Genomic DNA, 60948 nt, shown 5'->3' with positions numbered 1-60948 from the left:
AAATGTAAATGAAGGCAAGAAATTTTTGTGAATTGCACCGAAGCGGGAGTGATTTCAATGGTATGAGGAATTGTTAATGAACAACATTGAGTCGGTCAACTTCAAGCTCTTCCCTAGCCAGCTCTTCATCATCTTCAAAAATAGATGAAATCAAAAGAGATAAAAAAAGTCAAGATTACATTTGAAATTGAGGACGATGGTTTGGCGAAGGAGTTTCAGTTTCATTGTAAAATTAGATGAGTGCAATGTGATTTCCAGTGGTATTGTAGTGGAAGGAGTTTGAGTGCACTGTCATTTCCGGTGGTATTGTAGTAGTGGAAGATGTTTGAGTTTCAGTGTTAATTTAGTTTGAGTTGTTTGGTATTGTAGTAGTGGAATGAGTATGTATTAGTGCACTATTTATACTAGTGGAAGGAGTCTGTATTAGTTCGAGTTGTTTGTTAATTTAAATGAGTGCACTATCTGTAGTAGTGGAAGGAGTCTGTATTGGTGCTTGATCAGTTCTGACAACAAAGATTAGTTGTTTCTTTCTTATTGCTTGGTGCTTGTTTCTTAGTGCTTACAATGGCGAAAGAAAGTTAGAAAATACACGCGACCGAACAACACAACATACAAAAACCTAAATATAAAGCAACTGAAGCACTAAACAACACAAAATACACCGCATACAATAACCGAAAAGAAAGTTAGAAAATCAATGTTGTACATAACATGACACTAAACCACAAAAAAACCTAAATATAAGCACCAAGTGTTTACATAACAGCATACACCAAGTGTTTACATCAGTGTTTACACATCACAGCATACACCAAGTGTTTACATCAGTGTTTACACATCACATCATACACCAACAAAAGGAAAAGATACTACAAAAGGAAACAGACAAAACAAAGACTGACTACGCAAAAGCCCAACAGAAAGCCCAGAGCCTGTACTGCATCACCAAGTCTTCAAACTTTAGTTTTGGCTTTGGCAGCTGCAGATCTAGTGTTAGGTTTGGAATTTGCTCTTGTTCTCACAGTCAAAGCAACTGTTTTCTGCTTAGTCTTGGATGGTGAGTTTCTAGGCTTCTTTGCTTTCGATGCCTTTGCGCTTGATGGTGAGTTTCTTGATGTTGAGTTTCTAGGCATTTGTAGATCTAGTTTTAGGCTTCTTTGCTTGATGCTTTGATGCCACCTTTGCTTGATGGTGAGTTTCTTGATGTTGAGTTTCTAGGCATTTGTAGATCTAGTTTTAGGCTTTCTACTTGATGCCACCGCATCGGTTGTCGATGATTGTTTGGAAACGATTCGCGAAGCTTGTGCGTAAGCGGTTGTCGATGATTGTTTTGGAAGCGGTTGTTGAAACTTGTTTAGATGCACTTATTGAACCTTGACTACTACGTACGCACTTGAGCTTCACTTGAAACTTGATTTGATGTAAACCAATCATCGGAGCTTTACTAGATCGTCCCGGGAAGTGGAGGTCTACCTTTTCTTTTGTTGTTTGCTTCAGAAATCTTGGCTTCATTTATAAGAATAGGTGCTCCAGTAGCTGACATCTATCATAAGAAGGACAAAAGATTAGGTTATGTTTATGAAGTATGTAAAACAACTACCTCATTTCAAATGGAAATCTTTCAAATGCAAAGTAGTTTGTAAAATAACATTACCTTCAAGTAAGAGTTTCCATTGTCAGCTGTAAAAACTCCAACTCCCTTAGGTACATGATCCTTTCTTCCTTTTACTCCTGTGTTCCTCTTTGAAGCTCCAACTCCCTGAGGTACATCATCAGCTGCCCTTTTACCTCTCTTTGACACAGTTGGTGCCCTCACCTACATTAGATGAGGGAGCCTTATTCTCCCTCCTCACCTATATCAAAATTCAAACTTATTTCATAAACTTAAAAACTTTTATCTAAAACTTTAAAACTTAGAAAAAACTTATTGAACAAACTTGTTTCATAAACTTAAAACTTGTTTCATAAACTTACTGGTGGCGGTTTGCTACTTGGTTGGGTGACTTGATAGTCGATCGGTTGCCACTTTTACCTCTCTTTTACCTGCTTTGACTTGGTTCACCTACATTAGATGAGGGAGCCTTATTCTCCCTCCTCACCTATATCAAAATTCAAACTTATTTCATAAACTTAAAAACTTTTATCTAAAACTTATGATTTCAAAACTTATTGAACAAACTTGTTTCATAAACTTAAAACTTGTTTTAAACATACGATTGGTGGCAAATTTGCTACTTGGTTGCTTCCTGAGTCACCTACTTTTACCTCTCTTTGACATAGTTGGGAGCCTTATTAGATGAGGGAGCCTTATTCTATCCTCAAATCAAAATTCAAACTTATTTCATAAACTTAAAAACTTTTATCTAAAACTTATGATTTCAAAACTTATTGAACAAACTTGTTTCATAAACTTAAAACTTGTTTCATAAACTTACAGTGGTGGCAGCTGCTACTTGGTTAACTTCATTGCTGACTTCAGTAGTCCCACTCGTAGTCCCACTCTTAACTGTCTCTTTACCCTTCTTTGTTGTCCTACTCTTAGTCCCAGGTTTCTCAACATCTACCTCCTTACCTCTCTTCCACACCTATATCAAAATTATAAGAATTATAAAATGCTTAGTTTCAAAATGCTTAATAGTTTCAAATGATTTCTAAAACTAATTTCAAATGCTTAATATATATCTTAAAAGCTTTCTTGTTAATATATATTGATTGAAGGCTATCACTGAAGCTTAAAATTTAATTTCAAAATCTATCACTGAAGCTTAAAATCTAATTTCAAAATCTATCACTGAAGCTTAAAATCTATCACTGAAGGTTATAGGTCTTTAAGGCTTCAGCCATAACTGGTATAAAAAACAGGATCTAATTGGCCTATAAACCCTGAAATTCTAGTACCCTATAAGTATCAATTAACTTTCCAAATCAACTAAATGAAGCAGTACTTGAAGGAGTGTGGGTAAGTTCTCAAGCACATAGAAATGAAAAAACAAAACAAGAATAGTACTAAAAAGCAACCCAGATACACATCAATCCAAACTAAGAAGAAAAAAGAAACTCTCCAGAAACTTACAGTGGTGGATTGTGGTACTTCCTGGGCTACTTCCTGGGCTACTTCCTGAGCTACTTCCTCGGCTACATTGTTTGGTTTCACTGTTGACTTCTTTGCATGTTCTCTTATTATGACCATACTGAAGGCAGTTTGAACACCTCATTTGAACTCCTTTTTACTTAAGGTTCGAACTTCCTTGGCTCTTCATGCATTTCTTTCCTTCTAAGCTTGCTTGGCCTCCCGGGCATCCTTCTATAAGGTGGAGGCGGGAATACCTCTCCGGGAGCCTTTGGCCTGACTTTTCACCATTAAGTGACGCAAGTAATTATCATAAGTCTTTCTAAATGTTTCCACCTTGTACCAATGATCTACATAATCATCCGGATTGTGCTTACACATATAAATGGCGGACTCTTGCATGGGCACATGGGATACCGGAGAGCGCCACATTCTACATGTACAAGTCTTATCCTTGATATCAACTTTGAAACCTTCATCACCATATCGGCCTCAAACGCGTTGACCTCCACAAAAGAAAAACTCAAAACCTTGAGTCTAACTTGTTCTTCTCTAACTTGTCAACAATAGTTGGACACAAAGTGCCTTGCCACTTGGATGACTCACCAATAAATCTCTTCTCTTCGCAGATCCTTCTCATCATGGCAATCCTTATTTCCTCAAGCATTGCAATGATGTGCTTTCTCTTGCATCAAGAATTGTACCATTAAATGTTTCACATATATTGTTTTCTCTTTGCATCGAACTTGTGTAAAATTCGAAGAATGCTCACGGACGTACTTGGGATTTTGGATATGTAACATATAGTCACCGCTTTGATCACATACCTTTCTCACCTCATCAATAACACGATGGAATTCTTCGGTGTTCCACTTTTGCATCCTTTCGGAATAAACCCTTAAGTTGTGCATCCGTTCAAATAATATAGCTACATTACATATGAATATTATTAAATCACATTTAGAATACAAATAAAAAAATAGACAAATTAAGTTATATACCGAAAAAATTTCTTCACGAATTAGCATAGATGTGCCTTGCACAACATCTATGCTCTGCGCATTAGGTAATCTTTTTGAAATGACTTTGAGAAGACCCTTTTGTTGGATGCGTAATCACTGTCAAACCAAGCCCATCATCCACATTGAGATCATTAAGGAGCAAGTTCAAAACCACCTCCAACTTTTACGTGTTTTCACCTTCAACAAGCGCCCATGCAATAGGGTACATCTGGTTATTTCCATCCCTCCCAACTGCAGTTAACAATTCCCCTTTGCAAAAAGATTTAAGAAAACAACCATCAAGACCAATGACCCTTCTACACCCAAAAAACCAACCCTGCTTCAAGGCATCAAAACAAATGTACATTCTCTTAAAGTAACCTGGCTTATCTATCACTAGCCTTTTAACATCAATCTTACATGTGCTTCCAGGGTTTGACTTCAGTATCTCAGCTGCATAGTCTCCCACTTTGGCATACACATCCTTTAAAGAACTATGAACTAGACTCGAGGCTTTCTTCTTAGCTCAGAACGAAGTGGTGTCACCTCCAACTTTAAATTGTGCAGTATCTCTCTCTTGAAATCCCTTACCTTCCACTTAGGGTTGTCTATGATCTTGTCATTGTAATAATCAGCCAACCATTGGGAATTTGCTAATTTGATGCGAAAATGTCTCTTACACTTATGCTCAGCCTCTAAAGTCTTAATTTGCATACTGTTTTCACTTTGCATGTAACTTGCATACAGAAACCAGCTACACCCATCACCAACACACACAGCTTCAAATCTTCTAGCAGCATTTCTGTTAAAATGAATTGGATACCCATTATGGACTGCATATTTCTTTATACATTCTTTAAGTTGCTTTGCATTACCAAACCTCATGCCAAGCTCAATTTGGATATTGGAAATCTGAACATTGGGGTTGAAAATTGGGTACATCCTCTTTTTAACCTTCAAATTCCTCTTCCTCTCCTTAACAAAAGCAACATCCTCATCTTCTTCTTCACTAGATTCGGGACTTAAATAGTCATCAGATGCAGCATAGTCTGACTCATCATCTCCAAAACCACCAATATCCTCTCTAGCACCACCAGTATCTATCTCATTTGGTAGTTCATTTGCTACATCACTTGCTTGTTCAATGGCTGCTTCACTTGCTTCTTCATGTGGTCCATCTAGTACTTGATCAACTTAGCGAAGACTGATTTCTTCTTCTTATACTTGATTTCTATATTTTTTTCCTAACTTCAATCAATTGGTCATCATCTTCACTAATATGATCCATAGTTTTTCGCTTCATATGCAGCGGTCTCATACTCGGACTCAAACTCGGGCTCACTCTCATCAAACAATCACCCACATCAACCTCTTTTGTCATCTTCGGACTCTTCAACATCATCACCTTGCTCATGTTCAACATAAACAGCTACCCTCTCATTTTTTGACATTTTCATCATTTCTATAACATCTTTATCATCATTAACTATCCTAAGCCCAATCTCTAGAGGCTTATTAGGATCAGTATAGAACATCTTAACCATATCTTTCACATGACATTCTTGCTCAATCATACCCTTCAACTCAAAATATGACATTTTATCTGGATTGATGTTGTAAAAGTATTGAATTCTCCCACCCTTGTAATACAATATGTGCCGTAAACCACTTATACCCATCATCTGACTCGGTTGGGTCTCTCTGAAATTTCCCACCAAAGAAAAGTTCTATACAGTAATGATCCATGCTTAATTAGTTGCTTGATTTTGTGGATTGGGGATTGGGGATTGGGGTTTAATTAGGTTTTTTAATTCATTTAAGAATTTGGGAATTTGGGAATTAGGGTTTTCTTTTCTATCTGAATTTGGGAATTAGGGAATTAGGTCTGAATTTGGGATTTCTATCAACTAAGTGCGAGTTTGCCTCAAGGTTCGAAACACTTTGAAATTTCTGTGAAATTTCGGGTTGGAAACACTTTGAAATTTCGATGCCACGTCACCGGTGATTAGGTGTGCACTTCAACGGTGACACATGAGCATTTGGTCGGACACATATACATCCGGCAAGCCACATAAGCATGTGAAGTAACGGAATGGTAACGGTGTCCCAAACTGATACAAAAAAGAAAGGTCATGGCTCAATTTGCCCAAAAAAAAAAGTTCTTGGCCCAAATTGATAAAACCACCAAAGTTCATGGTACTAAACATTCATTTTTTGGGATTTAAACAAAGCAAAACTTAGCTAGCAAATCAATATGAAACTTACTCACTAGTTTCCTAAGAAGTATAATAAAGTTGTAAGTTGTCATAGACTTTAGGTTGGTTCGAATCCCTACTCGAGCTAAATGCACGAAGAACCGTGAGTAAGGACTTGAGTTTACACTGAATGGAGTAGATAAATCAAATCTTTATACCGCAAAGTGTAAAAATCACTTTGCGCTAAAGTACTTTTTATAAGTCTGCATTCGTGGCTGAAAAGCCCCACAACACCCTTACTGTGCTCTTGGTAAGAATTAAGTGGTTTCATACAAAAATAACATTTTGAATGTTTCCTACAATTAAAGGTGGACCAGTGAAACTCTGACATTCTACTACTGGGTCATCTTCAATACCTATGACAGAATGAAACTTCTAAAAAGGTAGGTACATTTCTAAATATTTCTAAGTAGGGGTTGAAAGCTACTTTTGTACATTCGCTTTTCTCTAAGACGAAAATAAAACAACAAAAGAGGTCGGGCGAAGAAGAAAGGAGAAAAGCTCAAGGAGGGTCACTTTACTTCTTCCCTTCCCTGTTACCCTGTCATGGCACTGTCAATGGTTTTAAAATGACAAGTCTAGCAAATAGCAGAGATTAGAAACTCAAAAGTTGGCATCCTTTGACAACCTAAACATCCTTATAAACCAAGTAATTGTGCTAAATATACAGGAGTCGAGGAGTCGACAGTATAGGAGGCGACTTGTGTTCCCAGCCACTTGATTAGATTCCATCAACCACTCCATGGCAAAATACTTAATATTATGTCGGTCTAAACATAGATTATATGTGAATTGCATTAGAGTAAAATGAGACGGTACTTCAATTATTACTACGAATGGTTAAAGACTAGATGTTACTACCTAAGGTTTCACGCAGTAGTGTCCTGAGAAGGAGAAGTGGTATAAAAGTTAGTAGTAAGATACTAAGATGAACTCTATCATTCTAATTCAAGAAGTGTACAAATACTGAAATTGGGATATTCTTCTGCAAAGCACATAACAAATAAAAACAAGAAACACCAAACCAAGGATCACACTTTATTCGAACCTAGAAGATCACAAGAGTTCAACCTTCTAAGTACGTTGCCCACTTGAGGAGTCAGAAATGATAACTAGATAATCACTTTGAATAACCACAAACTTCAATACATAATAAAACAGGCCACAAGAACAATTGGGATAAACACAAGAACAAAAAAAAAACAACAAAAACTATAGCAATGCAGGCTATGCAAAAAAAAAAATGAATTTTTTTTACTTGCCTGAAATAGTTTGAACTCTATTTAAGCAATGCAGAACATATCTCACGTAGGTCCAGGGAGAGAATTTCGTTTGAAAATTTGGGAAGAGAATTTGGTCTGAGAATTTAGTTTGAGAATTTAGTTTCGATTTGTAGAGAAATGAGAATTTGGTTTGATAAAATTTTGAGTGGGCGTAACTGGAGATTTGTTTTTGTTTTGTATAAATTTCGTTTTCGTTTTTGCTTGTGGAGGCGAGACAAAGGGTTTGAGGGTTTGAGTCGACGATGGGTTTGAGAGTTTTTGTTTTTGTTTTAATTTCGAGCTTAGATTTCGAGATGTAATTGAGTGGGTACGATTTGGAGTGGGCCATTTTTATAATATCTTTTATCAAAAAACACTTTATACAAAATTCGCTTTCCCTTCATCACAGGACTCCATCCAGGCCATTTATCTCTACCACTCTAAGAAGCAAGGTATGTCAAGGTTGCACCAAACGAAGAATTGGAAAATCGTGTGGAATATAATATGCACCTTCGAGGAAGAGCGTTGTTGGAGATCAATCCCAAAGCAGTGATGAGTTCATTTGTTATCTCTTATCCAACTTGACAACTTCTTCAGCATGAAGACACTCCCTTCCACTGATGCCAACAAGAGTCTAGATCTCGATTACTTGTGTCAAGATCGATGACCAAATAATATTGTTACCATTTTCTTATTGAGAATAGCTGGTGACCCAATTATTGTTTAACTTGTGACGACCTACCAAACACTACATATCTAGACTTTCTTCCTCAAGACGATTGTTTAAATTAATTTACAACAGATCACTATAATCTTTTTTGTGCTCATTCTATGAATGCAATATATGGTAGCTTGTATATCAGTAATTAATGGTTTTTCGTTTCCCACGAGAATGACTAAGCATGATAAAACCAGTAATTTGTTTGACCAGGCCATTAGGCCAACCATGCCAAAAATAAAATGTTTAGGGGTGATAATAACCTTTTTTAATCGAAAGTTTCCATATATGGTTGTTTTTGTTTTGTTCAAACAACAGCAGTTAAGCGGTATATATAGGATATTAGGATACCGATTACCGAAAGATCGGATTTTATTTGGAATGGTGCATAAGACATCTGCGTGACGTTTATTTACATGGTTTTTCAGCCCTCGGTGGCATAGCAGGCTTCTCATTCATCATATCCCCTATAGATTGGGTATCATTATGAGGTGTTCAGAAAGGAACTGTATGGCACTAAACCACTAAAACTCTATGCGCGCGACTTTGATTGCAAATTTGCATGGTGGTTTCATACTTTTACATACCTCAGGCCCTCAGGGTGTCCTCAGTCCTTACTTTTCATTCAAGTCTTCTCCTCGTGCTTCATTTTTATCTCGCTCCAAAATTAGTTTAGTTTTGGTTGGTGGGATTTCGAGATCCAATAGTGATGGTCATAAACTCATAATAGTCTTGCTTGTTTAATTTTTCCACATCCATAGCTTCTAGATACATGGTCCATAATTCCATATATATTGGTCTTGCAAGTCCATGCTGTTGACAAAAAGTTTCTTTATGGTGCTTTATTAGTCTTCACCAGTCACCACATGACTATCTTCCCACGAAGGCACCAATGCAAGTACTATTAGTGTTGTTCAATAGTATCACATTCACATATTTACACCTCTCATGGCTTTCTCTGTTTACCATTTTCTTCTCCTCGTTGTTGCAGTTACTTTTCTCACATCCAAGCCTATCACTTCCACTTCCTCTCACCACCACCATCATGGACTCAGATCCCTCCACTTCTCTCTCTATCAACATGAAACCATCAATAAAACTGGATATGTCATAGTAAATGGGGTAGCAGGAACTGGTATGAGCCAGACCACTTTACCTTTTGGCACCATTTATGTCTTCGAAGACCTTATGACTGCGACACAAAATCCATCTTCTAAGGTCATTGGAGTTGCTGAAGGATCTTCTGTAACATCCTCACTTGATGGGCTTAGAGCTATATCAGTTGCAAAGGTGACTTTAAATATGAAGAAGTACAAGGGATCTGTGTCTATTGTGGGAGGTACACAGAATACCAAACCTGCTGATCATCCAGTTGTTGGGGGAACAGGTGACTTCCTTTTTGTTCAAGGCTATGTGACTTCTTCACCGGTTGACCTCGTAGGTCTCACTGTTGTTTACAAGATTGAGTTTCATCTTTACTGGCCACCATATGCAACTAAAGCTTCCTCTTGAAATTGAGCTAAATTTCTCTACTGTTTTGGATTGTTCTTTGACTTATTTCTATACGGAGTGAATCGTTGCACCCACTTATCAGTGTCTACACGTGTTGTGCGGGTAATGTGTCTATGCTGTGATGAAATAAAGCATGTAGCATTTTATTAGAGTTGTTAAAGACTTGAATATCCATATCCCTTTCTTTCATGTCCTAGTTGACGAATTAGATAATACCCACACCAGAAAACAACTATTGTGAAGTAAAACATGGGAAGGGGAATTTCAATTACAACCGTTGTGATGAAGGACATGATAGTGTAGTTGTTTCCACCGTCAAAATCCGAGGAAACAAATATTCATATTCACTTCTTATAGTTCAAATTTTACCTGAAAATCTTGTACCAGGTTTAGAAGAACCGTGAACTTGAGGACCAAGACATTTTCTAGGAACCTTGTTATGACATGCATAAAAATCCTATGTTGCGTTTGGAAAGTTAAGTGAGTTGTGCAGTTGATACTCTTGATACCAAAACGAATAATAATTACGGGAAAAAGAGACACGAGCCAGTCAACTACGGTTCAGACGCACAGCCCAATTTATCCATTAACAATTAGGGAGAGGTTAAACAAACTCAAAATCGTTATGATATTTATAAATTTCGGATTAAGCTAATATTTTGTAGATATGGTCTCCTAAATATTTTAAACATTGTCACAAATAATAAAAAAAATTCTAAACTTGCCAAATGTAATATCAAAAATGGTAAAAATAAACGGTCTACAATTAACCAAATTTTGTAAATTGTTAACTACATTTGACAAGTTTAATTTTTTTTTTTTTTTTTTAATTATTTGTGACAATATTTAGAATAGTTAGGAGATCATATCTTCAAAATATTAACCTAATCCGAAACTTATAAATACTCTAACGATTTTGAGTTTGTTTACGTGTCAAAATAAAATGTCTCTAGAACCCCTCCCTAACAATTATTGCAAAAACGAATTGTGATTTGTTCCATCCCATGGGATGCTGACGAGATCTGAATCTACTAGTTTAGTGATCATCAAGCATTTGGATTACACTTGATAAGAAAAAACATTTAAATTAGATGAAAGAATATTCAGCTTTTCCTCTACATTGCACAAGGCATGAAGATCAGCTTAAAGAATAATATATAGATCACTTTATTTCAATACAGTGGGAATGGGATCCCCAAAAGAATTAGATCTTATACAGTTAAAGGCCTTTCGGAAATGATTGGCAAAGCTTACAAAATTACAGTTAGAATAGCAGTAACAATTTCTTTTTCTTCTTTGTAAATATAAAACAATAACAATTAATACAATAACAAGAAGCAACCTACTGACTACAGGATCACATATCACAGAGGCCAGAGCTGTCCTACATATTCAGTACTGACTACTGAGACTTGTGCAAACGAGGGCGATTGCAGAAGATTCGTCCGTTGGCTCTCACAAATGCTGTGATACCCAAACTCAGACTTGCCCAGATTAGCGAAAAGAATATATGCCGAAAGTCAGATTGAGCTGCAGAGAATCAGACCCCGTGATTAAATAATAATTTCCATCCCCTTCATTGAGGATACGAGGAAATACTAGGGAGCCGTTGCAGATAATATAGTTTTCTAAAAAAACCAATGTCTGAATCACATGTTATTCAAGAATCTATTTTTTTTCTTCGATAGACTCATTCAAAAATCTTCAGATATAACTTAAGAGAGACACAACCATCACAGCAACTGTTACCCATCTAGATCACAACCCAATAAATTTGTGCCAAGTAGCAAAGTAGAAACTTGATGCTCTCTTAACTAAAGGAATAATTAAAACAAAAAAAAGGAATTGGAAAAGACCAGGAGAGAGAAGAGAAGAACAGAATTCTTCGCTTTTCTTCTCGGGTGAAACAAACGTAGTGGCTAGAACTCTCTAATATAATGCAATGTAAATTTGTTGATGTATTTCAGCTTATTACCAATTAAATCAACAGTGATGTGCTATTTAAACAGCAAAAATGCTATACCTATTGATCAATTTTGGTTTTGGCCACTAAAATTATGGGCTTAATTGAAAAAATGCGAGATAAGGCCGATTCCCACTTCTTGTGGCGTACAAGACAGACTGATGGACTTGAACCATTGTTCCACCCTTATTAAGGTAATCCCTTATCAAGTTGTACGAACTGTTGGCTTTAAGTTAATGAAAGTTTGTTTGTGTTAAAAAAAAGTTAATCCCTTTCTCAAGACCATCAAAACCAACTCACCTTGCCTGAGTGACATGCTTGCAAAAAGGAGCCCAGTCAACCCCAACACCATGGCCAATGGTAATGACTGCAGAACAAATGCATTACCAGTCATTCAAAAATGAAAAATCCATATAAGCACAAGATATTCACAAGCTTAGAAGTTCAAACTCCACAGAAATTAAAAAGTTATAAAAGCCCCTAAAGAAACAATATTTCTACGCGTAAGCAACAGACAGAATTTCTGAAACAAGCGCCTCATCGGTTGAGTTCTCAAATCTCCAAAAGAGAAATTCTCAAATTCTCAAGTAGATCCCACATGGTCAATATTACTACTACAAAACTGCATAGCAGTGGGAGGAGATGAGAGGAAGATGAAGGGAGAGAGAGAGAGAGGGGGGGGGACCCCTTTCTCCAAAGTCAACCCAAGAGTTCACATACACTCACGGATAGGGCTGTCAATGGATCGGTTTGGGTCGGATTCTGGAAAATCTGAACCCAAACCGATAATATTATATTTCATCCAAAACCGAATTGAACCGATAAGATATATTGCAAACCGAAACCAAACTGACCTGAACCGAAAACTATAAAATCAATTAAATCGATTAATTTCAGCCACACAATTGATAAAGATTACTAAAATGCTATCTTATCAGTTCGGGTCCATATCGGTTTGGTGGAGGGCAAACCTGAAACCAAACCAATATCTTATAGGAACTCAAAATTGAACCCATTACCGAACCGAAACCAAAATATCAAAACCGAAACCACTTTTTATTGGTTTGGTTCGGGTCGGTTATCGGGTTATCAACCCATTGACAGCCCTACTCACGGACTACTAAGTAATACTGCTGTAAGTAAACTTACATTACTGACAGGTCCAAACTCAGAAGCTTATAAACTGAAAAGAGACACAGAGGAATGGAAGGGGGAGAAATTGAGTACTTAACAGTGAATTTAGAAAATCACAGTTCATTTGACACTAGGAAACAACACTACCAAGTTTAGGGACTGATATTTGTGGGTAAGTAATACTACCACAATTTGTGAAGAAATTTAATGATGTGGACATCATAGTCGAGTCTTGGTCAAGCCCATGGGTGCCACCTTTAGTTTGTTTGTTTCATTTTTATTAGTAGCAGCCACGTGGCAAAGTTTGATTGGTTTGCTTTGTTGGCAAAGAAAACCCTAGTTATAAATAACGGGCTTCTAATCCATTTCAGGAAACTTGATGTTAGTGAATTTATCAGAGATTAGGCAAAAAAGAGAGACTTTAAGGCTTCATTATATTCGATGCAGATTTTACTAATTGTTGCTTCCGCCAAATAAGATCTACATAATTTATGTTTACAGATGCAAGCATAAGATGGTGCTCACTTGTCGCCGACCGGTAAAAACTTTCTGACACCTCTACGTAACTGGGTTGTGAGGTTCTGCTCTATACTTTTTGATGTAGAACATTAGTACGTTACTGTGATGTTGAGGGCGTGTGCCCCTTAGTTGAGTCCAAGCCCATGGTTCGAGTCCATTAGTAGTTGGACACATGTCGTGTTCCTATTGGTTTATGCTTTCTAGGTTTACTTTAAATAACGGGCTTGTAGTTAGGGTTTCAGGAGTTGTGTTTATGTGTGTGATTTGTGATTGAGAGATTCAATAAAAGAGTGATTTTTAGGTCGTCTTTTAATTGTGTTTCAATTAAAGTGTAGATTCAATTAAACTGAAGCTTCCGCCAGTAAGATCTATATTATTTGGTATCGGAGCAGATTAATTCCAGGAATTACTATTCACAGTACTGTTCACAAAAAACACTGTTTACGAATTACTGTTTATTGGATACTATTCACCGCGTTACTATTCACTCGGTTATTGTTCATCGCGAATCCAATTTTATTCTTGTAGATTAAGATATGTCTACAACGTCACTCATGGATTCATATTAACTCCTAGAGTTCGGGTTGCTCGATTAGAAGAGTTGAAAGAAACATTAATGCAAAACAGGTTTGATCGATTAGAAGAAGCAACTAGTCGACTGAGGGAGGCTATGGTGGAGCTTTTGCAGCCCAAACCCCCCATCGTTGGTGGAGCTTCTATAGCCCAACGTAAAACACCGGTTGTTATCGATGACAACAAAAAGAAGGAAGGAACTTTTGAAGCCGTTGTGTTGTGTCTTGAGCGTGATTACAAATGCCATCAGCAGCAGTGCTCACCACGATGGGCTTGTGACAAACAGGTCCAAGGAAGCCCACACAAATTCTTTTGGGACGGCTTTTAGTGAACATCAAGTAGTTGCTAAAACACCAATACGACATTCTGGATTTGGGCCTCTTATATCGCATGGGTCAGTACTCTTCAACAGTGGTTATGTAGATCCTTTTCTGCCCAACATTGAGACATTTTCTCTAAGGCAAAGAAGAGAAATACAGTGCACATTTGTGACATCGTGGTGCATTATTCCCTTTGTGAGTAGATACAAAGCCAAAACTCGAAGTCGAATTCCTCCGAACCCCAGGAGGGTGATGTATACAAGCATGAAGAGCTTTTGCATATTGGTGAGTTTTTATGTCAACAAATTTGTGGACAAGCTTCTTCAACATGAGGAGAGTGATGTAGAACATTAGTACGTTACTATAATGTTGAGGGCGTGTGCCCCTTAGTTGAGTCCAAGCCCATGGTTCGAGTCCATTAGTTAGTTAGACACATGTCGTGTTCCTATTGGTTTATGCTTTCTAGGTTTACTTTAAATAACGGGCTTGTAGTTAGAGTTTCAGGAGTTGTGTTTATGTGTGTGATTTGTGATTGGGAGATTTAATAAAAGAGTGATTTTTAGGTCGTCTTTTAATTGTGTTTCAATTAAAGTGTAGATTCAATTAAATTGAAGCTTCCGCCAGTAAGATCTACATTACTTTCTATCTGTCCAACACTCTGATATACTATCAAAAAGATGTATTCGCTCTTTACTAATTACCAAGTGACAATAACTGACATCTTCTTCTCAATATTATAACTCATTAAATGGTACCAACTTGGTGATCAACTCTTAGCCAACAGGGAAAATGACAAGAAATGATTTGTTAAATGCCAAAGAAGTCATGCGTTCATCGTGGCACTCCCCTAGAAAGATGACAAAAAAAGGGGTTGGGATGAAGGGAGTTCAAGGGATTACGGAATAAAGTTCAACAACAACAACATGGGGAGAGTAGATAGCAGTCAATGAGTTGGCTCCCCTAAGCTAAAATTGAATATGGATTCTAATGTCTCAACTTCAAAATAAAAAGTTGCATAAGGAATTATGCCACCTAAGGCAGTCCATTTGTTTGTTAAAAAGTGCTAGTGCATGTCCAATACGATTTTAAAGGCCTTTTCCATAGACTACAATTCCTGATATTCCATTCACTGGCATGACCTCAAAGTCTAAAACCATCGTACAAAGTTTCATTCCAAGAAAAAATTAGGTGCCTGACAAACTAATATATATTTAGAAAATTCGACAACAAAGACAAAAAACCAATATTTCATCTAGATGAATAGCGTTTGATACTCTGAAAACAGGAATAGATTGCTATTTAACCTAACTTCGAGGCATTTGGTAGTATGCCTAAATGGCTAAATCTAAACAAAACATAGCGTAGGGAATGATGGATTAAGCAATCCTAAATGTCTTCGCTTAGAATAAATAATGATTTCAATACCGATACATAAAAATAAAAAGTCAATAATGTTATCAAGTATCAACTAACTTAAATTTTATGAGTCCTGTTCAAATTTGTTGTTCAATTCCCAATTAAGAGGTAAAACTGCAAGTGCTAGCAAGTGTAATTGGTGAAATTTGTGGGGTTGTTACCATAAAACAGCATTCATTAATATGAATTGAAAGTAAGATCAATAAACCTCCCAAAAATTGCAATGACATGAGCAAAACAAAACAAAGACCAGACAGATTGCAAGTTTGCAACTCTCTAGATTTTTCCTTCTTTTTTTTTGCTCGGTAAAAATGAAATCTCATTAAAACCTACTAAACTCTCTAGATTTTGTCTGAAACAAAACCTACTATTACATCATGTACTTTTTTCCAGTTAGGAACATGTTCTTAAAACCCAGGTAATAAAAGTATCTCTCACAAGCTATGTTACATGGACACGCCATATTTTAAAAAAAACCGTGTCAGATACGTATCGTGTCGAACACACATGGACACATATTGTGATGTATACGAAGGCGGAAGCAACTTCGAATCAATAACACCAATGAATTCAATTGATAAACACCCAAAAACTAGGGTTTCAAATGGAAAACGAATTTCCTCTAATTTAATCTCTCAATTAAATAATTCAAAAACAACCAACCTAACAATGAAGGCCTAGATGCCTTTATATAATAAACATTGTTCCTAATTCTATTTAGAGTCCTAATAGAAAACTACTACTAACATAACAAATAAAAATAGAAACTAACTAAACCAAATACTATTAATTCTATGCCCATGCATCAGACTCCCCGGCTTAAAAACAAACTCGTCCTCGAGTTTCAGAAGAAGAAAAGTCAGAACGTTGTGGCAATCCTTGAACAGTAAATGTAGGAGGAAGTAGAGTTAATACAATCGGTTGGCCCTGAAAAATGAAAAAATAGGTATTGGTAGCGCCATCATAAGTTGTGTCTCGGTCATATTGCCATGGTCGCCCCAATAATAGATGGCAAACAATAGTCATAGGAATCACAATGCACCAAACTTCATCTTTGTAAAGGGAGCCAATGGAGAAAGGAACAAAGAACGACGAGTAACCTCAATTTCACTACCCTTGCTCAAGCCTTGTATTTTGTATGGTTCTGGAAGCGGTTCATCCTTCAATTAGAGCTTATCAACCATTTCTTGCGAGACAAGATTATCACTAGAACCACTATCAATAATGACATTGCAAAGTTTGCCTCCTGCAATACGAGTTTCAAAAATGGCAAAACGACGCCAAAAAAGGTTTTCAGTTGAAGAAGTAACCAAGGATCAACGGACCATCAAAGCAGGAGCACCAAAATCAGGAGGTGTAACACCAACAGGCTGTCATACTATGCAGCAACTGTGTAGCACTCATCTCACTATGATCATCATGGACTAACGCCACTCTCTTTAACTGTGGACAATCACTTTTCTTATGTCCAACTCTGCCGCACTCAAAACATGTAGCCTAAAAAGTATTTCTGAGAACAGAAATTGGATGTGGTGTACCTATAGAAACAAAAGATTTATGCAATTCTTCAGCCTTAAGAGCATACTTGATAGCGTCAGACATATCAAAAATGTCTTTAAATGCTAAATCCTTTTGTATCGATTGGTTCAAACCATTCAAATATCTTCCTACCTTCTGTTCCATAGTCTCAGATAAATCAGCCCTGGTGGACAATAAAAGAACATCTCGGTATACTCAGTCACACTCTTGAGCTTTTGTTTTAAATTTTGGAGGCGCATAAATAAATCTCTCACATAATCATGAGGTATAAATTCTCTTTGCAACTCTCGGCGCATCTTATTCCCAAGTGGTAATTTTTCTGTAACCCAATTTGGCACGAGTCAAATGCAGATCATCCCACCAAACAAGTGCATAGCCCGTTAATTTAGTCGCAACTAATTTAACACACTTAGGATCCTCCAAATTTTTATAATCAAAAACCTTTTCAATCTTATTTAACTAGTCAACAAAAGCATCAAGCTGTAATTTTCCATCAAATTCAAGCACATCTCATTTAATATCACCCATCTAATTCTTCTCTAAAATGCGCAATAAACGATTAATATCAAAATTACCTACATTATGGTGCCCATTTTGTTGATGCCCGCGCCTTTGATTGCGCCTATTGTGGTTATTGCGCCTTAGTGGAGAAGGACTAGATGGAGAATCTGAAGGGGTCCGGAGGATCAAAAGCTAGTGCTAACCGACGTGGGCTGTGTCGTACGTATCGGTGAAGTGAAGGGGTGGCAAATCATCCGGGCGGTGGGAATAGCAAGAATAACTTTCTTTCTTGGCAGGCGTGCCTAGTATTTTCTTAGACTGGAATATAATTTGCAGCCCTGAAAGTATCATGTGGTCTTCCATGGGCCTGCACATTAGAAGCCCAAGTGGGATTAGTTTGCCCAGCCCGTAAAATTAGGCAAATAGGATCGTCTCTTTGCTTGATCGAAATTTTGCTGGAGAAGAGGAGCATGAGTAACAGAAGCAGCAACAGGTCTTTGACCACGACCAAGGCGTGACAAATTTCGACGATATCTTCTACCATTTGCATTGAGATCTGCGTCATAATAAATTTCTTGAGCAAAATCATTATGCTGAAAAGTTTGATCACATGGGGAACTCGAATTATGTGATTGCTTCTGCAATCTTGACTCGAGAAGGCTAAATCAGCACGAGGAAATCGACCCCGATCAGTGGGATTCAAAATCGGACCACTTCCATCAACAATAGGTCGTCCCAATCGACGAATTGGAGAAGATGGTGATTTAGTGCTTGAAGCTACAAGCGATTTTGTATCACTTTCAATAGAAGATGGATGTGGAGAATTTCTGCGCAAGGGTGCATGACTGCGGCGTCAATTCGATCGAGTATTTTGGGCTTCAACAACTAACTCAACTTCAGAACCAGAGTGGTGGGAATCTTGGGGGTCATCTTCCGCCCGTTGTCTGACCTTCGATGGTTTGTTTGGGTTGATAGTCAGATACGAGCTTCATCAAAATATCTTTTATGTCACGCAAATTAGTCGAATTCGCTTGCAATTCTTTCTCAACATGAACCAATCTTGTATTCACTGTTGGTGGTCGTTGGTGGTCGTCCGCGTTCTCTTTGTTGAGTGTCCATGACAAGCAAACCAGGAAAAAACCTAAAATCTGATACCAATTTGATGTATACGAAGGCAGAAGCAACTTCGAATCAATAACACCAATGAATAAAATTGATAAATACCCAAAAACTAGGGTTTCAAAGAGAAAACGAATTTCCTCTAATTTAATCTCTCAATTAAATAATCCAAAAACAACCAACCTAACAATGAAGGCCTAGACGCCTTTATATAATAAACCTTGTTCCTAATTCTATTTAGAGTCCTAATAGGAAACTACTACTAACATAACAAATAAAAATGGAAACAAACTAAACCAAATACTATTAATTCTATGCCCATGCATCATAGTGTCTAATATTCCTCAGTTTTTTAGATTTCCCCATGTCAGACACTCCGTATCCATGTCCGATATGGACACACGTGTCCATGTCAATGTGACTTAGCTCACAAGTAATATGGATCAGCAACTATAACAGGGAAGATTTTGAATTGGTAATTGGCATTTGTACAAAACAATTGTACAAGCATATAATACTTCAAATTACTAGCAAAATATCTATGAAGCGATCTTATTTACTAATTTGCAAAGCAGGGTTGTGTGATGTACTTACAGCTAGAGCCTCAAGACCACCTTTTTGGGAAGGAGGACTCATATCTCGGTTGACTGATATTATGTAATGTCCTTGAAGAAGATCAATAGCATCCTTCATATCCATCAAAGACAATTGAGGATTAGATCTAACTAAGTCACAGAAAAGATAATTCAAGAATGACTAAAATTAAGGACTAAGATAATTCAAAGACATTCATATTTCCAACTCCTCGATTACACTTTTCAAGCAACAAACAGAACATAGACCAGACTACATACTCAGCTAAAGAAATACCTTAACGTAAAAAAAGGGAACTTAAACAGTCCTATAATTCAAAATTTCAAATACCAAATAAGCCAATAATTTTGCTACCATTTAATGAACATGCTTCAATACTTTCCATGAAGAATGTGAAGTACAGTTTGCCCTTTATGTGGGAAGGGAAGGGAAGTAAATAGCTATTCACGCCTTGCAAGCTAATTCACACCCCCAATACTCTAACATAACTCTAGTCAAAGTTGTCCCTTAGGTCCATGTTTTCAAATCAAGATGAGTTACTAGTATAAGAGACAAATATAAGTAACTCCGTGAAAATACTTAGATATGGATATTACAAAATATACATAAACTGAAAATTTTACAACTCCAAGGAGTTTGACTAGATAAATATCTCAAGGCTGTCTAACAGCTTAGTGGGCAATTGGGCATTTGGCAAATGCAAATGTTTGCAGCAAACTAGACACTGCCATGTTAGAGCATCTTTAATGGTAAGACCTGAAAAACACCAAATTTTTTGACCAAACAAACACCAAACAACTTTAGTCCAAACATCAAAAATTCGACACCAAACTACGCTACTCTGGATAAACCGCGCCAGAATAGCCAACACAGCTTTCGAAACACCGCGCCGCTTTTGAAATACCGCGTCGTACAGTTTAGCCCAAAGCCCATGTTGTTTCGAAGCCAACGCTGCTTTCTGAAAACCGCGCCAAAGAAGCCCACAACAACCCACAGGCCCACACAGTGTTGGCTTATTGAATACCGCTTCGTACATTTGATACAACATCAAACCAAACACCAAATGGGAGCCCATTTGGTGTTTGGTTTGGTTTTTTTTTTTATGTTTTTTTGGTTTGGTTTCACCACTGAAAATGGTTTTTACCAAATTTTCAAAAATTTGGTGTTTGGTATTCATTTGGTCTCACTATTAAAGATGCTCTTATAGTGGCCAAATACAATTCCCTATACTGGAGTAGAGAATTTACCCACCATATATTGAGTCGATAACTCAGTGTGGGAAAATTAGAAAAAATTTGCACACAATGCAAATGTAATCAAACAGTGGCAAATCCTAACACAATGGGAAATTCTTTTAATTATTTTTTTTATTTTTATTTTTTTGCTCGGTAAAGTTGAAATCTCATTAAAAGTGAAAAGAAAATAAAGTAGGCCGAGAGAGCCTACTATTACAAAGAAACAAAATAAAACTAAAAACATAGCCACATGAGTCTAACCCAAGAACTACAAATTATTCTACTTCTAAATACAAAAGTCTATCCCACCTCACCACAAAATACTCAAAGAGATACTCCTAAACTCTTTAAAAATCTTAGACCGCTGAAATAATAAAGCCTTAATAGAAATTCTTTTAATTATCCCCTATCAAAAACTGCTTCTTGTGGGGGATTTGATTAACATGGCTCCCATGAAGTTATCCCTGATGTCGTTTAATGCTTCCGCGAAAGGGTTTTCCATCATACCCTCAATATCAATTTTCTAAGATTGTGCCGCAATAGACACGTGAGAGAAGTCAGAGAACTACCAGAAATATATCAAAAGAACGCTTATTGATATACGCACGGACAATTTGACATGCACACAAAAACTAGATGATCTTAAAGAGAACACGTCGTGCAGTGCGATCAAGTAAAGATGAAAACATTTATCACATCCAGATCTATCCCAGATTATATATCAATGGATAACCAATAGAACGATAAAAACAACAGCAACAATAGCACACACCTGTTTTGTCCCGTCACAGAAATTATTCAGGTAATAGCGGGCAAGGGCATTCCACCCATCGTTAAGTATTCCCTGTACTGTCCGCTTGCCACACCTGAAAATGTGATTGACTTTTGATCAGTCCAAATCTCACAAGGAACCACCTCATACAGCCAAAACTGTAAGTTGCAAGGAGAATTACGGAATTTCAGAAACTATAGAGTACAGATGCATTTGACAACAACCAACAAATTCCATCTAATTGCTCGCATAACCCAGTCCAGGTGACATTAGAACCAGTAACCAATAAAAACAAAAACAAGAGCAATCTGATGAGAGTAAATGAAGTGATATTACCTGACAAAATCTCCTTTCAAAGCAGGAGTACCAGAATACTGAATGCTTATGTCATCTCCATGATTAGCCCACACTGAAACAAAGACGCAAGTCCTAAGTGAATTATATTCTTTAAAGTAAAAGGAAAAGTACTTGGAAGTAACAGTTGATTTACTTACATATTTTAAAGCTTTCATCAAATTGAGTGTGTTTGCTAATAGTATCATCAGCAGCAAAGACCCCAATCTGGCGAAGTTGGCTTTCCAGCATTTTTCTCCCGATCATGCTCTGTTTACCACCGTTCGAAATAACTATGAGGTTTACGTTTTACTGCATTACTGAAATAACTAAACAGCATAACTAGTGACCCCAAGCAGCAGCAGAAGCAGCAAAAACATCGACAGAAGCAAGAAAACTCATGTTGGAAGTTGGAACAACCACGTCGTTTGGTTATTTACATCTACTTATACAAATCATCAATCTGGACAATCTTTTCCAATGTCACGATGTTGCATTGTTCCAAGTTTCAACACATCAACCTATGAATGTTGGAGGTCAAGAAGCAATCTCGTTTCTAACTAATAGGATATTATCGCGTGTCAAAATTGCTAAACATCATTAGTCAGGCTGATTGTGACTAGGCATTTGCTAAGCAAATAACCTACAAACAAGGCAAGGTCAAATGTTTGTCCACTCCAGCCTTTTCTAGGTTTGGTCAAACGGTTCTCCTGCTGGGTATTTCAACAGTCTTAGCGGGTCTAAGAAAAGGGGATCCCCTTCTTCTTTGTAATGATAGTTGAAGAACTGGAGAAGATTCTTAGGTGAGCTAACCAAAAATAGCAAATTTGTCTATCTATTGAACTCCAAAAAAAAACTCCAAAAATAGACATCAGTGTTATGTAATATGCCTGAATAAACAGTCAACATTGGTGAGAGAAAGAAACGGAAAGTGAAACTATAATTTCCAGTAACATATAAATGAATGAAATATCCCCAAGACAGAGTTATCTTACCTGGGTAACATTTGTTCGGTCTAAACAATCAATGCAATTAGTCCTTCCAACTCCAAGTTGCTCCTCGATTTTCTCACCCTTCGCATTTAATAAAAAATACCTGTGATATGCCAATAGAAATCCAGAATGATGCTCCCACAGTCCACCAACATCGTTGTCAATTATTAATAAAAATGTATACCATTTCATAATCAAAAGAGAAAAAGAGAACACCAAAAAGAGATAATTGCTAGATCTTCTGTTTTTACAAGACAAATTTCGGTGTCGCACTATATTTTCTTTTTTTAAAAGATTGAAAGAAACTAGAAAGAGACAATTGCTAGATCTTCTTTGGCAAAGCTATAATCAAAGGTCAATAGCAGCTACAATCAAAGATAGTAGCCAGTTGTACCATCCAAGTAGAGCTTTCAGCTTTCACATTTGTTGTAGGTGTCAATATAAAGTGGATATCCATGTATTTTGACCGAGAAAATGTATCAAATTTGTACTACAACCAATGTTGTCAACTCCTTAATCGAAACGGGAATCGTTTTCCATTTTTACCGAATCGTAAATCGTATCGAATCGTAAGATTCAAGCCATATTATATATAGGGGTTGTAAATTTTTTATATATATAAATATACCATAAGAAAATTACTAGAAGAGTAATTATACCATATTATATATAGGGGTTGTAAATTTTTTCTTATTTGCACAGCACTAGAAGAGTCAGAGAATAGTTCTTCCATCATTCACAATGGATATAGGCACATAGAGACCATTCCATCAAATCATCAACAACAAAGATAGTTTATTTCAACAAAGAGAATTTATGTGTTATTGAAACTAGTGTTGTAATGCTATTGAAGCTAAATGAATATATCATTGTAATGAAATTAGATTCTTCAAAGATTTTTTCAATTACTTCTTCTCAATGATATAGCAAGTTTTTATCACTGAGTCTCACAAAAGACAACAAAACAAGAGTTTGAGAAGACAATCTCTACCATAGACATAGAGTATTTTCTTTTTAAAACCACAAAAACATACTACTAAGTTAGACTTAAATAACCATAAGTCATAACTCATAACACACTCAAAATTCTAAAAGACACTAATCATCAATTCCCAATTTATATATTCTTCAATCATCATCCATGCTAGACACATCCTCCTCGCTTTCGACTCCATCATCATCATCATCTTCACTTGTGTCTTCTTTCTCCTTTTCAACTTCTTGGACTTTCTCCTTTCCTTTATCTTTCAACCTTAAATCTCTCGGCCCTATAAAAAGATTGGAAATGTTTAATTACTTAAAAGAACATTATAAGAAAGACTTAAATAGGAAATTTTACACTTTTTTACCTCTCTTTTTCTTTTTTGAACTTTCCCCAACCTCAAAACATTCATGCACATCCATCCATGAATTATCGGTGGGAAGAAACGGTGTTTCCTTTTCCGTGATCCATTCATCATCCGATTCCATATCTTCCAAAGAGATTGGATCATAAGAGTCTCCATTCTCAACTCTTGTCTCTTGCCTAGCTTCCAATTGAAGATTGTACTTTACATACACCAAGTTACTAAGTCTTTGTTGCTCCAATCGATTTCTCTTCTTCGAATGAACCTAAAAATATACAAAACCATTATGAGACATAGAGACTAAGAGATAGCTAAATGTCTATTGAAACACTCAATAAGTTTGGCTCTCACGTACATGATCAAAGACACTCCAATTTCTTTCACAACCGGTGGCACTACAAGTACAACTCAAAATGCGAATGGCTAAAGTTTGAAGTTCCGGACAACTCCCTCCATAAGTGTCCCACCACAATGCCGGTTGCTTTTTATCCCTCAATTGAATAGTCATGGCACTACCAAACAAGTCTTCCGCATTGTGAAACTTCTCAAGTTGTCTATCTACCTTCAATCTCATTTGAAGTGTTGGGCACATAATTTCAATGCATTGGATGAGACCTTTTTTAACTTCATGGTCGGCTAAAAAGGTAGGTGAATAATGAAATCTAAAAAAAAAAGTATGCAACAAAATCCAAATAAGTGTTAACATAAGAAAAACATTACTTTGTGCATTAAAACAAATATAAGTTATGTAGTTAACTTACGTTGGATTAAAATAATATGCCGCCGCATGGAGAGGCCTATGCAATTGATAGTTCCACCTCTTTAGAACAATTTCCAAAACATCATGACATCTACTTGCTACTCCCTTGAAGTTGCTCAAAATCTTTTCTCTTGCTTTGTCCATTGCCTCATAAATGTAACCCATGGCCGGCTTGGCATCCCCATCAACTAGTCTCAATATTTTCACTAAAGGAAGCACACACTTGAGGCAATACTTGATGGCATCCCAAAAACGAGCATCCGCTAGAACTATTTGTTGGACATCATACCCAAGAGAACCTTTCTTGGAAAGAAGACTATCTTGCCATTCTTGACATGTAAACAATTGTTTTAATCCCTTCTTGCAAGTATGGATGCTTCTCAAAGTCAAGTAATTAGTTGCAAACCTTGTAACTCCGGGTCTAAGCAACTCTCTTCCTTTTGTACACTTCCTCATCTTGTTTAGAACCCATCCATGCCTATATATGAACACCGTTATTTTCCTTGCTTTTGAGATAGTATTAACATGTGTAGGTAACTCACCAATATCTTGAAGCATTAAGTTCAAGCAATGGGTGGCACATGGGTTCCAAAATATTGTCTTCCTCTTTTCCATCAACATTGCACCCGCACTAACATAAGCCGAAGCACCATCGGTTACCACTTGTACAACATTCTCTTCTCCAATTTCTTCAATAACACCATCTAAAAACTCAAAAAGATAATCCCCACTATGAGTCTCATCCGAGGTGTCAATGGACTTGAGAAAGAAAGTCCCTTTGGGACTATTGACAAGAAAGTTTGTGATTGATCGATTCTTTCCATCGGTCCACCCATCCGACATAATGGTACACCCTTTTAGATTCCATTCTTTCTTGTACTTTCCCATCAAGTCCACTTTAATTCTATTCACTTCTCTTACTAAGAATGTTGTCCTCACCTCATGGTAACTAGGTGGCTTAAATCCATTCCCAAACTTAGCAACATTTTGCAACATCTTGATAAAATAGTGATTCTTGACCAAATGAAATGGAAGAGCATTAGCATACAACATCCTAGCTACATCCACACAAAGATCATCTCTATCTTGCTTCTTCCAAATAGAATTCAAGGTAGTTGTAGTACCATTTGATTTCTTTTTTAATGGTTGAAACCTTTGAGCAAAAGCATCTAAAGCAAGTTTCCTTTTCTCACCTACAAGTTCCGCACCCCCTTCTTCATCTCCACCATCATACTCATCACCTAACAATTGCTTTTTCATCTTATTTTCCTCTAACAACTTAAAGAAAAACTCTTTTACACCACTTTTAACTTTAACATATGCAACAACATTTTCATGAGTACAAGCTAAATGATGTTTAAATCTAAAAACACCTCCCGAGTACTCTTTCCCACAATAGTTGCACTTAAGCTTTGCCTTTTTCCCATCACCCACTTTAGTGCAATATTTCCATGTAACATCATCTTGGGTTTCTTTCTTTTTCTTAGTCATGTTCAAATAGAAAACTAAAGTAGTAAAGAAATATAAGAAAAGAAACTTTGAATTTCACCTTAAGAGAAATGTTGAAAGCTTTGGAGTATAAGAAAGTAGAAACCCTAACAGAAATCCCCAAATCTCCATTCCACACTAATAATACTCTAATTTTCGAAATTTCTGAAAACATGGAGACATAATGGTTGAAATTTCTGAAAAAAAGCTGAAATTTCGTTGAAATTGGTCTAATTTTCGGAATAAAATATGGGCTAAAATTATAAAATTATATGGACCTGACCCAGGTCTTATAAAATTATAAGAAACCAATAAAACCCTTCGGTGGCTTTGTTAAAACAAAAGAAAAAAGATTGAGAAGGAGAGTTGCCGAAAAAAAAAAAAAAAAAAACTTACTGTAGAAGTAGAATTAGAAGAAGAAGAAGAAGAAGTAGCAGTAGAAGAAGAAGAAGTAGTAGAAAAAGAAGTAGAAGACTTACCTGTAAGTTCTTTGACTTCTTTCTCTTTTTTCTCTTCTTTTTTCTTCTGTTCTTGATTTGTATTGTTGCTGTCTTTTTGAATCGTTGGAATCGTTATTATTTCCGATTCCTACGATTTTGCGATTTGAATCCCGATTTTGTAACAATTTCTGTTATTAACGATTTGTTGGTACGATTTTGATCTTTTTGATTACGACTTGACTTGAGTCGTACGATTCAAGTCGAGAATCGTACGACTTTGATAACACTGACTACAACTCTTTATCCAAGATTCTAAGTAAATAAGAAAACAGCATCATTTGATTCTATCCTACCATGTCAATATCAATGTTTCCTCCACAATTTAATTTCATCAAGCAAGAACGAAATAGATTAAATAAACAGAGTAAATTATGCTCCGTTGGAATAAAACAAAAGGATGTACATTAAGGGAATAGAAACTTACAAGAACGGGAAAACAAATTAATTTAGTCAAAACAAAGAATAAAAGAAGTTTTAGCTTAAAGTAAGTTAACATATATTCCCCAACTTTAATTAGAATATGCCATTCAAAATATAATTGATTTGTATATACTCATGAAATACTCACCCGTTTTTCCTTAAGAAATCCTCCATTTGATTGAAAAGAATGGAGAGGCGCTCGAAATGAATATGACCGCAAATCCGATGAAAATCAAAATGCAGATACCTAAAGATAATCAGGGCAGCAGATGAACAAAAGAGGGAGGGGTATCAATAGACATGCAAACAGCCAATACGAGCACTGCGGTTATGGGTATAAGAACATTTTTTCCATTAAGATGAGGGTCCACAATGGACAGTATGAGGTTGGAAACAATTAAATTCAGAATTTCAGACTCTCCCCACGACTAAATGGGTAACTAGCAGATGTAGGAGAATCAAGCAGACTTTAAGGTTTTTAGAAATTTTATTACTCAATTATTTTGGCAAATACCAATTATCTTTCTCCAATATATATGCGACAATCGCATTGATGTTCTAAAAACATACAAGTAGAACCGGAACCACAAGCATTCGTTTTGGTTCACGGTTGTTGGGTATATATTACAATGATGGGCACTGAAACCATTTTTTTCTTTTTTGAACCAGAAACTATAGAAACTAGAACTGCACAAATTATGGGTCTAAATCCTTGAAGAGCAAGAAACGAGCCAACCCACTGAAACCAAAGTTGGGATGCATAGAAGAAAATATTTACCTCACATCTTCACTGATAATATGCTGCATTGCATTCGCATATTTCTCGCTCAAACGTCCCTCACTTCCATGCTAATGATAGAAAAAAGACTAGTAAGAACTAATCAGCTTAATAAGCATTCATACAAGCATGTGTAGGTATTAGCACATGAGTATTAAATCAGGTACTCAACGCGCAAACATCTTAAATATACTAATAATTTACTATACAAACTAGAACAAGAAATAAAATATATAACATATCTTGTGATCCTAGAAACTGTCATTAGAAATGTAAAATCACATTTGTTAGGCAACTAGATAAAAAGGGACACCTCCCTACCCAGACTCCCAAGAGTTACTGATGTAGAACATTAGTCGAGTCTGTCAGTGTCATAGGCGTGCGCCTATGTTCCCTCCATTTGTTATGGGCGTGAGCCCCTTAGTGGAGTCCAAGCCCATAATTCGAGTCCATTCGTTAGTTGGACACATGTCATGTTCATATTGGTTTATGCTTTCTAGGTTTACTTTAAATAACGGGATTGTAGTTAGGATTTTAGTAGTTGTGTTTGTGTGTGATTTGTGATTGAGAGATTCAATAAAAGAGTGATTTTTAGGTCGTCTTTTAATTATGTTTCAATTAAAATGTAGATTTAATTAAACTGAAGCTTCCGCCAGTAAGATCTACATTATTTGGTATCGGAGCAGATTAATCCCAGGGGTACTACTCATGGTACCGTTCACCGAAAATACTGTTCGCGAAACACTGTTCATCGGGTACTATTCACCACATCATTGTTCATCCAGGTTACTGTTCACGGAGCTTTTTTTTTTTCAAAAAGTCAATTTTTTTTGTTTTATTATGGTGAATAACAAAGCAACTCGAAGTCGTCCCCCATCCATGGATACTCGCATCTTTCGGTTAGAGGAAAACATGAAAAACATGACATAGATGTTTCAGAACTTTACTGCAACAATGGCCACAGTACAGAGAGAGGCGCAACAGCCGCCACCACCACCGAATAATGGTTCAGTGGCTAGTACTGATGATGCGTCATCGCAGAGTAATGGTACAGTCCCTCTTCGAAACCCTTTTGCGCCTATTGATCCAGCGACTAATGGTGAGGACAGAGTTGTGGGAGTAAATAACAACAATGAAGTTCATCAGGCGGATGAAGTAGTTGATCGTATACCACCTATTATTGGTATTGGTCAAGATGATGACGGTGTTGGAGAGCTCCATGTGCGAGTTCCACCCATAGTGCCACCACCAGTCCACCAGCTATCTGTCGTGCTCCCCCAAGGGCCACAAGATTCGATTTTTCAGCCAAGGTTAAACCCTAATGGCCAAAATCAAGGGCTACCAATGCAAGAGGCAGCTAGAGGCGTGCGTCTTTCTCCACAAGGGTGTGAGATTCCACGTGTTAATCAAGTTCGAGGCAGAGGTCGTGGTAACCAACGTCCTGTGCAACGTTGGGTTGATGGTGATAGGAATTTTTGGGAACAACCCATTCCTCGCAATGCAATGCAAGGCAAGAGAATAGGGGTCGGTCTCTATCTCCTCCTCCTTCTCCTTCTGCTGATCGAAGTGTTCGTAGGCCAGACCGTGACCCTAACCGTCAGGCAAGTGATTTTGAAAAGTATGACCATTTTAATTATTTTGATGAAGATCATGGTGTTCAGAATATTGATAATGGGGTTGTTGATGTTAATCGTTTCCTCCGAATATTGAAGAGGAGTCAGGCGGGTGATATTAAAATTGATGTGCCTACTTTTGATGGTAAACTCGATCCTGACGAGTTTATTGATTGGCTTAATCAAATTGAAAAGGCCTTTGATTATAAAAACTTAGATGATGGAAAGAAGGTTAAATTAGTAGCTACTAAGTTGAAGGGTTATGCTTTAGTGTGGTGGGATGAATTAAATATGCGGAGGGTTAATCAAGGTTACAGGCGTGTTTGCACTTGGGCTAGTATGCGCCGAGAGTTACATGTGCATTTTGTTCCTAAACAGTACCATCAAGATTTGTTCATTCGTCTACAGAATTTGAAACAACAGTTGTCGTCGGTTCAAGAATATACTGAGCAATTTCAATTGTGGTGATGTATACAAGAATGAAAAGCTTTTGCATATTGGTGGGTTTCATGTCAACAAGCTTCTTCAACATGGGGAGAGTGATGTAGAACATTAGTCGAGTCTGTCAGTGTCATAGGCGTGCGCCTATGTTCCCTCTACATTTCATGGGCGTGAGCCCCTTAGTTGAGTCCAAGCCCATGGTTCGAGTCCATTAGTTAGTTGGACACATGTCGTGTTGGAACTGACTGGCGGAAGCTTCAGTTTAATTGAATCTACACTTTAATTGAAGCACAATTTAAAAAAGACCTAAAATCACTCTTTTATTGAATCTCTCAATCACAAATCACACACATAAACACAACTCCTGAAACCCTAACTACAAGCCCGTTATTTAAAGTAAACCTAGAAAGCATAAACCAATAAGAACACGACATGTGTCCAACTAACTAATGGACTCGAACCATGGGCTTGGACTCCACTAAGGGGCTCACGCCCATAACATATAGGGGGAACATAGGCACACACGCCTATGACACTGACAGACTTGACTAATGTTCTACATCAGTTACCCTACACAAACAAACCCATCAATCAAGTAGTCCATGCGATCATGACAATGCATTTAATGCAATAACATAATATTAGCACTTGCACACAAGCAACTATACATGAACACTTGTACAATTCTTGTAGTCTGTGAAACACGCATGCAAGACCAGATTGCATGGACCGTCACAAGACATTTACCTAACAATGGTCACAGTTCTAAACAAACCTCAACTGTAGCATCTGACAATACCATACAGAAGCTATGGCATTCTCTTATAGGTACCTTTTGGAATGATAATCTACCTCCATTGAATGAACAACAGCGCCTTTACCTTTTGGCATTACAGGAATGGTCGCATTTTAATCTAATGTGTCCATCTCAACATGCACATCTCTAGAATGAGCACTTTTTTCAGAGATGTCTGTGTCTAATCTTGACAGACACTGTTTCTTAATGATTGTGTACCCATTTTCCAAGTTACACTGACACGGATACACATGGCAGTATCCAACAGGGATACGAAGTGTCAGACACGGCAAAATATCAAAAAAAGAGGTATATCATATACAATGTGTCTGTTGTGTCCGTCATGCACAAGTATCCAACATGTGATTAATTTCAAAATATGCCGTGTCCATGTAACATAGCCCATTCCTACTAGGTTCCATCTGTAAAACTTAGATCGTGACGAAACAATCACAAACGTCCACGACCAATGAACCACTGTAACCAATCCAATCCGGCACACCCACTCATCTGATGATCTAACTGCGAAAAAACCTCGGTTCACAGCTGTTGACTTGAAATTACAGCAAAGGAGTATGTAAAAATTAAAAAAATAATAATAATAAAAACAAGAAAAAATCTCGCATTCATTTTGAAACAAATAAACAGTAAGGGGGGGTGGGGTGGGGGGGGTGGGGTGGGGGCGATGCAGATGGAAGCGTACCGTATTGACAAGATCAACAGCTAAAATGGAACCATATCTTTTTCTTAAATCCAAAAAGTGGCGCTCAACTACTCGTGGCTGCAACACAGAATGAGATAGCATTAAGCATATGCATAACCGCTAAAACCCAACTTGAAGAAAACTTACGTGCACTACAGCACTAATATTCAGCAAAAATTGTAATTTTTTCTGTCTAGGAATTTTACTATTCCAATTTGCTGTGGTTGTCTAAACCTAATAGTCCCACCATTTCCTGTATCTATTATCAGGAGTGTCAATCATGAGGGGAATTGGCTGAAACAGAGGCCTCTAAGAAATATAGAAAAGGAAGTTATTCTGTGATTAAAGGCTTCTAGGATCGTTGGTCTAATGTCTTCAATGAGTTTTAAAGGCAACCTTTGTTCCTTCTGACGCTAGGGGGGACTCCAAAGTTCTACAGATCTCAGATTTGGGGTGCTGAATTGCATTTAAGATTTTATAATTTTTTTTTTTTCTTGTCCATTTTCAGTCCTGTAATTGTAGGCCTTCTCAGCTTACGTGTTTGCTTCTTTTTGATGAAATTTCATTTTATCCTGCCTAAAAAAAATTAAAAAAAAAACAGAAAACAGAAAAAGAGAAATACTCACCGCTTCCTCAAGTTTCACAATCTCAAATTTAGGTTTATATGTCAAATCAACAATTTGCTCCCATAATAATGGAATAGACCCTCTAACCTGAAAAGAGCCAATATCAGTATATTAAAACTTGTAATGCTGAAATTACAGTAATCACTATTAGAAACAATACTGAATTTGTTTCCCACAAAGAACCATCAAATCATATATGCACTAGCCAAGAGCGATCTATGACACACCATATCACCCAAATGAAAAGAAAGGCTGTCATGGTCTCCACACACCAACTGTTACCTGTAAAATATAGACGCAAACTTGTACATTACCTGAATAAATGACGCTGTGAATCCATTCAATTGTACAATTTGCTCACTTTCCACAAAATTCGCAACATATCCATCAGAATCAGCACCTCTTCTCCACATTCTTGTACCTTCCACATATGAACACTTCATTAGCTATGAGATCAGCTTATATGCAGATATCAGTGAGAGTAGTCATTTAATGACAATCAAAAGGTCCAGCCCTTAAAAAGATTCAAATCAAATATAAGGTTATTTGAAGTCCGATCTCTACCTCTATGAACAGTAAAATTTTAAGAACTAACTTAAATTAGTGACAAGATATGTAGGGATCCACATAATAAAGAAAATTACAAAAAACATGGAAGAAAAAAACTGATACAAAAATACAATTTGTTGATTCTAGAAGATGTGCTTAGAATTATTAAAGATGGGCATCCAACTTAAAACCAATTGGTGATAGGTGGAGAGGCCCCAAGGCTCATATATTTTTATGCGTGGCTTAGCATATCCCATGTGGGACTAAACATTTTAACAAGCCACCTCACATGTGGCATTACTTGAGTCTAACACGTGGACAAACACATTTGGCTTATGTGGACTAAACAACAACACAATAGCCCACTCCGATACTATATTAAAGATGGGCATCCAACTTAAAACCAATAGGTGATAAGTAAAGAGGCACCAAGAATTATAGAATTATATATTTTTATATGTTTAACAAATCCCATGTGGGACTAAATTGGGGATTAATTGGACACATTCAACTTTCGCTAACAACAAAATCAATAATAATAATTATTATTATTATTATTTCAAATTATTGCTTCTCTTTGTAATAATTATGATTATTCAACCCTTGTTTAAATATAAAGGACAGAATTTCTCTAGCCATAATAAACAGTGTGAAGGGCATTTGAGAGGTGTTTGATGTAAGGCTACTGAGCCTTAATTTGTTAGTTTTCCATGAACATTCATGATTGTCACTTTTGACAAAATACAAAAGTAACAATACAGCCATAAAAGAAGATCTTTGCTATCATATTCTGTAAACGCAATTTCAGTCGCATAAAGTATGGCCACCAAAAAAGTTAAAAAATACCAGTTTTGTAATTTTTTTCATATAAACAGAATTTGACGTCAGAAGGTCGTGTAAAAGGTGGCAGAACCTAAACAAAAACTTATCAAGAAAATAATAATTACATCAATAAATAGGTACAAAATACAATCCCGGATAATTAACTGCAAGAGAAAATCGATACAGAAGCTTAGAATACCATTAAGTACCTTATCAGCAGGAAAATAAATAAATAAATAAAATAACTGATATCCAACTCCAAGAATTGTATTACCTGTTCTTCTGGTGCATCTTCGTGCAATCAGGGTAACATCAATGGTATCTTTTCCTATTGCTGCCTGAAAGTTCTGAAAAGCTATATAGCAGTTAAGGTACAACTCCAAACAGAAAAGGAGAGAAGCAAAGCTAAACTGTCGTGGACCTAAACTAACTGTCGCGAATTTAAAATGGCCTACTTAAAATACAGTAAATGAAAAGTTGCAAATAAGCCATATATAAGGATACTCCCTTGAATCACTGGAAGCAAATATTGATCAAGCTGCATAGACAACATTTAAAAAGAACAATGTCAGAAATCAAAGGGATGCGAGTATATGACAGTAAGAGATGAGGGGAGTGTATTGTATGTCTGTACATAATAATGCCACAGAAAACCGACCTTGTTATCGATGAGACTTTCCAGCATGTAGTTATTCCAGACAAACTTAGGATCTGCCTGCTTGAGAAGCAGAAACAACATTTGATAAAGCGTCCCAAGGAGACAGTCTTAAACCACATCCATGCTAAGCATTATTACAATGAAAACCCATAACCCAATTTATCCACCAAATTAAGTAGGATTCTTGACAAGTCAAGATATTACTCTAGTAGAAAAAGGAAGAGTGGTTTTGACAAGTGAACCCCAAGGAGCACACAAATCATTTCAACCATCATAGAAAAGGCTTACCTGTCTCCAAAGGGGAAGCAGCTTAGACTCGTCCCCCAAACTGTGCAATCTTTGCGCACTGAAAGACAGCATCATTAGAGGTAGAAACTACAAACAACCTTATTATCACATCCTAGAACCAAAGGAGTATCCAACAACATGATTGTTGTTATTCAAAGAAAAAGGAACGAAGGTTTGATATTAATGTTAGTATAGCCCCACATGGGATAATTTAAACCATGCATTACAGTCTGGACAGTTTAAGTGAAATTAATTGCTAATCGGTCCAGGAGCGATTAGTGATTAGGCCTAGTGATCGGAATTAATCAGGGACTAATCGAGAACTAATTGGGGGATTGTCGTGAATAAGAATTCTCCCCTCCCTAGGTAACACATAACACATTTGCCACATAAAACTAATAGCTTTAATGATAATGCATATTGAAGTGAAATGAAAAGGACAAATACAATCAACAATCACCATAAAACAAAAGAAAGTCAGATAAGTTCTTAAGTTTCACTAATAAAGTTCAAAGTACAAGCAAGCTGCAACCTGGTCTACATATATCTTTTAGCATTTTCTAGTTAGGGAATTTTGTGATTGAACTGTTAAAGTTGTGGGATTTTTGGTTTACATATATCATGGGATATCCGTTTTCCTTTAAAAAAACACCCCACAACTTAACAACTTTTAATAGCCAATTTTCCACAAGCAATTTTAGCACCGATTAATCGGATTAAAAAAATCGCCGATTAATAAATCCCTAGCGCATAGCAATTACTCGTCGCTTAAAGTGCACCGGTTACAGTATATAATTCCTGAGGCCGCTCCAATTGGTTTTGAGTTGGAAGCACCAATGTTTTATATGGTATTAGAGCGGGTTCCAGCAATCCAGCCGCTTTGGATCTGTTTCATTTTCGATGACCAGTTTTAAATCCAGGTTTGCATCGACCTTATGGTTTGTTTTGATGTTTAGATCTTGCACAATCAGTTCTTGAGGTTCATCTCTAATTTGGCTCTTCAACGCGCAAGTAGATGAATTCCTCTCTTCTTTTTTTAGTTCACTCATATAAGCTCCTAAGCAAGGTTCAGATCTCCTTCATTTTCTATTGCAGCCCTCTGTGTTTGATCAAATACTCCATGGCTATGATCATCCAAGTATTGACAAGGTATTATAGTGTTTTTCACCTCTTTTCAAACATCTGCATTGTGGTCACCATTTTTTGGTATCTTCATCATTTCTTAAGCTTGTCTATCAGCCTTCCATTTGTTTGATGAAATACATGACCGCGTAATCACTTGGTCCTGACCATTGTATGTTCGGCTAAATGTATGATTGAGTTGAAGAAGTCACATATTTCCTTAATCTTGGGATTCCTAATAATGTTGTTGTTGGACATGCCTAGACAAAATTTTAAAACTTTACAAGTGCAGGGACTGCGTTCATAATTGTCATTGCTTACACCGAGTTAATGATAAATGTTGATTTTAGAGGAGGTGAGGGAACTTATATCCAAGGAGTTATCTCCAAGTTTAAGATGGTAACAGAGCAAACGTTATCGTGTTTGGCCCATAGGGCCTCCATGTCACCCTAGTATGTTCTCCACGTGTTAGGCTCAAGTAATGCCACATGTGAGGGGGCATGTTGAGATGTTAGTATAGTCCCACATGGATAATTAAAGCCTTAAATTACATTGTATAATTCCGAAATAATGAACCAAAAAACCCACCCTCATTTCAAAAACACTCTTAAGGACAATAGTTGACTTTTTTCCGAAAAAAACAATAGTACCCTGGTATGCACAGGTGTCGGTGCATACTACCTTAGGTATGCACTGACGTCTGTGTATACCAAGCATCACAAAGAAAATGGTATGCACAAGTGTCAGTGCATACCACCTCTTGGTATGCGAAGTATGCACCAACGTCTGTGCATACCAAGCATCACAAAGAAATGGTATGCACAAGTGTTAGTGCATACCACCTCTTGGTATGCGAAGTATGCACCAGTACGTCTGTGCATACCATGCATCACAAAGAAAATGGTATGCACAAGTGTCAATGCATACCACCTCTTGGTATGCGAAGTATGCACCGACGTCTGTGCATACCAAACATAGAAGGGTAAAATTGGAAAGACAAAAAAATAAAAATAAAAAGTCAAATTTGTCCTTATTAGTAATTAAAACGTGAAATCTGGTTTTTCTAGTAGTTATAAGCCAAAAAATGTCCTTATCAACGGTTTCTAAACCCAGTTGTCCTAGACTTAGACTATGATTAAAATTGGAAATTGGGCCTTTTGGCTTATTTCTTGTAATAATTAATACTGTCAAAAAACTTATGGACTAGAAAAGTATCTTACAATCAAGTCCGGGGAAAAAAAAGAGGGATCTTATAAGCAAAGAATAAGGAACCAAAACTTTGAGCAGAAATAATATAACTTTTTAAACCGATATGATCAGACACTTCTTCCTCGAGCATAAGAGTTGGATTATGAAGGGCTAAATACACATTTGACTAAGTTCATATTGAAGGTGTCCAGTGGCCTAATGATCAAGCCTTTGGAGGTTGGGGTGTTGGCCCAAAGTCTTGGGAATCTTTCCCACCTTCATCTGGGAAAAGCGGATTTATAAGGATTTGGACTAAATTCTAACTATCAAAAGAAAAATATATCTTGACAAGGTAAACTTTGAATCATCCTCAATATTTATAACGGATTGGGAAGCTATAGTATAGCTTTGATGTAACTACTTATGGGTAGTGTGAACCTCTCATACTTATATTCTAATAAAATCTTGTTTTATCGACCAAAAGAAAAGAAAAATAAATGCTTATTAAACAGCATGCACAGACCATTTGAACTGTTCCTATGGCTTCATGAGACATTTTCGCTTTTCAAAGGCCGCTCATCTGGGTGAAATGAAAATAAATTTAAAAATCCAGACAGAATACATGAAATTTGCAACAAATGCATGCATTCAGAAAACTTATAGAATTATAAGTGCGGGAATATGTTTCAAGAAAGTATTCTTTGAAATTATCATATGTTATTATAGTTTCCTAGTCAGACTCCTCATTTGGGCTTTTGTGTCAACTATTAAACAGTTATTTGCATTACGAAAAGGTAATTAGTAAATTTAGCTAAACACGTGTGCTGTCTTGATTACCAGGCTGGAAGCTAAATAGTAAATAGGATATGACATTCAAAAATAAGTTGGTCTACCCAAATGGTGATGGGTGACCCCATATTGCTACCTCGATGGAAAAGAGAAGAACAAAATGTGCAAGGAATATCACATACTTGAGTGTTAAATTGACATCATAGGAGAAATATAATCCAGAAGTCCTCTCAGCAGCACTTAGAAGCAAAGACAATTCAGTCTCCATCTTTTTCTGTCAAAAATGGCAAATTGACAAGTTCAAAATCAGCAGACTAGCACAATTGCTACCACTAGTACTGAAAGTGCAAACTTGTCTTACCTGTTCCATGGGGGACCGTTTTAGAGAATGATCACATGGCAAAACTTTTAAGGATGAAACTTTGAAAATGGGATACCCCAGGTAGGATCCAACACACTCTTGCTCAGTTATCACTAATACATACACCCCTGCAAACATTTCGGGAAAAGAGGTCAATATCATCTATTGTTCAAATAAGCACAGGTATTCCACAAACTAAAAAACCAGTGATAAAGAGAACGATCAGATTTTAGTTCAACTTGAACCATGAGAAATTGAAAACGAAGTCATGTTTGAAAACAAAGTTAACTTGAACCAATACTTGTCTCTGAAAGAGTGAATATGAGCAATATACAAACGAACAAAAGAATGTGGGGAGGGATGGGAATGGATACAATTGTTTTTTTTTCTTTTTTAATTCTATAAAACAAAAGATATTGGTATAATACTAGCAATTATATCAATGCTTAGACAAATCACAAGGAGACCAAAAAAGGTCCCACACCTACACCCAACAGAAACAAACCAGCATCAACAACAACAACAACAAACCATGGACTGCCACCATGTCAGCACAAAGAACATCAATTAATCCACTTTCCACCCCCTCCTGCCATCAACACCACCATATTACACCATGTAACAAGCCTCGTCATCCCATTCTTCTTCCTACCCCTATTCATCCGAGCACTCAAAGTTCAACTACAGTCGTTTGCCAGACCATCAAAAAGCTCCACTGTCCTCCGTTGTATGCCTTCCTCTCCACTTCTACCATATGCCTTCCTCTGTTACCAATCAAGTTAAGAATCTTACCTTTACTATTATTGAAACTGACCCCCCCTCAATTTCTACGGAAGCCAATAATTGATCTTCCTCTTCTACATAATTGATCGGTTATTTAACTTTCATCTTAATCTCCTTATCAGTTTCCAACACCACCACTTCGTTGCTGCTTTTACTTATAATGTTAGCTAAAATTACCCAGTCTTTATTCCATTCACGAAATCTGTTCCCCCCACCTCAAGAAACTACCTGACTCCTCAACCACCTTCTTTCTTTCACCCTTTTGAGCGCATGTGAAGCTGTGATAGTCCTTCAGCCTTCTGTCTTCATCATGTCTAATCTCCCCGTTCTTGGCTTCCTCTAAGATAGCTTCCAAACGCTCGATCACGGACCTGTTGTCCTCATAAAGTTTGTAGAAATACCTTTTCTTAGTCTTCATAGTGAGCCCTCTAAGAATTGGGTTTGGTCCATCACCCTTCTTACTTAAGCCCCATGTGGAGAAGACCCTTTTAGTTTTCGACCCACTACCCAGACCAGATGTGGATGTCTTATAGTCGTATTGTTGGAACTTTTGGGACCCCATGTATTGGGCTGTCAAAGTCCTGGCCCAACATATCAATCAAACCTCAACCCACCGGTGCTAAGTTTTGAAATTTGAACTTGTCTCACTAATCCCTATGGCCCAACCTCAGTCCCTAGCTGTAAACTAGTTGCTAAAGTACAACCTGAAGAAATAAGACACATACCACCAAGATTGTCAACCTTTTTGCCTACCATTCCTGAATCCTGCATTAAATGAAATGCCCCTATGCCCTCCTCACCTTCTTTAGTACCCAAGTTATCCCCAGAGGTAATGTCGTCAGCAGGACCTTCCAACCATATTATCCACTTGGCACCTTTGTAGCCATCTTGTCATCTTCTCCAAATCTGCACTGCTGTACATGCCTGTCCTGTCTGTGCTTCCTGCCTAGCAACGCAGAGCATCCAGCTCCACCAAGACTTTTCGGCTTCCAGGCTTCCCATTAGCAACGCCACTTAATCAACTTCCTTAACACCCCACATATGGTAAACACTTGTGTAGTGATGTTCTCATGCCAAAAAGTAATCAAATAAGGTAGACCCCACCTGGTTATTCTCTCAAACCGTTAATCCAGCAAGATATTGATATCTGCATCCCACTCCCCAAATGCCAAACCCACACTTTCATGTTGCACTTCTCAAACTTCCAGCATAGCTTTTTTAATCTTTGTACCGAAAACAAATACTACTTGTACAAATTCTTAAACTAATGTTTCCACCTCAATTAATAATGTTATGGCTTTATGGGCAATAACTAATGGTAATCCTTTGTGAACTTTCTAAAAAGCGGTTAAACTGTTCAATCACGTAGCATGATTCAATGGAATGATAATGAAACTTATAAAGTAAGCTAGTTAGTACCTACTAAAAAGATAAATGAAACTGTCCTAGATCATAGAGTTAAGTAATTGAAGTCCTACGTGAAATAATTCCTTACCTGCCAAAAGCTTTAGCATCCCAACTACACCAAAAATTGTTTGAGTTTTCGGAGCCCTGACAGATGTGAGTTGCGGAAGCTCCTCTGTAAACAAAATACATTTACAAACAGGAATATAATTGCAAATTAACACCACGCTAATGATCTACCATTTGTCAGTAACTCACCAATCAAATTCATTGATCCATCGACACGACTAATTGCCAAACAAGTCCCAGAACTACCTTGAGTTGGTTCAACAACATATTGATCAGGGAACTCCCATAATCGCATTCGTGTGTAAAGCTTTTCCTTTGAATCAACTCTTTCCATTATAACAGGAGCCCAATTTGCTATGAATAATAATAATAATCAAAGAAGATCTAAACTGAAATCATACTTTTAATCAATCAATCAATATAATAATAATTGTGGATTAACCTTTTTTACGGAAACGAGAGGGAGATTTGTGGCGAGAAATAAAAAGAGGTTGAGTGAGTGATGAGAGTGAGGAAAGAGAATAATAATTAGAATTATAAATACTAGGAGGGACGAGAATGTTGGATCTACTACAAATTAATGATTGGTGTCCAGCGCAGGAGCATAATAGCCCTAACGACGACAGCATGCACAATATTATTATTCCTTTGTTGTTGCACTGCTTCTAGTACTAGTTCTAAATCTGGAGGGAGACACTACCTTTTTACATGAGCCGGCCGGCTACTTTTTCAATTTTTAATCCCATAACCGATAAAAAAATGGTTTGGATTTTGGTGATTTTGTTTGCCTCCACCAACCCGAACCGATAAGATATTGGTTTGGTTTCAATTTTGCCCTCCACCGAACCGATATGATGACATTTTAGTAATATTTAATTTTGTATATGTTTATCAAATGTGGCTTAAATTAATTTATTTAATTTAGAATTTAATTGATTTTATAGTTTTCGGTTCGATTCGATTTCGAATTGCAATATATTTTATCGGTTCGGTTTTAGATTCCCAATTTTCTTATCAGGGTTTAAATTTTCTAAAACCCGACTCAAACCGATCATTGACAACCCTACGTGGCCATCTCCACTAGACTAGAATTATAGAGAGGATGCACTCTGAAATATTGGCATGTCCTCCTCCATCTTTTTTTAGGACATTTTGTAACCAAGGTGGAGCCAGCAATATAAATTAAAATTTTACATATTTCTTCAATTGCAAAAAATAATGTGTAAATTTAAATTTTCACATGTAAATGTACACAGAAAAATAAGGTAAATACAAATTTATATATGACGATGTCAGCCCGATTTGTTGTCGAGCAAAAATTATTAATGAAGATTATTGATGGTTTAGCCTGGTTTTATTTAAATCCGTAATTAAAATTTAGGGTGGACTTGGGCCGAACTATTATTGGGTTTGTCCTTGGGCCGCAATCCGCTGAAGGAGAGTGAGGAGACATTTAGTAGGGGCTTTGATTTGGCTGGTCGAGCCTGGTATTTCCATCTCCAGAACACCAGCTCTCTCCATAATTTCTGAAACGTGCTTTGAGAATGGAGAAGAGTATTATATATCTCCAATTGTTTCACTTCAATTTCCTATCCCCTCACAAAGACTTCCCAAAGTCAAACCGTAAGCTGTTGCCCGGCTTTATAGCGCACATGTGAGATGCCTCCCCTAGCTTAATACTTAATGTTTCAGATTGGAACTGAGCATGGAATCTTAATCTTAATGAATAAACAAAGCCCATAGAACTGATCGAACCAGTTTAAGGTCAACTACTTTACTATTAGAATTCAGAAGAGATGGTCGACTGGTTATATCTTAAAGAACAAGGATATATACATTCGTGATAGTGTGATCGAATGTGTGATACAAGCTGGAAGTAATAACTGAAAAGCTTGGTTTACAAATCATATCTATCTATCGTCCTAGTAGTAAGTGTTATAAGTCCCACTGTTATCGATGAATAAATGAAGAGAATTAGTACATCAATGACATTTATGTATGGCATCAGTAGCTAGTACGTCACTAAAGTGATCGTCAATTCCATCATCAGTTTTAAGTCAGTTTCTTCTGCTGAGAGCATCCCCCGTTTGTAGCCTTAATTTGCCTATCAACCGGCACATGCCTTCAGTTATGTCTGAATGGTAAAGGTTGGAATTGGTAAGTGGGAAATCACTGTTAAACAGGTAAATTGAAGTCGTGAATAGTGAAACGTACAACATGGCACGTTCATATGGCAGCTAACATATTGAATGTGAGAGCTAATTTAGTTTTTGCTTCCACTTGGAATTTAAACATTATCTATCACCTTAGTTGTTGGCTTGTTGCGTCAAGAAAGTTCAGTTCACACTTGAACACATTTAAATAGCAGGAAGCTCTAACCAAGCTATAAATTGGTAGTATTGGTCCTTCGTTTGTTTCAGAAAAGCAAGAATCCCTGAAGCTAGCTAGTATAGTTTGCTCATTCTTTTCTTGAGTTTCATTTCCACCGGCCTCTTCGGTAGTCACAAACCATAACCTTCAGGCAAGGTAAATTATGATTTATGAGTATGACCATAGCAGAGCTTTTAATTTTCCTTTTTTTTCTTTTTGAGTTATAGTCATGGTCAGGTATGATACTTGTTTTGTGTTGGGAGTTTTACATCAAAATATGCTTGTGTTACGTAAATTATATGCTAAAAAGGATGGTACATGTGTTTCTTCACGAATTCCTTATTTTGACATCGCCCTACCTGTCTTCTTGGTAATCGTAGTAATTATCTTTTCCCTTCATATTCCTGATCGTCTAAGTTGAAAACAGATAATAAGTGCAGGAAAGTATGGCGGTGAATTCTATAAAATCGATGTTGCAGACTGTGCATATATCATCTGAGGCTTCCATTTACAAGGTTCCAGTACTACTTCGCAGTGTTGATGAAGCCGCTTATACGCCTAGAATGGTATCCTTCGGACCTTTGCACTATGGCAAGGAAGAATTGCGAGACATGGAAGCTCATAAGCGGCAATATCTAAAAGACTTTCTCGCTCGTTCTCCAAGAATCAAGTTGGAAGACTGCATTGGAGTTTTGAAGGATCTGGAAGATAAAGCTCTTGATTGTTATGCACAAACCATCAGCCTCAATAGCAATGACTTCATCAAACTTATGTTGTTAGACGCTTGCTTCATAATCGAGTTGTTCCTCAAGTGGAGGAAACGGAATTCTTCAGGCAACAGTATTGACGAACTCATTTACAATAAATTTCGGATGAAATATTGGATGCGCTTTGATCTGTTGTTACTTGAGAATCAGCTTCCATTTTTCGTTATCGAAAAATTATATGACCTTTACCTAAGTACTAGCTCTGATAGAGACAATGTCAGTCTCCTTGTTCTCACCCTTGAGTACTTCTCATACTTTGGACTCGATAAGAAAACGGTGGAAGGTGTAGTTTTCAAAGGCTCTGACAGCTACAAAGTGAATCACATACTTCATTTATGCTTGCAATGCCACTTGCCTACAAAAGCAAGGGTGACCTCTGATGGTGATGCAGAGCTTATACGTAGTGCAACTGAACTCCAAAACGCTGGAATCAAATTTAAAAAGGGTCGTTCAGCTTGCCTTTGGGAAGTCAAGTTTACCAATGGAATGCTTGAAATCCCAACTGTGACGATATCAGACTCAACCAACTCTCGCTTCCGAAATCTAATCGCCTTGGAGCAAAGTGGTAAAGATGAGGCTACTTATTTTACTAATTACGTTCTGCTACTTGATTGCCTTATCAACACCTCCAGTGATGTTGCACTGCTCCGAGAATGTGGAATTATTACAAGTTTTATGGGCAGTGATGAAGAAGTATCCGAAATGATTAACAAGCTTTGCAAGGGGGTTATCACAAATCAATATGGTGGCTATTACCGTCAGCTGTGCGAGTCTGTGAATGCTTACTAAATTTGCGTGTAGTATGAAAGTCGATTCTGCGCTGCAAAAGGATTATCTCATCATCAGTCCTTGGGAAGTTCAATTCTATGATTCTATCTTTTCATTTTCTTGCACTTTCATGTTTCCATATATGCATGTGTTCTCTTCCTTGAATGTTGTTTGCAATAAGATGGCTACATGCTTTCTCGATAGTGAAGCCACAGATGTAGAGTTCACTATACACAAATGCCCGTTTTTTTTTTTTAGTACGTTTACTTGTTTAATTTTCAAGAAATTGGGCCTAACACACAATTTCCGAGAAAATGAAGTCTAGAGGACACGGTTTTTGGTGAGTAACTCACAAGGACAAATTCTAGCAATTAGTAACTCACGAACCCACGATTTCAAATTTTGTAATTCTCAAGAACAAAATAAGTTGGCCCGGCCATTTTACTTTTTTTAAATACCAGTTATACCCTTTCGTGAAAATAACCTTCAAGTACAAATTAAATGACCCTGATTTAAAATAAATATTTTCCAATTTTACCCTTTCTGTCATTTTACTATGAACAGTAAGTGTTCATACCTTCTGCTGGTGTATGAACAATGATTGTTCATATCCAAATAGGTGAATGTACCTTATACAATATATTGATGTATGAACATTGAATATTCATACCAAAAGGACTATGAGCATTCAATGTTCATACCGAAAGACTATGAACATTGAATGTTCATACCCAAATGACCAAAGACTATGAACATCGAATGATCATACCCAAAGAATTATGAACATTGAATGTTCATACCCAATCAATGTTCATATCGAAGAACTATGAACATTGAATGTTCACTATGAACATTGAATGTTCACTATGAACATTCAATGTTCATATCCAAGGACTATGAATATCGAATGTTCATACCTAAAAGACTATGAACATTGAATGTTCATACCCAATCAATATTCATACCCAAGGACTGTGAACATTGAATGTTCACTATGAACATTCAATGTTCATACCCAAAGGACTATGAACATTGTTCATACCCAATCAATATTCATACCCAAGGACTGTGAACATTGAATACTCAAAGGACTATAAACATTGAATGTTCACTATGAACATTGAATATTCATACTCAAAGGACTATGAACATTGAATGTTCATACCCAATCAATATTCATATTCAATGACTATGAACATTGAATGTTTATACCTAAAGAACTATGAACATTGAATGTTCAAACCCAAAGGACTATGAACATCGAATGTTTATATCCAATCAATGTTCATACTCAAAGACTATGAACATTTAATGTTCATACTAAATACACCAGGTCGTTTCGTCTGGACAGGCCGTTAATTATTTCGCGTCAGGGGTATACTTGACATTTCATCTACCCGATCCGTTTTTTATTTCGCGTCAAGGGATATACTTAAACTTTCATCCACCCGGTCCTTAAGAATTACAAAAATAAAAATGTGTCTTTGAGAGTTACTTTTTTAGCATTTTTGTCCTTGAGAGTCACTACCTGTTTAATTTTTGCTAAACATTATTACTGAGGGAGTTCAACTACTAGAGAAAGTGATCAGTCATCCTTACTGTGAGCACATATGTCATGTATTCCTTTCAAGTACATCATTAGCTGACACAACTTGGCATAGATATTCCTCTAGACGTTTACTTATATATGCTTTTGGAGTCGGAGACAACCCGAAAAGTCCTTGCTTTTGCTTCGATTGATTCAGATAACTACACATAGGTCACCACTTTCACAGCTCTCATATCAAATAGTCATTGGAGAGGAGATTCTTGGTTTCGTGCCATAAGTCAACATTGTTGTTAGCTAGCAAAACATACGAGACCATCGAAAAAGAAACACTATAGGGAGATGTACTTTCTTTGACTGGAGGCAAAACTCCTCCATTCCCTGAGATTCAGATCTCAGCCAGCTTCCCCTTGGGCGAGGGAGAGATCAGACGCCTGTCCTTCAATTTAGAGAATTTTCTAATACCAACATAACTCAGGATCTCGTGTGATTATTTCTGGACGCAATATGAACTTGCCATCGTGAAATGAACTTCCCAGGAAATTTGAAAGCCGCCCAACTACCTTAATGAATTTAGAATTAAAGTACCAATGGGAATGCGAACTTCTAGCATTCGGAGCGCTAAGTTTGCTTACAAAAGAAAACAGCCACATCTACTGTGAATTATGCGTGGAGTACCTTCTGTGTTGATATCACTTGGCTAATATGGAAAGAAAGATGCAAAGCTGCTTTTGAAAAAAAAGATTCCAAACATGGTCCGCATAATGCAAATAACTAAATCAACTCACACAACTAATCACTAACTACACAACTACCCATTTCCCTTCCAGATCAATCAAAATCACCTACACAGCAAACTGCCAGGCCTTTGTGGAAACCACCTTTCCTTAAGATCAATATAGATGCTTTATTCATAATCAATACACTCTCATTTGGTATAGGCTTTATTATGCGCGACTCTCACAGAAACGTCTTAGCAGCAGGTACTTGGACAGGACATGCCACCACCGCAGAGGAGGTTGAATGCCGAGGGGTTCTTCTGGCCACCCTAGTGGGCCATAGAAAGACCTCACCTAGAATTGGAGATCAATGCTCAAGCAGTTTCAATAGAATGGGCAACCCGATCATCCAATCTCTCTTGGCGCTCTAAAGACATCATCATGGGATATTAGATCTCTCGCAACTAATTTTGTATATTTTGATATTATCTTTTGTAGTCAAAGCAATATCGCTAGGAGAATCATTCCTCTGGGAAGATTCACTCCCTCAATGACTTATGGATGCCATAGATATAGATAGGACATCCATACCCATATGTATATGTTCAGTCATCTAACTTTATATATATACATAGACCTATCGTTGATTACCAAAAAAAAAAAAATACAAATGCCTGAATATATAGAATATATAGACCTATCGTTGATTACCCAAAAAAAAAAAATACAAATGCCTGTGAATAACTTCTTAGCGAAAATCTTGTAGTCTGTTCTGTTTAACTTTGAAGGGAGTACTTCCTTTCTAGTAAATGAAACGGATATTTTAACTTTGAACCTTTGTACACAATGAGAGTTGGAAGGGACTTCTCTAGCAGGAAAATGTTTCTCAATACTTTCAGCTAACCTGCCCTAAAACTTGCCTAAGCTAAGTGTGGGAATAATTCCCACAAATGACACACCCTAATTCAATAAGACGTCAAAGTTTTAATTATGGGTTTTTTAGTATTACCCCCTACTAGATGAGCCAATTAGGATTTCCCCCAACTAGATGGGGAAATTAGAATCTCCCCCAGAATACACAAAAAAAAAATTGACCGTGTTTTTTTTTGTGTGTATTCAGAGGGGAGACCCTAATTTCCCCATCTAGTTAGGGGAAATCCTAATTGGCTCATCTAGGGGGTAATACTAGTTAACCCTTTAATTAACAACTGCAGACTACCAAGCTAAGCTTTTCTCAGCCTACAAACAAAATCTTAGTCTATGACACTTCAATAGGAGTTTATGCACCGACCGTGTTTTTTTTTTTGCGTATTTGTGGGGAGATCCTAATTTCACGCCCAATAATAATTGAAACCTTCCACTAAAACTTACATATAGAACTGCAGCTTATTACATGACACATAATAATAATTACCAAAGTTGTCATGTGACTTGTTTGTTATTAGTACATATTAACACATTCAATTTGAGCATTAGCATCAGGTTTCTGCTTTGATATCATTTGACACAAACCCCTAAATGTACTATATCTTCTCTCAGCCACCAATGCAGCTCCCAAAACCTTCATCAAGATGTTACCTTCAAATGTTGGGCCTCACATTGAGGCGTGAGGCGAGCTTCTGACCCAGGGACCTATCAGCCTGTTATCCAAATAAAGTTACAAAGCAATATCATCAGTATGTCAAAATCAGTACTTAATCCAGTGCGTATCGTAGTAATAAATGGATAAATAGTCTTACTTGAGACCAATATGAGATCCAGATGCTGCGAATCTCATGGGTAACCCTGGGGTCAGACAGTGCATCAACCCATCTGCAGATAAATCGTTCTTGCCTGCACAGATATAATAAGAGAAGGAAAAATACGAGTCAGGGACATGTTATGTACGAGAAACTTCACAATTTCTACAGCATGCAGTGTTACCTGTCGGCTGCAAAGGAACGGTATCTCTCTCCAGGCTGCTTAAAGTTGTTCTCCTTTGGAATAATGCACTGCATTATACCCCACGGTTGAACATTATTTCATCAGTAATACTTCTAATATTTTCAAGCAATTTATTTCTGTAAATAAAAATCCAAACACAATGTTTAAATTTTTTTTACAAAATAGGGATGAGACACATGGACAAGCTAAAAGTAAAAAAAAAAACTAAACAGGCATACAAAGTCAACCTATCTGCTCCATCCGGTTGAGAGAGAGCACTGGATGTGCCCAGATTTTTTTTTTATAAGAATCTTTAATGAGAGAGTAGTAGTGCAAAGCACAAAGTTACAGAAAGGGCAAAGTAAAGTGAGGGAGAACCTCACCTGGAAATGATAATCAAAGAGACGAACGATAGGGAGAAAAGGGTTAAAAGAAAAAAGGAAAAGTAATCACTAAAGGAAGCATCAGCATTTTTCTTCTCTTTTTTTTTTTAACTTAATGTTAATAGTATAAAAAAAATGCATTGGTAAATAATATTCAAATGGAGAAGCTGAACACAACTTTCCCCAGATCAGCTTTCCTATCTTAATTGAGAAAAAACTAGACCTGAAACCAGGCATGTAGAAACAAACCTTTTCACGCTTTCCGGTGCAAATTGCTGGTGGAGTTGGAAACTGCTCAGCATGGCGAACAGGATCATATCTCGAAGGAAAGTAATTAACCTGGAAAGAATGTACCATCAACAAACTATACAAAATGATATAAACGGTACATAAAGGCAGCTTACAGGGATTTAACAACATTAACTTTTGTAGTACAGAGTCAATGAATTATTTGGTGCGACCACTCAAACAGACACACCAAACAACCCACCATTGTTTCCTAAAAGGTAAATTGCAAGAAAAAGCATAGTACCTCCTCATCCCGATGCATGAAATTCATGAAACCCTCATGGTGATTGTTATGGTGAGCACACTTTGGTGCATTTACTGGAAGCTGCAGATAGTTTGGCCCAAGACGGTGCCTCTGGGTATCAGCATAGGAGAAAATTCGGGTCTGGAGTAACTTATCATCCGAATAATATATACCAGGGACAACAATGGCAGGACAAAATGCAAGCTGCTCGTTCTCAGCAAAGAAGTTGTCTATGTTCTTGTTCAAAACCAAACGGCCAACCGGTTGCAAGGGTATGATGTCCTCAGGCCAGGTCTTGGTTACATCAAGAGGATCAAAGTCAAACCTATCCTCATGATCAGGATCAATTGTCTGAATGAAAAGTTTCCACTCAGGATAATTTCCAGCCATAATGGAGTCATAGAGATCCTTTGTGGCATGGCTGTGATTGGCTCCTCCAACCTTGATGGCCTCATCATCCAGTAAACACTTAACACCGCATGTGGGTTTCCAGTGAAACTTTACATAGTATGATTTTCCAGCTTTGTTGATGAGAGTGTAGGTATTAACACCAGAGCCTTCCATATGCCTGTAATCTTGAGGAATACCAACATCATCAAAGAGAAAGGAGAACATGTGCAGACTCTCTGGGTGGTGGGAGAAGAAATCGAGTATCCTCCAGTCCTCCTGAATGTGAGATTTGGGATTGGGTTTGAGAGCATGGACCATATCCGGGAATTTCATTCCATCACGAACAAAGAACACAGGGAAATTGTTTCCCACGAGATCAAAGTTTCCCTGAGTTTAACAAAAGAAGATAACACATCAGTAAGTAAGGTTCAGAAGCAGTAGGCAGTGATATCCATGATGTGAAGCAGTTCATAGCAAAGATCAATGAATGATATAAAAGTAAGTAAATAGATAGGGAAGGAGAGAAATAGAGATTCGTCGCTACACCTTTACTTTCTAATTTGGATTTTGGCATATGATGAAATAGAGATTTGATGACAAAAACAGAGACATGTATAAACATACATAACCAAATTGAGCATACAGGTACCAAATAAATGTCAAGGTTCTGTTCTATCAGGCTTAATGAAGCTTTTAACCTATAAACTTGTCTCAGCTAATTACCAAAAGAAAACTCCAAAGACTTCTATGCAAAGAGAACGCTTAGGTACTCTTTAAGAACATAAGAATTTGACTGTCCAATGTATCGCTCTGAATTGCATAAAAAAGTCAGAAACCCACAGAACACGTGAAGAAAACAAACTACAGATCTATCAGTCGATGATTGTTTTTCACGAAATCATAATGTCATATTTATTTGATCATATTAACTTTGGAATAGATATTTTTATTTATCAATACAGTGCTAGCATGGCAGCGCACAAGACTGCAAGCTCCAATCCAAGTCATAAAGCCTAGATTTTCATCTTCTTAAGACCACTGGAGATTTCATTTTAATCATAGACACTAAATAAGATAGAATTTGTCCTTTTTGAAGAGTAAGAGATGAATCAAATGCTATATAGGCTAGCATGACAAGATAAGGAATTTCCTTATTACTGACAAGCCAATTTCGTATGGGAAAAAGAAGAGGTAATACTAAACAAAAATTTGTATACCTCCCGGGTGTAGAACTTCACAGCAAAACCTCGAGGGTCCCTAAGGGTTTCAGGACTGCCACGTTCATGAATAACAGTGGAGAATCGGACAATAACAGGAGTCTGGACTCCAGGGGCTCGAAGGAAATCAGCACATGAGAGATGTGAAATATCATGGGTGACCTCAAAGAATCCCTTAGCACTGGCTCCCCTAGCATGAACAACACGCTCAGGAATGCGCTCCCGGTCAAAATTAGCAAGCTTTTCCACCAAATGATAATCCTCAATGAGAATAGGACCTGTCACATAAAACTGGATGACTCAGATATTCATCTAAGAATATAATAATTTGAATAAAATTAAAAAAAGGTTACCTCTAGCACCAACAGTGAGAGAACTGTTATTGTTCCAAACTGGAGCACCAGAGTTTGTGGTGAAGAACGGGGAATTAAATGCGCTCGAGGGACGGTGCTGCATCATCAAATCAACACACAACCAAATTAGTATTCCTCAAAAAAAAAACCCCATTGAATTGATAGAAATAATAGCAAACAAAGCAAGTTGTGAAATTTGATCAAAGGAAGAAGCAATCAGAAACAAAAACATTGCGAAAGAAGCAAAAGAAACAAAAAAGAACGTATGTACAAAGCCCCAGGTGAAAAAACAATAAGTGAATAAAGAAAAGAGGATTACCCTGTAAGGATCCATTGAAAAAGAGAGAGATGAAGAAGATAAGAAGAAGGAGCTCCTCCTGGAAGCGTGCGTCTTTGTGGCGATTCTGTTGCCTTTTTGAGGATTTATAGTAAAACTCTCAACACACGCACGCACGGTTCTGGTCTTGTGTTTTTTTTTTCGTTATTTATTATCACTTTTTCTCGCGAGTTTGTAGGCGTGTTTTTCTATTTCTCGTGTTATTTTTATATCTATTTTATTTAAGCCGTTATATATATATATATATTAAGGAAAAAGATAAGGCTATTAATGGGATGGCCATGTCTAGGGGGTCAAAATGGCTCTCAGCCCGCCCGACCCGGCCCTCAAGCTTTTTGAGAGGAGGGTAAGGGTAGCTTAAGCCCTTGGCTAAGCCCAGCTCTCTTAGGCCCTCAATATTTATCACATAGATTTTAATGCATCTACTTGTAATATATTTCATGATTAGTTAAACTCAAATATAAACTATATATAATTAAACTAACAAATGACATCAATGCGCAATGTTAATAATTATTTCTAAGAGCAAGTCCAATGAGGTGTTATATGACTTTTAACACCCCAAAAACCAAATAATCATTCCAATAGGGCTGCTAAAAGAGTCATAAATTTGGTTAATGTCATATATCCAATTAAATTTGTGGTCTTGTTTAGCAGTTGTCAAAATTATATTTCGAGAGACGGACGATACAATTTTTGCCGTCTGTGTGTTAAATTTCAACGGACATCAAAAATTATGCCGTCTATCCAGTAAAATTCGATTTAAACTTGTAACTAATAAACATACTTCACCATTTCAAAATAAGAAACCACCATTGAGAATATTTTTGTGCTTTGCGGCTACCAAATTTGACTCCTACTAAAATGCCAAAAAACACTAACGTGGCATCCTTTAGCAGCTATTTTTAGCAGATTCTCATTGGATTTGCTCTAATGTGTTACTCTTGAGGTGTGGTCCGAGAAGGGATATGGTAAAATACCTAGTCCGGTGATGAGTGATAGTCGCCCTATAGTGTGGTTCCACTTTGGTTATGTGGCTATTCAAGATCCTGAGTAATAACTATGCTAATATCAGGACATTTTCAAGCACAATTGGTTGAAGAGTATGTGAGAACTCTACAGTTAAGAGTGCGTAATTAAAGCGCAATCTAAAAATGGATGATCTCATGGAATTTCCCAGTAAAATAAAATCTAATATTGTTGGAGTTTCACCGTGGGTAAAGTGGAGATTGTATTGGAGTAGCAGCTGGCTGGATGAGGCGGATCATTGCATCTAACTAGATGCAAAGTTCACGGGAAAATGCCCATCCAAATTTGTGCTTTCCTTCTAATTTTGATGGTAAAAGTGTAAAACTTTGCAATTATTTTAGTAGATTTATTGATAAATTAATATTTTTCAATAACAAGTAAAGAGCTGTTTTTCTCACAGAGTATCAATCTATCGTTGGAGATACGAGAAATTGGATGCCCCGCCGTTTTTCCTTTGCTCCTTTTTACAAAATAATCTCGTGGGTACCAAATCGTACTCATCTGTTAATTTTATAAGGTGAATTAAATATGGAAAAAAAAAACAGCTTAAAATTTCTGAGAACGTCATGCATTAATCCGAGTACCCTTATCTCTTTTGTGTTTTTCTAAAAGCTCCTTACAACCACTGATGACAGACTATGACGTGCATCCATTTACATATGTCCACGTTGACAATATCTCCCTTGAAACGTGTGCCATTGTTAGACGTTTGTGCTGGAATTTGAAGTTGTGATTTGTGAACTTCGAAGAGGTTGGTGACATAAGGCTTTTAAGAAGATCTCAAAGTCTAGGCCCACAACAAAGTCTAGGCCGAAAGTCCAAAACAATTGTTCCTACTTTCTAGTGAGACCGGGAGACACAACTAGGGGTAGGGAACGGGTCGGATATGGCTATTCCCGAACCTGAATTTTTTGATCATATCTGAACCCCAACCGAAACCGAATATCCCACCTGAGCCAGAATCCGAACCCCAAACCCAATCTGATTGTAAGGGAGTAATATTCTCATTGAGGAATATTAAACCGCATTGAACATAAGTAGAGATTGTAACGAACTCATATCATTGCCCTCCAAAATCGATTCGTAAGCAGCTCGCTTCATGTAGGTGGTACACTTCAGCTCGCTCCAGAGTACCTCAAGTCGAATAGACGACCTCGAGTAGAATGCTTCGAGTGATTACACCATCCCTTATCCAGATGTAATCATCACTAGAGCCATACTTGTGCTTCCAATCACCGTGATATATGAACTACTACACCCACTCCCAATCAGCACACAATTTCTACCAAAACCAACCTAACACTCATTCTCAATCTCCACCCTACATATGTACATATCAGTACACGTGTCTCGTGGATCTACACCTCCCAATGTCTATAAATACCACCTACATGAACTACGTGAGATCTGATTCTTCTCTCCCCCCAGAATTAAGAGAAGATACGTAGGCAGTTTGCTCATTAGCGAACTCGGTCTTTCCTAAATCCAATCCCATTCTCCTTCCTCCCTTGTATGTAAAGGAAAGCTAAAACACACCTTTACATTGGTGCCGTCTGTGGTCTCGATCTCTTGAGAAACCACTTAACAAATCCTTAAGCCAAAAAGAAAAACACTCAAGCCCACGAAGCATGGCAAGCCTCGAAGGTCAAATCCAGAGTTTGGCAGGTCAACTAGGAATGATGAATGAGCAAATCACCTTGCTTAGGCAGGAGAATGTCACTCTCCGCGCGCAAGTAGACACGCAGAATCCACCTGCTATCTTAGCAGAGGACGACATCAACGAGGTTAATCAACAAATTAACGAATTGTCACAAAAAATCGACCAAAGTGCAGTCAAGAAAGATGCTTCCCAGATCGTTCAAAAGATGCTAAAGACATACCGGGCGTCTCCGTTCGCTGCTGAGGTACTTAGTAAAGCTTCTCCTCCAGATTTCATTCAACCTCGTTTTCCAATGTATGATGGTAGCACGTGTCCTGGTCAACACGTGGCTCGCTATATTCAAAGTATGGCACTATATAGTGCACTAGAGTTCGATCACCTTCACTATCGTTTGTTTCCCGCCAGTCTCAAATATGGCGCACTCGATTGGTTTTTTTCACTCGAGCCAGACTCGATAAAGACCTTCGAGCAGCTCACCGATTCGTTTGCTAGTCAGTTCGTCCATAACAGGCATAAAAAAGCTGATCTTGATTCGCTGTTCCAGCTCTCACTTGGCGAAGACGAAATAATTCGTGAATTTCTAGGTCGGTTCAAAGCCGAACTACTGTGCATGGAAACTGGTCTGAAAGAGTCCTTCGCCACCCTGGCATTCTCCAACGCCCGCCGTGTGCGCAACACGGCACTCACCAGATCGCTAATGAAAGAACGCCCCAAGACTTTATCTGAGCTATATGCTCGAGTCGACAAGTACATTAAGCTACAGGAATGCCTGAAGCGCCAAGGCCTACCAGAAGAAGAAGAGGTCGCAGAAATATCCGACGACCACCCAGCTTAAAAAAAGTGACCCCGATAGCAAGAACGGAAGTTGGGAAATAGAATGAACAACGACCGTGAGTTCGCTGTTCTCACACGATCTCCCAGTTACATATTGGAGAAGATCAAGAAAGCTACCTATTATCGACCTACTGTACGACAACCAGAAGATCGATTAGGCAGGCCTTATTGTGCCTTTCACCGAGCCAAATGTCACGAGACCGATACGTGTTGGGGGCTAAAACATTACCTTCAGGACCTCATCGAAGCAGGACATATCAAGCAGTACACCAACATCGCTGATGGCGATCTGTGCCATAAGTTCATGGCTCGCAGAGTGTGCAGTCGTTCTCCACATCGCCATGATTGTCACAATGTCCAAGCTCGCTCCCGTAGTAGAGGACGACCAAGAGATCACTCTCGCCACGAGCGTCGTCAGCATTCGTCAGATCGAGACAATGATAGAACCATTCATATGATAACGTTTCTAGATGATTCAGTAACATCGTCCAGAGAGAAAAGACGTCGTGTAGGCACCCTTCAAGAAGTTTACCATTTTTCTTCCCAGGCCGCACCTGCCCTACGCAGTTCCGGTCGTAGTTCAGGTGATATATCTTTTACGGAGGCCGACCTCAACAAGGTTTGCCTCCCACACAATGACGCACTTGTAGTCCATGTTAAAATCAGCGACTGGACAGTCAAGCACGTCTTGATAGATCCCGGTAGTTCATGTGATATTCTATTCTACCATACTATTCAAGAGATGAATTTGCCCAAGTCAGTCTTCATAGAAACCACCGCTCCTCTCTACAGGTTCAACGGCTCCAGAGTCGACCCAATCAGTGACATCATACTCCCAGTTTCGGTGGGATCTAGAAAGGACAAAGTCAGCTTCAATACGCGCTTCAGTGTTCTAGACATCAAGTCGTCCTACAATGCCATTTTAGGATGGCGTTGGATTTATCAAATGCAAGCTGTACCGTTAATATTGCATCAAGTTCTCCGCTTCCCAGGCCTTAGGGGCATGATGGAGCTTCGAAGCAATCAGCTCGAGGCTTATCATTGTAACCAAATCCTCTCAGCGAATAAGATCGCCGACCTACCTATCAACACAAGGAACGAGCCCACCAGCTACACAATGGCCAAAGACTTGGTCGCTGAGGTCAGAGCCAAAGCACCAACATAGAATGCTGGGGGCTCTAGCAAGAAGGTCTATTCATCTGTTCAGACCCCAGAAGTCACTCAAGCCGTTGTTGCTCCACCAGTCAGGACCTCAGAGGTCACTCAAGTAGTTGTTGCTCCACCTGTCAAGACCCTCGAGGTCGTTCCGTCATTTGTTGCTCCGCTCGTTAAAACTCCAGAGGTCGCCTCATCATGGGTCACACAGCCAACACCGATTCCAGAGATCACTCCAGCCCCTGTTGTCATGACCACAGAGGCCGCATTAGCCCCTGTTGTCATTGCCACAGAGGTTGCTCCAGCTCCTGTGCCAACTCTACTCTCCCTCAGGTTGACAAAACATTTCCAGAGATCAATCCACTTGAGGACGCATCAGCGTCAAAAGCAGTACCCCCATATGCAGAAAAAGAGCGAGTGAACTTAGGAACAGAAGATGACCCTAAATTCATCTATGTAGGGGCCAACCTTGACCTTACACTCAGGGCTTATCTTGTAAACTTTTTATCTATGAATAAAGATGTTTTTGCTTGGTCGTATGTCGATGTGCCCGGTATCGATCCTAATGTTGCATGTCGCAGATTAAATGTAAATCCTAATGCTAGGCCAGTGCGTCAGTGACCTCGAAGATTATCTTTGCGATTTCAAAAAGCAATCAATGATGAGGTCAACAAACTCAAGCAAGTCGGTTTCATCAGAAAGGTCGATTACCCAGACTGGATCGCTAACATAGTAGCAGTTCCAAAAAAGAATGGCATAGTTCGTCTTTGCGTTGGTTTTACCAATGTTAACCAAGAAACACCTAAAGATAGCTTCCCTTTGCCTATAATTGACCGACTTGTGGACCAGACCTGTGGACACGAGCTCCTGTCATTTATGGATGCATACAGTGGATACAATCAAATCTCACTCGCCGAAGAAGACCAGGAGAAAACATCATTCATCATTGAACAAGGAATTTACTGCTACAAAATCCTCCCATTCGGCTTCAAGAACGCTGGAGCGACTTATCAATGGCTGGTCACTAACATGTTCCAGGACATGTTAGGGGATACCATGGAAGTCTATATCGATGACATGGTCGTCAAGAGCAAGAAAGTGGGTGACCACCTCACTCATATTGAGAAAGCGTTCTTCAGGTTACGCTGGACTTGAATGAAGCTGAATCCAGAAAAATGCCTTTTTGGAGCGTCTTCAGGGAAGTTTTTAGGGTACCAAGTATCACAAAGAGGGATTGAAGTTAACCCAGACTAAATCAGAGCGTTCTTGGACATGCCCGATCCACAGACGAAGAAGCAAATACAAAAGCTATTAGGAATGGTTGCAACACTAAACCAATTCATGTCTAGGGTGTCAGACAAATGCCGACTGTTCTTGCAACTTCTTAAAAAAGGTGAGCAGTTCTCGTGGAACGATCAATGCCACCAAGCGTTTTCCACCCTCAAAGAGTACTTGACTACACCTCCCGTCCTGGCAAAACCAACAGATGGCGAAACGCTGGGGCTGTATCTAGCAATATCAGACTTTGCCATCAGCTCAGTTCTCTTCAAAGAGGAAAACAACTCAGAGAAACCGATCTATTTTACAAGTAAGACGCTCACTCCAGCTGAAAAGAATTACTCTTACATTGAAAGAGCAGTACTCGCATTATTATATTCTGCACGAAAGTTCAGACCTTACTTTCAAGCGCATCCAATCAAAGTACTCATCGACCTTCCATTGAAGAAAATCCTTCACAAGGAGAATAAGACAACTCGCATGGCAGTATGGGTCGAAAAGCTCGGGGAGCACCACATCGAGTTCGTCCCACGTATCTCACAGAAAGGACAAGTCGTTGCAGATTTCCTAGCAGATTTTCCTGTCGATGACCTAAATTGAGAACCAGAAATAGAGATTCCATCCACAAAGAAGAATGACAAGACCGCCTGGTCTCTCTTTGTAGACGGATCTAGCAATCCTGGAGGAAGTGGAATTGGAGTTGTCCTAGTATCTCCAGATGGAGCAATGTTGGAGAAATTAGTTCGCATTGACTTTGCGACCTCCAACAACGAAGCGGAGTATGAGACGTTAATCATGGGGCTCTGCATGGCGCTGCAACTCGGTGTACAAGAGCTCCAAGTTTTTAATGACTTGCAACTGGTCGTTCACTAGGTTGCTAAAGAGTACACTACCCACGAAGGTAACCTTTCTAAGTACCTTCAAGTTGTTTATCAATTACTTTTGGCTTTCAAGAAAGCCACTATACATCACTTTTTGCGTGATGAGAACCGTCACGGAGACAGTTTAGCATACTTGGCTACTCAAACACCGAACTGCACCCCTAAACAATTACTCATTGAGGTAGTTGACCGACCTGCTTACCAAGTGGAACACGTCTTAGAAATCAGCGACCTGTGCCCACTCTTTGACAATCAGATGAGTCAAACATGGATGCAGCCCATCATAGAATATATCCAACACGGCATGCTCCCAGAAGAGCGTACCAAAGCCAGGCAAGTCCTATATCAGGCGCTGTTATTGCTTGGTCAATAACAAGTTATTCAGAAAATCCGCTGGTGGTCCTCACTTGAGGTGCATAAGCCTAGAACAAGGTCAATTGATTTTTGCTGAGATTCATGAGGGAGAATGTGGAAACCATGCTGGAGGTCGCTATTTGGCTCACAAAGCGATCTCCCAAGGATACTTTTAGCCTTGAATGCAGATCAATGCCAAAACATATGTCCTCAAGTGCGTCAAATGTCAGAACTTTGGCCACAACATCATACAACCAGCTCGTGAGTTGATCAACATCGCGAGCCCTTGGCCATTTCACATGTGGGGCATGGACATCATGGGACCATTCATCCCACAAAAGCGTACTGGTTTTCGCTTCGTCTTAGTCGCAACTAATTACTTCACTAAGTAGAACGAAGCAATTCCTTTAGCTCATGTCAAGGAATCACACGTCAGAAACTTCATCGGACTCATATCATTACCAGATTCGGCTTGCCACACACATTGGTGATGGACAATGGTTCCCAATTCAAGGGAAAAATAGTCAAGGAGTTTCTGGCCAAGGGGAAGACTATTAATGCATTCTCCACTCCTCAGTCCTTGACACGTGTCTCAAGGACCTATCTTTTCAAGATTCCAGAAAATACGGCAACACGTTTTCTCGCCAACTGCTATGATTCTGTCACGTGCCAACCACGTGCCAACTTCCATCTCACATCAAGTCGTTATACAACACGAATCGACCATTACGGTGCGACAGTCAGGTCCGTTCACACCAGCCCGCTCTTCCACTCATGCTCAACACATATTACCGTTTTCTTTCAGCAGATCGCTTCAATGTACAACACAATCTACTGAGAGGGAGCTGTGTAAGGGAGTAATATTCTCATTGAGAAATATTAAACACGCATTGAGCATAAGCAGATATTGTAACGAACTCATATCATTGACCTCCAAGATCGATTCGTAAGCAGCTCGCTTCATGTAGGTGGTACACTTCAGCTCGCTCCAGAGTACCTCAAGTCGAATAGACGACCTCGAGCAGAACGCTTCGAGTGATTACCATCCTTTATCCAGATGTAATCATCACCAGAGCCATACCTGTACTTCCAATCACCGTGATATATGAATTACTACACCCACTCCCAATCATCACACAATTTCTACTAAAACCAACCTAACACTCATTCTCAATCTCCACCCTACATATGTACATATCAGTACACGTGTCTCGTGGATCTACACCTCCCAATGTCTGTAAATACCACCTATATGAACTACGTGAGACCTGATTCTTCTCTCCCCCCAGAATCAAGAGATGATACGTAGGCAGTTTGCTCATCAGCGAACTCGGTCTTTCCTAAATCCAATCCCATTCTCCTTCTTCCCTTGTATGTAAAAGAAAGCTAAAACACACCTTTACACTGATAACACTAAAAATTTGGAAATTTTGCCAAATCCAAACCCGACTTCAACCTCGACTTGAAAACATAAATAGTTATAGAAACGGAGGGTTGGGTCTGGTTCGGGTCAAACCCAACCTGATTCTCTGCCCTACACACAACCATAGTTCAAATTACCGATAACAATATAAATGCTGTTTTGTTTTTTAAAGTTTATGCATATAAAGACGATGATACTACAAAGTCGAAAATGCAGTTTGATGATTATATAGACAATGTGAAATATTGTGCGGATTCTTCAAATTTTGGCATGATAAGAGCCCAAAACTGTAGTTTTAACCCTTTAACAGTCATACTTTTGGACCAATTATGTGAGTAATAATTAAGAGTTAACACTGATTACGTGTTTTTATACATTTCAGGCTTCAAAGTCCATTATGTGCAGAAATGTGCCACTTTAGTGAGATAAAGGAGAAAAGGTCGGTTACTAAGGAGTTCCGTGATTAAAGGCCAAGATTCAAGAAGATAAAGCCTTTCTAAAGCCCGGTCAAAAGCTGAAAAGTCGACATGGGTGAAACAAAGACACAAGTCGTGAGAACTTTTCGAAAAGTCGTATCTTTGGACTCAGACCTCAGAATTGGGCCTACCTTATGTCAAAACGACCGGCTCGGAAAGAGCTTTCCAATGGTCTCAGCCTTTACCCAATCAGAGGAGCAGAAGTGGACGAAAAGTCTGTG

The 60948-nt window shown here is 38.0% G+C and overlaps 6 protein-coding genes across 12 annotated transcripts; 2 read left to right on the top strand and 4 right to left on the bottom strand.

Annotated features, from left to right (window-relative positions):
- Positions 1-741: 741 nt before the first annotated feature.
- Positions 742-8514, bottom strand: LOC147503188 (uncharacterized). Of its 3 annotated transcripts, XR_015221924.1 has the most exons (6): positions 7589-8514; positions 2432-2585; positions 2215-2317; positions 1975-2099; positions 1655-1853; positions 742-1543 (listed from the first exon to the last, which is right to left on the bottom strand). XR_015221924.1 is itself a non-coding variant. In XM_086607967.1 (4 exons), exons 1-3 carry the CDS (start codon positions 3188-3190, stop codon positions 1785-1787), a joined length of 336 nt encoding a protein of 111 aa, XP_086464093.1. In that variant the 5' UTR covers positions 3191-3223; the 3' UTR covers positions 1467-1543; positions 1655-1784. The 3 variants fall into 3 exon arrangements, 1 of the variants encoding a protein (XP_086464093.1); XR_015221923.1 differs by lacking the exons at positions 1975-2099; positions 2215-2317 and having other exon boundaries at positions 1467-1543; positions 2436-2585; positions 7589-8487; XM_086607967.1 differs by lacking the exons at positions 1975-2099; positions 2215-2317; positions 7589-8514 and adding an exon at positions 3074-3223 and having other exon boundaries at positions 1467-1543; positions 2436-2585.
- A 614-nt stretch (positions 8515-9128) lies between these two features.
- LOC147503187 (dirigent protein 2-like) lies at positions 9129-9969 on the top strand. Its single transcript, XM_086607966.1, has one exon. The coding sequence runs from the start codon at positions 9255-9257 to the stop codon at positions 9816-9818; it is 564 nt and encodes a 187-aa protein (XP_086464092.1). The 5' UTR covers positions 9129-9254; the 3' UTR covers positions 9819-9969.
- Positions 9970-10956: 987 nt separating this feature from the next.
- On the bottom strand, positions 10957-41236 carry LOC147503185 (phosphoinositide phosphatase SAC7-like). Of its 3 annotated transcripts, none has more exons than XM_086607965.1 (21): positions 41033-41236; positions 40522-40686; positions 40355-40438; positions 38077-38204; positions 37898-37989; positions 34617-34674; positions 34329-34385; positions 34175-34208; positions 33945-34025; positions 32614-32720; positions 32300-32386; positions 31674-31751; positions 28121-28191; positions 27491-27589; positions 22832-22931; positions 21998-22106; positions 21840-21912; positions 21504-21597; positions 19497-19589; positions 12082-12148; positions 10957-11348 (listed from the first exon to the last, which is right to left on the bottom strand). In XM_086607965.1, exons 2-21 carry the CDS (start codon positions 40664-40666, stop codon positions 11221-11223), a joined length of 1785 nt encoding a protein of 594 aa, XP_086464091.1. In that variant the 5' UTR covers positions 40667-40686; positions 41033-41236; the 3' UTR covers positions 10957-11220. The 3 variants fall into 3 exon arrangements, with proteins under 3 accessions (XP_086464091.1, XP_086464089.1, XP_086464090.1); XM_086607963.1 differs by having other exon boundaries at positions 40775-41042; XM_086607964.1 differs by lacking the exon at positions 41033-41236 and having other exon boundaries at positions 40522-40800.
- Positions 23714-26589, bottom strand: LOC147503186 (uncharacterized). The gene is made up of 4 exons (XM_086607961.1): positions 24936-26589; positions 24530-24836; positions 24178-24439; positions 23714-24096 (listed from the first exon to the last, which is right to left on the bottom strand). Exons 1-4 carry the CDS (start codon positions 26423-26425, stop codon positions 23957-23959), a joined length of 2199 nt encoding a protein of 732 aa, XP_086464087.1. The 5' UTR covers positions 26426-26589; the 3' UTR covers positions 23714-23956.
- Positions 41237-42609: 1373 nt separating the features above from the next.
- Positions 42610-44440, top strand: LOC147503184 (UPF0481 protein At3g47200-like). Of its 3 annotated transcripts, none has more exons than XM_086607960.1 (2): positions 42610-42858; positions 43143-44440. In XM_086607960.1, exon 2 carries the CDS (start codon positions 43149-43151, stop codon positions 44256-44258), a length of 1110 nt encoding a protein of 369 aa, XP_086464086.1. In that variant the 5' UTR covers positions 42610-42858; positions 43143-43148; the 3' UTR covers positions 44259-44440. The 3 variants fall into 3 exon arrangements, with proteins under 3 accessions (XP_086464086.1, XP_086464084.1, XP_086464085.1); XM_086607958.1 differs by having other exon boundaries at positions 43130-44440; XM_086607959.1 differs by having other exon boundaries at positions 42664-42853; positions 43130-44440.
- A 3406-nt stretch (positions 44441-47846) lies between these two features.
- LOC147503183 (catalase isozyme 1) lies at positions 47847-51803 on the bottom strand. The gene is made up of 8 exons (XM_086607957.1): positions 51620-51803; positions 51301-51397; positions 50948-51225; positions 49341-50117; positions 49058-49147; positions 48426-48493; positions 48242-48335; positions 47847-48142 (listed from the first exon to the last, which is right to left on the bottom strand). Exons 1-8 carry the CDS (start codon positions 51632-51634, stop codon positions 48083-48085), a joined length of 1479 nt encoding a protein of 492 aa, XP_086464083.1. The 5' UTR covers positions 51635-51803; the 3' UTR covers positions 47847-48082.
- Positions 51804-60948: the final 9145 nt, after the last annotated feature.

The sequence above is a fragment of the Coptis chinensis genome, chromosome 4 (genome assembly GCF_015680905.1).
Source record: "Coptis chinensis isolate HL-2020 chromosome 4, ASM1568090v1, whole genome shotgun sequence".
In the NCBI taxonomy this organism is placed as follows: Eukaryota; Viridiplantae; Streptophyta; class Magnoliopsida; order Ranunculales; family Ranunculaceae; genus Coptis; species Coptis chinensis.
This window is presented reverse-complemented; position numbering and strand designations above follow the sequence as displayed.

What these genes read in the sequence shown, in the direction of transcription:
- LOC147503187 (XM_086607966.1), top strand. Translation starts at nt 9,255, where the DNA reads ATGGCTTTCTCTGTTTACCATTTTCTTCTCCTCGTTGTTGCAGTTACT.
- LOC147503184 (XM_086607960.1), top strand. Translation starts at nt 43,149, where the DNA reads ATGGCGGTGAATTCTATAAAATCGATGTTGCAGACTGTGCATATATCA.
- LOC147503188 (XM_086607967.1), bottom strand. Translation starts at nt 3,190, where the DNA reads ATGGTCATAATAAGAGAACATGCAAAGAAGTCAACAGTGAAACCAAAC. An exon ending in AAGTACCACAATCCACCACT is followed by an intron (nt 2,586 to 3,073) that starts GTAAGTTTCTGG and finishes ATTTTGATATAG; the next exon opens with GTGTGGAAGAGAGGTAAGGA. An exon ending in AAGTAGCAGCTGCCACCACT is followed by an intron (nt 1,854 to 2,435) that starts GTAAGTTTATGA and finishes ATTTTGATATAG; the next exon opens with GTGAGGAGGGAGAATAAGGC.
- LOC147503185 (XM_086607963.1), bottom strand. Translation starts at nt 40,961, where the DNA reads ATGCTGTCGTCGTTAGGGCTATTATGCTCCTGCGCTGGACACCAATCA. An exon ending in AAGATGCACCAGAAGAACAG is followed by an intron (nt 32,721 to 33,944) that starts GTAATACAATTC and finishes CATATGTGGAAG; the next exon opens with GTACAAGAATGTGGAGAAGA. An exon ending in TTGAAAGGAGATTTTGTCAG is followed by an intron (nt 21,598 to 21,839) that starts GTAATATCACTT and finishes TCACATTTTCAG; the next exon opens with GTGTGGCAAGCGGACAGTAC.
- LOC147503183 (XM_086607957.1), bottom strand. An exon ending in TCTCACTGTTGGTGCTAGAG is followed by an intron (nt 51,226 to 51,300) that starts GTAACCTTTTTT and finishes TTTATGTGACAG; the next exon opens with GTCCTATTCTCATTGAGGAT. An exon ending in CGTTCCTTTGCAGCCGACAG is followed by an intron (nt 48,336 to 48,425) that starts GTAACACTGCAT and finishes ATATCTGTGCAG; the next exon opens with GCAAGAACGATTTATCTGCA.
- LOC147503186 (XM_086607961.1), bottom strand. Translation starts at nt 26,425, where the DNA reads ATGACTAAGAAAAAGAAAGAAACCCAAGATGATGTTACATGGAAATAT. An exon ending in GCATATTATTTTAATCCAAC is followed by an intron (nt 24,837 to 24,935) that starts GTAAGTTAACTA and finishes TTTTTTTTTTAG; the next exon opens with ATTTCATTATTCACCTACCT. An exon ending in ATTGGAGTGTCTTTGATCAT is followed by an intron (nt 24,440 to 24,529) that starts GTACGTGAGAGC and finishes GTATATTTTTAG; the next exon opens with GTTCATTCGAAGAAGAGAAA.